This window comes from Lycium ferocissimum, chromosome 9 (genome assembly GCF_029784015.1).
Source record: "Lycium ferocissimum isolate CSIRO_LF1 chromosome 9, AGI_CSIRO_Lferr_CH_V1, whole genome shotgun sequence".
Lineage (NCBI taxonomy): Eukaryota > Viridiplantae > Streptophyta > Magnoliopsida > Solanales > Solanaceae > Lycium > Lycium ferocissimum.
This window is the reverse complement of record NC_081350.1, coordinates 18,102,589-18,174,677: the sequence shown is the minus strand read 5'-3', so window position 1 is coordinate 18,174,677 and position 72,089 is coordinate 18,102,589. Positions and strand designations below refer to the sequence as shown.

General features: G+C 34.2%; 5 protein-coding genes and 2 long non-coding RNA genes across 8 annotated transcripts; 3 read left to right on the top strand and 4 right to left on the bottom strand.

The window, feature by feature from the left end:
• Positions 1-4,292: 4,292 nt before the first annotated feature.
• LOC132031634 (uncharacterized) lies at positions 4,293-5,470 on the top strand. The gene is made up of 3 exons (XM_059421597.1): positions 4,293-4,382; positions 4,810-4,945; positions 5,076-5,470. Exons 1-3 carry the CDS (start codon positions 4,293-4,295, stop codon positions 5,468-5,470), a joined length of 621 nt encoding a protein of 206 aa, XP_059277580.1.
• Positions 5,471-10,651: 5,181 nt separating this feature from the next.
• LOC132029773 (probable WRKY transcription factor 40) lies at positions 10,652-13,279 on the bottom strand. Of its 2 annotated transcripts, none has more exons than XM_059419124.1 (4): positions 13,054-13,279; positions 12,429-12,737; positions 11,343-11,459; positions 10,652-11,163 (listed from the first exon to the last, which is right to left on the bottom strand). In XM_059419124.1, exons 1-4 carry the CDS (start codon positions 13,138-13,140, stop codon positions 10,885-10,887), a joined length of 792 nt encoding a protein of 263 aa, XP_059275107.1. In that variant the 5' UTR covers positions 13,141-13,279; the 3' UTR covers positions 10,652-10,884. The 2 variants fall into 2 exon arrangements, with proteins under 2 accessions (XP_059275107.1, XP_059275108.1); XM_059419125.1 differs by having other exon boundaries at positions 12,429-12,756; positions 13,054-13,201.
• Positions 13,280-28,200: 14,921 nt separating this feature from the next.
• On the top strand, positions 28,201-29,199 carry LOC132029772 (chlorophyll a-b binding protein 3C, chloroplastic). Its single transcript, XM_059419123.1, has one exon. The coding sequence runs from the start codon at positions 28,275-28,277 to the stop codon at positions 29,076-29,078; it is 804 nt and encodes a 267-aa protein (XP_059275106.1). The 5' UTR covers positions 28,201-28,274; the 3' UTR covers positions 29,079-29,199.
• Positions 29,200-33,830: 4,631 nt separating this feature from the next.
• Positions 33,831-35,924, bottom strand: LOC132029771 (CBL-interacting serine/threonine-protein kinase 5-like). The gene has a single exon (XM_059419122.1). It carries the CDS (start codon positions 35,490-35,492, stop codon positions 34,116-34,118), a length of 1,377 nt encoding a protein of 458 aa, XP_059275105.1. The 5' UTR covers positions 35,493-35,924; the 3' UTR covers positions 33,831-34,115.
• Positions 35,925-38,230: 2,306 nt separating this feature from the next.
• Positions 38,231-39,031, bottom strand: LOC132069266 (uncharacterized). The gene is made up of 2 exons (XR_009417719.1): positions 38,410-39,031; positions 38,231-38,333 (listed from the first exon to the last, which is right to left on the bottom strand). It is a non-coding gene; the product is annotated as an uncharacterized LOC132069266 (long non-coding RNA).
• Positions 39,032-44,422: 5,391 nt separating this feature from the next.
• Positions 44,423-46,983, bottom strand: LOC132069265 (uncharacterized). The gene is made up of 3 exons (XR_009417718.1): positions 46,053-46,983; positions 45,885-45,972; positions 44,423-44,582 (listed from the first exon to the last, which is right to left on the bottom strand). It is a non-coding gene; the product is annotated as an uncharacterized LOC132069265 (long non-coding RNA).
• A 17,284-nt stretch (positions 46,984-64,267) lies between these two features.
• Positions 64,268-65,771, top strand: LOC132029770 (F-box only protein 13). The gene has a single exon (XM_059419121.1). It carries the CDS (start codon positions 64,343-64,345, stop codon positions 65,594-65,596), a length of 1,254 nt encoding a protein of 417 aa, XP_059275104.1. The 5' UTR covers positions 64,268-64,342; the 3' UTR covers positions 65,597-65,771.
• The last annotated feature ends 6,318 nt before the right edge of the window (positions 65,772-72,089 follow it).

Sequence of the window (72,089 nt, the reverse complement as noted above, 5' to 3'; positions counted from 1 at the left end):
ATGTGGAAAATTTGGCTTTTAAGTGAAAACGATTTGACTCATAGTTGACTTTTGGGTAAACGGACCCTTTTCAGAAATTCGTCGATTTTGAGAGGTCCGGATGGCCTTTTAGAACTTGTGTGTATATTTGGTTCGGTTCCCAATACACTCATGTATTTTGGGACTTGGGTTGGGAAGTTGATGTTGAGGTATCGAGGGTTGACTCGGTCAATGAGACCTCAGTTAGGAATTCTGAGGCCATGAGTGCGTTTGTAGAGTGTTTTTATATGTGTCCGTGTATGTGGTATGTAAGCATATTGCCTCGGGTGATAGTCAGGATTTCGGGATTTAGATTGTGATTGTTTAGGACAATTCTGGTTCTGGTGCCCGCTATAGCGGCACCAAAGATCGCATCAGCGGCACCGCTATAGCGGTTGCCAAGCCGCTGAAGCAGTCAAGGGGATTTATAGGTTAACCGTCGTGGCCGTTTGAGTGGCCGTTGAAGCGGGACCGCTGCTGCCGCAGAAGCGGTATCGGGCTGGTTATTTCATTAACTGAGCATTAAAAGCCCTAAGTCCCCCATTCTTTATTATTTTGACTTTAGAGTTCTTGAGAGCTTTTCAAAGAGATTCTTGGTGGTAGGTTCTTCTATTCCTTTTACTATTCTGTTGTCCTTAATCACCTTAGAATTCCTTTATCCTTAATCACCTTAGAATTCCTTTATTATGATAGTCCATTTAGTGTTTGATGATTAAAGGAGGATTCCGTGAGTTCTTCTTTCTAGGCTTCTCAATCATGATTTATTAGTTGGTTAGATCTATTAAGCATGGAATTGATGACTAGAATCTATTATTACATGATTCTTCCTAATTAATGGCTAAATTATGAGATTAGAAGTTAGGGTTTATACCCAAATTTGGGGTTTTGCCTAGAATCCAAATTTGAGTAAACTGTTGGTCTTTCTATCTTGGTATTGATGGGAATTGATTACCAAGAGCTTTGATTTCATGTTGAGACCTTTAGATTTCTAATTTCACCCTTCTAGTTCATAAACCCCTATTCCATAGGTTGGGGATTTGGGCCTTGAATAGATGTAGGGTTTGTTTGATGTTCTTCTTGATTCTAATCCCATGATTCGGATATGTTAGACTTTCATTATCTCAAGGCTCAAAGGAAAGGGAAGACTAAGGTGTGATTGTTGGAGACCTTACAGTTCGGCCTTCCAGGTAGGTAATGATTTACCTTATGGTGAAACTTCGATTAGCGAAGCGTATGTTTAGATGATATTTTCGGAGAATGCATGTAATCCTTCGGGTATGAAGTTGGGTTGGCTATTGTCTTAGGTTGGGCCTTGTTATATAATTTGGGGGCTAGCCACCCCGTTGTGTTGTTGACTTATCTAATTAATTGCTTGTTGGCATTGTTGGTATCTTGATACTGTGGTAATTGTGAATAATGATACATCAGGGTTACGATACCGTGATACTTTACTTGATTGATATTGAGATGAGAATAGTGATTCCATTATGGCTTATTGTGTAGCCTTATCATTGATATTACTTGTGTACCCTAGGAGGTACTGTTGAGAGTTATGATCCATTCTGGCTTATTGGGTAACCTTATCATTGATATTATTTCTGTGCCTGATAGGTACTGTTGAGAATTGTGATTCCATTGTGGCTTATTTTGTAGCCTTATTACTGATACTACTTGGGTGCCATGTGTGGTATTGTTTCTAATAGAATTGGTTGTTGATGTCACATTTCATCATATTTATAAGCATTTCCATGATACACTGACATATGCATGGTTCTGGTACTGATGATGATATGTGAGAGAGTGTAGCCTTCGAGGTTTCTATCGGAGTACGTAAAAGAGAGATGAGTGTTCGTTGCCCGAGGTTTCTTGCAGGGAATGATGGAGTGTCCGATGCCCAATGTCTTTACCAGGATCGTGAGAGTGTGCTCGTGATCCGAGGTCATATTTCGGAGCGAGTGGTTCATGGACTTCGCGGGTCCACCGTGGGTCATGATCGCTGAGACGTGGAGTCATTTCGTCCGGGACATGTTATACAAAATTGCATATGCATTGCATTCATCATAAATACATTGTTGCATTGCATTGTATCTTGGTTTCTGTTGATTGTTGTGATACTACTGTGACATACTGATTCGGATTGCTATACTGAGACTTGGCACATTTGGGTTTAGATGCTACAACATAGGTGATGACTTGTACCGTGGATATGGCTTATTGTTGACTTGCACTTGTTGATTTATGTGTTTATCTTGCGTTGTTGTCTTTATATACATTAGCTAGTCTTAGTCGTCCTATGATACCTACCAGTACTTGTTGTTTGTACTGACCTGCACTTGCTGCATTCTTTTATGAATGCAGAGTATCAGGTGGGATCAACTTCTACTCCTGGCTGACTCTTCGAGGATTTGCTGATTTGAGCCTTTCAGGCTGAGTATAAGGACGTTCGTTACCCAAAGACTTCTCTATCTACTATGTCTTTATTTTCGTTCTAAGACAAATGTCTTGAAGCTATTGATGTATTTTTATTTTTCAGACTTGTAGTATTTAGTTAGATGCTCTTGTATAACCAGACCAGATACTGGGGTGTAATTCTATTGTTTCAGCTTTCTTATATTATTATCATGAGACTTCCGCTATCCTATTTTCTTCCGCTTATTTATTATCTATTTATGTGTTTATGAAATGTTGGATTAGAGGTTCACCTACCGAGGTGGAAAAGGTAGGTATCCTCATGACTTAGTGAAATTGGGTCGTGACAATCAGACCTAGCGTCTCCCATTGGGCGTTCCTCTACTGTTTGTGAAGAAGAAGGATGGGATTATGCGGATATGCATTGATTATCCCCAATTGAACAAAGTAACCATTTGAACAAGTACCCCATTCCTCGTATTGATGATCTATTTGATCGAACACTTCATGAAGGCTTCTATGTTTTCTAAGATTGACTTGAGATCAGGGTATAATCAATTGAAGATTCGAGCCAAAGATGTTCCTAAGACAACTTTTCGTACTCACTATGGCCACTACAGGTTTTTTGTTATGTCATTTGGGCTTACTAATGCCCCAGCTGCTTTTATGGATTTGATGAATGGCATTTTAAAGCCACACTTGCATTCTTTTGTGATAGTGTTCATCGATGACATTCTGGTTTACTCGCAGAGTAGGGAGGATCACGAAAAACACTTGAGGATTGTTCATGGGTTGCTGAGAGATAAGGAGTTATATGTCAAGTTCTCCAAGTGTGAGTTTTGGCTAGAGTCTGTATATTTCTTAGGCCATGCGGTTTCGAAAGAGGGGATTATGGTGGATCCTAAGAAGATTGAGGGAGCGAGAGATTGGACTAGGCCCACTTCAGTAACAGATATTCGCAGTTTCGTGGGTTTGGCTAGCTATTAACGTCGGTTCATGAAGGGGTTTGCTTCTATTGCCTCACATTTGACCCGTTTGACTTAAAAAGAAGTACCTTTTCAGTGGTCCGACGAGTGTAAGGAGAGCTTTAAAATGCTCAAGACTTTATTGACTACAGCTCCGATCCTAGCATTGCCCGTGGAGGGCAAGGACTTTGTGGTTTATTGTGATGCTTCTAGTTCTGTTTTGGGTGGTGTGTTGATGCAGGAAAAGAAAGTTATTGCCTATCCTTCCAGACAGCTAAAGATTCATGAAAAGAACTATCATACGCACGATTTGGAGTTGGCAGGGGGTGGTATTTGCTTTGAAGATTTGGAGGCACTATCTTTATGGTGTCCATTGTGAGGTATTCACCGATCATTGCGGTCTTCAGCATGTGTTTACTCAGAGGCATCTTAATTCTAGGCAACGGAGATACATGGAGTTGCTTAAGGATTATGACTTTATCACTTTTTACCATCCTGGCAAGGCAAATGTGGTAGCAAATGCCTTTAGTAGGAAATCAGCTAGTATGGGTAGTTTGGCTAACTTGATAGTTTCGGAGCGTCCGTTGGCCATGGAGGTCCAGACTCTAGCTAACAATTTCATAAGGCTCGATATATCTGATTCGAGTAGAGTGCTGGCTTATGTTGAGACGAGGTCATCGTTTCTAGAGCTGATTAAGACAAGGCAATTCGAGAATACAAGTTTGTGCAAGATCTGTGATAAGGTTTTGAGTGGTGAGGCTAAGGAGGCCATGATTGGTAGTGAGGGGGTCTTGAGGATTAAGGGACGTGTTTGTGTTCCTCGCATTGATGACTTTATTTCGGACGATTCTGGAAGAGTCCCACAGTTCTAGATATTCTATTCATCCTGGTGCTACCAAAATGTATTGTGACTTGAGGCAGCACTATTGGTGGGCTAGGATGAAGCGTGATATCGTTGAGTTTGTATTGCAGTATCTAAATTATCAACAGGTTAAGTATGAGCACCAGAGACCCAGGGGTACGCATCAGAGGATGCCCATTCCTGAGTGAAAGTGGGAGAGGATAGCCATAGACTTTGTCGTTGGTCTTCCAAAGACCTTAGGCAAGTTTGATTCGATTTGGGTCATTGTGGATAGATTGACTAAGTCTGCTTATTTCATACCCGTTCGGATTACCTACACTGCTCAGAAGTTGGCCCAGATTTATATTCGTGAGATTGTTCGTATGCATCATATCTGATAGAGGCACGTAGTTTACGTCCCGATTCTAGAGGACTTTGCAGGCCGAGTTAGGCACTCAATTGGATCTTGATAAAGTTTTTCACCCTCAGACAGATGGTCAGTTTGAGCGGATGATTTAGGTTCTCGAGGATATGCTCCGAGCTTGTGTGATTGACTTTGGCGGTCATTGGGACCAGTTCTTACCATTGGCAAAGTTTACATGTAATAATAGTTACCACTCAAACATTGATATGGCTCCGTTTGAGGCTCTTTATGGGAGGCGATGTAGATCTCCTATTGGGAGGTTTGATGCATTTGAGATAAGGCCATGGGGTACTGACCTTTTGAGAGAGTTATTAGACAAGGTTAAGGTGATTCAGGATAAGCTCTTATGGCCCAGAGTAGACAGAAGGAATATGCGAACCGGAAGGTCTGAGATCTTGAGTTCATGGTTGGGGAGCAGGTTTTGTTAAAGGTATCACCCAGAAGGGTGTGATGAGGTTTGGGAAGAAGGGCAAGCTCAGTCCTAGGTTCATCGGTCCCTTTGAGATTCTTAGCCCTGTGGGGGAGGTAGCCTATGAGCTGTCTTTGCCTCCAGGTTTGTCGGGTGTTCATCCGGTGTTTTATGTCTCTATGTTGAAGAGATACCATGGTGATGGTTCTTACATTATTCATTGGGATTCAGTCTTATTGGATGAGAGCGTGTTTTATGAGGAAGAGCCTATTGCTATTTTAGATAGGGGGGTTGGTAAGTTGAGATCTAAGGACATAGCGTCAGTGAAGGTTCAATGGAAGAATCGTCCTGTTGAGGAGGCTACTTGGGAGTTCGAGACCGAAATACGAAATAAGTATCCCTAGCATTTCACCCAGTCAAATACCTTTCCCCTTGTTTCCTTTCCTTGTGCGTTCGAGGACGAAGGGTTGTTTAATTGGTATTTAATGTAACAACCTATGGCCGTTATGTGCGTTTTGACAATTTTACCCCTGCCCGTACATTTTCGAGACTAGACGTGAGTCTAGTGAGAATTTAAAAATTCAGAATTCTAAAGAAAAGGCATCTGATTGTAAATGTGCACTTGAGTGAAAACTTGTTTTATTTTCGTTAGGGGTTGAATTAGTAAATTAGACATCCGTTGGGAATTCTGAGGCCACAGGTGAGTCCGTAGTGTGTTTTCACATATATGTGCATGTCTGGTTTGTGTATGTAGGGCCTCAGATTGATTTTGGGATTTTGGTGGAAACTAAGTGAAAAACCAGAGCTTTACTAGTTCTGATGTGATCGCTGCAGTGGATGGGACCCGCCACAGCGGGTCCACCGCAGCGAAAACTTGGCTGCCACTGCGATGAATTGAATTTAGGGGATTTTCGCAGTAGCGGGTAGTGGGCAGCCATAGCGGGACCGCTAAGGCGCGGTTTGGACCGCTATGGCGAACCAGGCCATTTAATGAGGTCCGCCGTAGCGGCCTCTCTAATCACTATTGCGAGGCCGCTACAGCGAAAGCAGTGACTGCTGCAGCGATCGACAGGAGGCAGAAACCCACTTTTACATTATTGATTTAGAGGCATTACCCATATAACTCAAAAAACAGTTGCAAGAGGAAAAAAAATGATTTTTCTAAGGCTTGGGTGGATTCTTCTTTGAGGGTAAGTCCTAATCTTTATGTGGTTCATTTCCTTTTCTTCTTAAGTTCATATGCTAGCCTTAAGGTCCATTAATGGTGGATGAAAGTCCTAGAAACCCTAACATTAATAAACCCTTGAATAAATGGTGGATTGTTGATTTTATTACCGTTCTATCATCTAGGAGTGTAGGTTATCATCTTCTAGGATGGGAAATTGATTAATGATGTTGAAAACTATATATTGAGACTTAGCGTTCCAATCAAAATGGGAACTTTGGATTAAAATTTGTTTTGAAAAGGTTAAATTGGTTAGAATCCTATAAATTAGAGGATTATCCTTGTTGGGATTGAGGTTATGATAAAGTTGCCATTAAATGATGATTTCACCCATTTGAAAAGGGTAGGAGTAATTGGGTCTTCTTCCCCAATTGTTATTCTTATTTTGAGTAGATGGTCTATTACTTACTTAGCGTTATATTGCTAGACTTTGAGCGTTCCAAAGCATTATGAAAGGGGAAAGCTTTAGCGGAGTAGCTTGCTTTGTTCCAGTTCTGCACCTGAGGTAGGTTATGGTTTACTTGAGTTAAACTTTGATTAGTTGATTGTATATATAGTAGAATTGATGGGAGAAAGCATGATTAGGTCTTCGGACATGACGTCTGATTGGACACTATTTAGGTTGGTATGATTTCTGATTATGTGGGCTTGTCAACATTACTTTATGTATCGAAACCTGAGGTGAAATTGTTGTGTTATGAGAAGGAATGAGTCAATATATACTCTTCTTGTTGTTTGAGATGGTTGCATATTCATGCTGTGTTGAGTTGATTATCTGAGTCCTGTTATGACTTGTGGCATGGTGCCCTGCATTTATTGACATTGAATTTATTGATTGATCATATTCCATATTGACTGTTGGACTGGAAATACGCTGAGATGCATATTGTGATCAGATAGAGAAATATATATAAAGGCACATTTGACAGGGGGTGAGGATGTGGCCTAAATAAGGGGTCGTGATCTGACGTCCGTACCGGAGCGAGTGGTACATGGACACCATGGTCCCCTGCAGGTCATGACTAATGAGCGAAAATAGCTATTGGCATGTGTGTACGGTTGAGATACTATCATTAGTTGCATTGCATTGGACTTATCTTATTCTTGTGATGCATTGTTGATTTGTTGATGATTGACTTTTGATATTGTTGTGTTGTGTGCCTATCTGCCCATTCTTGATTTTATGAACGTATCCATGATATTAACCTTAGTCGGCCGATGATATCTATCGGCACATAGTGTTTGTATTAATACTACTTGATGCACCCATTTTGAGTTGAGATTGTGTGCCAGAGACTTCTTCCAGACCTCACATCTAGCTTGACGCTATTTCCTGTCCAGACCAGAGGGTGAGCTCCTATCCATGCCATGCCGCCTGAAGATCTTTCCTATCTTGATGTCTACTTCATTTCAGACATTTATGTTATTTCAGACAGCTATTATTTCTTAGACGGCTTTATGTTTTAGAGTCCTTGTACGATGACTTTCAGATTTTGGGGTTGTAATAGTTAGACTTCCGCATCTTTATTTTATTTATGGCATGACTAGATAGTTTTATGATTTTATTTCTTGTTATGGATTTATAATTGTACAAATGAATGAATAATTGGTTAAGGGGATGATTCGCCCACCAGAGGAATTATTGTGGGTGCCATCACGACCGGTTGGGTCATGATAACATTAATCAAAGGATATTAGACATCTGCAAGATAAATGCTATTAAAACATAAAACAGTGAATTTTAGAGGTAGTGCCATAAAAGACATAAAGATCCAACCCAAAATATTGCAGAATAAGGTTGTTCCATTTTAGACTAACTAACAACCATGAGTTTTACATAACCAAAAAAAAAAAAGGTTTGGGAGATCAAGGACAAGGACTAAAGCACATTCAGGGGCGGTTCAATGAAATTGGTGGCCTAAACCTAAATTTAATTAATAAAATTTATATATGTTTATTTGATTTCTTTGCATTTTTGTTTTGTAATTATAGTGTACGGACTATCTGATCCTTTACATATCTTCATCTGCAGCGGATGCAACATGTAAATATCGGATTTATTTGATCGAATCCAATGCTTTTCATGTCGAGCATAAATTTATGAATAAAAAGTCACTAGAATTGCAACAAATAGTCACTCTAACCCGTAGTTTTACAAATACAATGGGTTCAATGCAGAAACCTTATATATTGAACTCAAAAAATTTAAATTGTGGATCCACCTCTAATCTTGATCATATTCGACCACTTGCTAGCTCCTGCCATTGAAACTATCTAGTAACTCTTTTCACCAAGGTTTTGAAAATATTTTTACAACAAACATCACAATATATATAATATTTTTATAAGCTTTCTTAATCTAATGATCTCAATTATTTTGTACTGCTGAGTAGATGTTAAAATAATTTCATACATTTAGAATAGTTCAGGTCTATTTTTGAATTGCAAAAATGAATTCATCCACTCTTTATAAGAAATAATCAACTCTAAAAGATACTTCAAAAGACCATTTTTTTTTTGTCTTTTCATTAATTAATTATTCATTGAACTATTCTTTTATACATATTGCATGTTCTGAAATTTAAGTATTTGTCTCCTTAACATCGTCTATTTTTTATTGATTTAAAATAATTCCTATCATATTCCAAAAACAAGCATAAACTAGTATCTTTTTATAATAATAATAATAATATAACTCTATAATACTAAATAATATAAAAATTGGGGCCCTTAATTTGGGGGGCCTAAAGCAACTGCTTTAGTTGCTTCCCCCATGAGCCAGCCTTGAGCACAGGGTTGAGATTAAGGATCACGTTCATTAGGTGTTAGGATGCGAGGTCATAACTCGAAGTATCTCTTTCAGCTGTTTAGCATGAGCATATCTACCACGCCTTAGTTCCTTTCTTAGCTGCTTAATCTCATCCCTCAAGATGACAATATCTTCAAATAGCTTCTGATTGTCCTAAGATAGCAGCTCCCGCCTTTTCAACACATATGTCACTTTACTTCTTTCTGGAAGCATAATTGGGTCGGCTCCACCTCTACATTGTAGATTCATATAGCCACAAGCTCTCAACGTAGCTATATCCAACACATCATCATTTTGTGTCTCATACTTGACCTCTCGAAAAGTAATATTCATCTTCTCAAATAAAGTTGCCAACAAGAAACCATAACGCATTGCATGACTATCTTTGATGGTGTCCGCAACTTTTGACATAAGCTAAATCATCAGCTCAGACAGATTGATTGAGATTTCCCACATCGAGTATCTCCATCACATCCAAGTCTAGCAAGGATATCCCATGTTTTCTCACGGACCAGGATGTTTATGTTTACGTTCAACCACTCCATTTTATTGTGGAGCATCCACATAAGAACTTTGATAGATAATTAGCCTGTGAAGAGAAAAGATCATGACATTGGCAATTAAAAAATTCAAGACCATTATTTTACTTCAGAGTTTTTATAAAAGCAGAAAAGTTAGTTTTATTAACAGAAAAAATTAATTCTTTTACTATGACATCACTCAAAAAAAAGATCCAATACATTCTTGAGTAATTAGCAACTAAAGTCAGAAAGTACCTATGCTCATTGAATGCATAAGTGTTGTAAGGTTCCCGACAATTTATATCAATAAAATGAAAAGAATTTCTTATCCTACTTATTCTCACTCCAAAGGATTTTGTTTAACCGTTTTTTGTTTGTGATCGATCTACTTAGGTATAGTGCAAATCAAATGTGTAAACAATCCCATTAACCAAATCAATCAATATTGAGGTCATATCCATCAAATCACAAAACTGAATTTATTCAATTTCACTCTATAAGCTCCTTCATACTGACTCTCTGTTCAAGTTCCATCCACGAAACCTATTTTATACTACACAAAGTGCAATTCTCATGGATCTACTTCAAATTTCATAGCTTTTTGTCCAATAATTAACTGGCTGGGGAAGTACAAGAATATAACATGTAGTGTTTAATGGATGCGGAAAAAAAAGATCATAATTATAAACCGATGTCTGCCAATACCACTAGTTTTAGTGTTTATCACAACAATTTCTATCTCATGAGCCATAATTCATTTCACTTCTAGCTAGGTTAAATATCAATTAAACTTAATTAGAGAAGAAAAAATTCTATATTGTGCAAAATATGACGCTAGGGTTTATGAAACTCACAATGGAAAATGAATTGAGATTGAAAAGGAAAATAACTAATCTGAACTCCTCATACAAGACTAATGAGGTACTTCGACAAAATTCAAGCTTAATTCAAAAGGAAATTGGCTCTGATACCATGTTAATTCTTAGAATTGGTTAAGAAAGAAAAGAAAGTTTACTGAGTAAAAGAATAAAATGAGAATCAAAGAAAATATCTTATGCATTAACTGCTCAAAATATATACGTGATTCTTATATACACTAAAATATAGTTCGACTAAACCTCAGTAAGTAACTATCAACGACAACTAATATGTAAATTTATTAACTAATTCCTCCAATAGTACAATCACCATTACATCCTCTCAACAAATCTCTATAAAAAACAGAAACCATTTGAAAAACTGCAATTTTGCATCATTTGAAAGCTAAATCAGATTCCCAAGAAAATCTCCAGAGATGGCTGCAGCAACTGCAGCTGTGAAAGTAGGGTTCTTGGTCAAGGAAGATGTCATTTGTTTGACTAACTGTTGTTGTAGTGAATTTGTGTCAATGTCTTCCATGAATTTTTTCAAAAATTTAGGATCTGTTGTAACATCTTGATTAATTAATGACACTGTTTCTTCAGCTTGAGATGGCCGAAGGTGGTTGTGCTCCCCCTCATATGTAGCTACTAAAACTGATGGATCTTTAACACTTCTTTGTACCTATAAATTGAGTTTCATTTAGTAAAAAGCAAACTAATATAAGCTACATTTTTAGCATAGGAGCTCTTTTACGATTGATCTTATATTCATGTGCATGGAACAGTAACCATTAAAGTAAACACAATGTTTTCCAAAACATCGTTAATATATAGTTAAAGAAGAGGGATGTATGAGCTGACCTTCTTCTTGACTGGGCATGTCGGTGCAAAAGAACACTTATAATAGGCTCTAGGAAAAGGGTTATCTCTTGTCACTTTTTGACCATATTTTCTCCAGTGATATCCATCTTTCACCACCTATAAACCAAAGCAAGAAAAAAGGTAAAAATAATGAACGATACTAAGAAAAAACAACACAAAATAAAGAGATATTAATGGAGTTTTATACTTGAAATTTGTTATCAGGGGCAGATTTACCCAGTAGCATTTGCTCATGCCTATATTAAGAAATCTACAAAATATTTATAATTTTTTTTACAGTGAGACCAGTTATTAGTATATAGTCCCTCTATACTATATTATTTGTCCACTTTATTCTTTAATTACACGCCCTTTAAGAATTCATAAATAAAAGTGTATTTTTACTACATTACCCTTATCTCTCTCTAATTAATTGCACTCTAATCAATATTGTTTACTTTAAAAAATAATTAATGTTAAGGACAAAATAGAAAAAATTTAATTAATTCTATCTTGATTTTATAAATGGATAAGTATTTGAGAATGTGAACAACTATTATGGGACGGAGGAAGTCAGATTAACTTGGGATCGATGTAGGAATCCAAAAACTTTAAATTCTGAATCCGTCTGTATTTATTACACCAATAATCTATATTTATGTGATAGTCTTGCAATTGTAAAAGCATGTTACTCCCTCATCCTATTTATGTTAGGATCTAAATCATGGCTCAAAATGGTGTAACATAAAATAATACGGCAGAGTATATGAGAAAAGGTTAATGTGTAACATAAAATATACGGCAAAGTATATGAGAAGTTAATTATCACCGGTAAATTTGTTGGGTTAATTTCTCAGATGATCATTTAATAGATAGTCCTTATTTCAGAAAGCTTCTTGATTCCAAAAATTTTCCCCAAAGAAAGTAACTTTTTGAGATAATAACTATTAGTTGAGTGACCTGAGAAATCATCTAAATTTACACTAAGGATTGTTGATCTTTTGAGATGCCCCTTTGACCTTTAGATCAACATCTAAAGGCTTATCTCTTTAAGATTTGAAAATATATTCAAAATTGTTGACTTACTGAGGTTTGATCGGAAGTAGCAGCTTTAACACAAACAGTTGAAATATTGGTAGTAATTTCCCTTGGCCTCTTTGGTGACGCTTCTTCAATATTGATGTCTGAATTATTCACACAACACACATCTTCAGCCATTCTTTTTCTTGATGATAATAATTTGGAATTGTCCTCTTCATGAGTGGAGTTATTTTGCAGCAACTCAAGTAGGTGAGCTTGCAAGGTGTTGTAGTTCTCACACAAAGTTGTTAGCATTGTTGTTAGCTTCTTGTTTTCATTTCTCATCCCAATCAATTCTTCATCCAATATCTCATGCTGCATATATCAAATTGTACTTTAAAATACATCCAAAGAAAAAGTAAGTTATCTAAATAGAGTTTATTATAAAGCTAAGCAAAATATGTGTTGCAGCAACAACAACAGTAATAAACATAGAGTTCAACTGATAACTTGTATACACGAACAAGTGTAACTTTACATTATGAGGTTATCATTAACTATTGTAGCTGATAATCTGCCTTATTTTCAAGATAATCGTAACAATAAATAAATAAATAATAATAATAATAAGAAGAAGAAGAATATAAAAATATTCATATTTATGAAGGAACTGAAATATAGATCTACTTACCGTTACCGGACTTCTATTGATGTTGTGCAATGAGGGGTTTGTGTTAAGGTCAATAGTAAAAGACTTGTTTCCCAAACTTGGGTCCATGGAATCTAATTTTAATTTTCTTCTCTCTTTTACTTTTCTTTGATTTATCAGTTTTTTCTATGAAAGGAATGAAGAGACAAACTGGGTAAGATGGTATTTATAAAGTGAGAAAGTGGAAACAGTTTAATTGAATTTTTGGTCCTGTGATGGAAGAGAAAGTGCGAGGAAATTGAGGATCTATATAATATTAGTAGTAGTTGCGTATTAAAAGACTTCACTATCGAGGTGGCCATTTAGAAAGACGGGGTGAAAGTAAATAGTACTTTCAAGAAAGTCTAGATTCTAGTCTTTGGTCAATTTTCATGTTAATTGATCAAGAATTGCTTCAGTACTCCAAAACTTTTTTTTTTTTTTCCTTTCTAAATGTTCCCCTTTTTATCATTTCACTAAACGAGCTTCAGAGCTTTTAACCAATAGTATCGTGTAAGTATCTATTTAAGAATCTAACCCTTCCTTTTTCCTTCTCCTTTTTTTGTTTTTTGTTTTTTCGTTTATTTAGTAGAAAATATCCTATTAAGTGAGCTAGGGCTAATTTAGACTTTAAAAAAACTTTGGAACTACTTTAAAACTCTTAAAAATTCAATATTAACTCCTAATATTTGTATAACTAGTTGTCGGAGGCCCGGGCTTAACTCAAAATATAAAAATAAAGTGCAAGTTTTATCAAATAAGTATAAAATTGTGTCACTTTTTTTAGTACATAATTAATCTAATGTAATTACAGGTTAATCATATTTTATTTATAAATTTTCATAATTATTAAAGTTTGTTCGTCATATAATTGGATAGTTTTAAAAAAAAAATATTTATGAGAAAATAAGTTTGGTAGCAAAATTTGCAAATACCAGAAGGGCACAAGTAATTTGATACTCTATAAACGAACATGATAAAGTATGATAATTACAACTCATCGAAGATCATAAATTAGAAATTAATTTTGGATTTTTATGAATTTGTGATTGTGAGTATGCGATTGTTATTTATAGACAGAAATAGATTTCTTTTGATATTTATTCATTTTTCACTCATTATTTTATGTGTGAACGCTTTATGCTAGTCAAATGTATTTTTTAACCTTAGTCTTAGACGAAATTCAATAAATAACTAAATTCATAGTGAACCTCAAGAATCAATTTAATTATTCATATATGCTTTATGCTTAAAAAAAATTAATTCATGGTTAATAAAACAAGAAATCTTAAAGATAATCTAATCTTGACTGATAACTCTACCTTCATTTTCAACATTAAATAATGTCATTCAATAATTTTTTACTTTCTGTATTTGTAAGCACATATGCTATCACTAAAGAAGTAAAATGTTGGATGTTTAATAGAGAGAAGCATATGGAGAGGAACATATGACGTAGGGCATGTTTAAATGTAATGTAAAACCTAATAAATGCTTTAGTTGGCCAAAAAATTGGCTCTAATAATCACTCATACCTAGAAATTAAAAAGTCTTTTCACTAAATTATCCTTAATTAAATATTATCAATTTTATATGGTTTTTTTATAGTATATAAAAATTAACTTATATAAATGAGGATACATGGGGCCCTTAACTTTTGGAAATTATTGTTGATAGTTGCAAGTGTCCTCCACATTTGTTGCTTTTTTGGGTTATAATTGCCAACAAACTTTTCAAAATTTACTAAATTACATATAGATAACTATGTAAATAAAGACCAAAATAGGAGTAAAAATGAAAGTTTTGAGATTGTCAGGACTACAAAAATCATAGATCCTCCCTTATATATAGTTATAATATATTTTGTCTCTCGGATTCCTATAAGTTTGTATCATACTTTGGGATTTGGGACTTGTTGGTATGTTCAATTTGGGATCCAAATAGCTCGAGGATATTTCAGCACACTTGAAACTAAGAATGGTGTTGATGATTATTGCTAGTATTTAGTGCATCGCAATCGCGAGACCAAACACTATGATTGAGAAGAAGGCTGATGGTTTGACTGGTCAATGATATTAATTCTCCATGATTCCGACCCGTTAACCGCGAACGCGAGAGTCAACATCTTGACTCATCTCAACCGCAATACTTTAAAATTAACTCATCTAGCTAGCTCATACTTTCCTATACATACATTAGATACTTTAAATGCATCAAGCAACTTATATACACATGCCTCTTATGAAAATGGTCAAGTATACCAAGAAGTTAAAATCCGCTTACCTCTTGTTCAAACTTGACCTAAAATTGTATCCTCAATCCTCGCGAGATCCCTTGCCACAACGACTCTCAATTTTTGCAAAATATGCATTATCAGGGTCAATGACACATATTAGACCAGGTCCCGTAATTTAGTCCGCTTCAAAGTTGAAGTCTAGGAAAAGTCAATTCTCGGGTTAACGATCCAGATTTTGAAACAAATTTCATAATCAGGTTATTCATTAGCTAAGAATTACAAATCTATGTTCAATTTGGGATCCAAATAGCTCGAGGATATTTCAGCACACTTGAAACTAAGAATGGTGTTGATGATTATTGCTAGAATTTAGTGCATCGCAATCGCGAGACCAAACGCTGTGATCGAGAAGAAGGCTGATGGTTTGACTGGTCAATGATATTAATTCTCCATGATTCCGACCCGTTAACCGCGAACGCGAGAGTCAACTTCTTGACTCACCTCAACCGCAATACTTTAAAATTAACTCATCTAGCTAGCTCATACTTTCCTATACATAAATTAAATACTTTAAATGCATCAAGAAACTTATATACACATGCCTCTTATGAAAATGGTCAAGTATACCAAGAAGTTAAAATCTGCTTATCTCTTGTTCAAACTTGACCTAAAATTGTATCCTCAATTCTCGCGAGATTCCTTGCCACAACGACTCTCAATTTTTGCAAAATATACATTATCAGGGTCAATGACACGTATTAGACCAGGTCCCGTAAGTTAGGCCGCTTCAAAGTTGAAGTCTAGGAAAAGTCAATTCTCGGGTTAACGATCCAGATTTTGAAACAAATTTCATAATCGGGTTATTCATTAGCTAAGAATTACAAATCTATGTTCAAAATTCAAATTTAACTTAGAGTGCTACTCTAATTGCTGAATTTTCTCTTTTCGAATCTTGGTCCTAAATATAATTACCAAAAAAGACTATGAAAAACTCAATATTTCATAGTTCAAATCATACCAAATTTAAGTATAAAATCAAGACTAGTGTAGAAAATCATTACCTTGAACTTTAGGTAGAACCCCAACGTTTTCGATTCCCTATCCGAGAGCACTTTTGATGTGATTCTTCGAGTTAACAAAGAACCAATCAACCAGGATCTTGATCTTGAAGCGATTTGATGGGCAGAATTCAAAAAACGGACATAACTCGGGCTATGGGTCTTGGAATTAGGTGATTCCAAGACGAGGTGAAAGATGGCAAGCTAAACTATGGGAATAACTATTTACTCATTGAAAACAAGTAAATATCGAGAGTGAAGCGATAGAAAGAAATTCAGAATTCTGGTTGTGAAAAAAACGAATTCTTAATCAAGAAAAGTGTTCTTGATCACTCAAGAACCAAGAAAGTTCGTAAGTCACCACTTGAAATCAATAAACGTGATAAAGAAACACCACACGCAATTGAAAACAAGATAAAGACTATCACCACCTTGTTTGGAACCAAAATAAGAATAAAGAAGACCAAATAGAGAACTCTATTGCACACTATGGTTAAAGCCAAAAATGTGAATAGTGTTTAACTAAGCATAAGAATCCTTTATATAGGCCTAGAGTCTCTTCTTTGATGACTACAAATCTCTATTCTACTCTAAAAAAGAAATAGCTAAAATCAAGGAAAGTAAAATCGCGATTCTACAAGGAAAAGAATAAAGAAAACTAAAATCCTACTAGAACTAGGATAAACATCCTACTAATGATAGAAACTTAAATCCTACTATAATATAAATCAAGAAACAAGAAACCTATTTAGAAAAGGATGCAACAAACAAGAATTCCCATTCTTGAAAGAAATTGATCTTCAAACTTGAGCTTCTTGGACTTTCTTGCTCTTGAATTTCAATCTGTTCTTCTTGGTTTTCTTGGATTTCTTGGTCTACTCGCTCTTTCATCATTCTCCTCTTGTTGATAAAGACTCGTCCTCGAGTCTAAAACCTCCATAAACGACGAAAGATTAGCAACAAAAAAAAAAATTGGGTACAACCCATACTCACCAGGCTCTAAGTTGCATTTTTCTAGCTTGTCATAAGGCTTCATCATGATGTAAGAAAGCTTTGCATGTGGCCGAACTAAATCCCACTTTATCGATAGTAACTTTATACCATGATTTCTAAAACATATCATCTTCCATTGATCTTCAATATTTAAGCCATGGTCAGAAAACTTGAACACTCCCATGTCTTTGTGCTGTTTGCATGCAACATTCGAGTTAGTGCCATGAAAACCTTCAAATAAATCAAATTCATGTACCTTTAGATCAAGGTTGGAGATCAATTCATGTCTTCTTAAGAACTCCTCGATGATTTTGCTGCTAGGAATAATTCTTGCTCGAACTAGATCATAAATTAAACTCTCATTCATAGACTCCTTTTTCAGTAGCTCATTCTCTCTCTTCCAAATCATCATAGACTATTGGTCCTATGCAGTACATTGCTTTGGTTGGTGTGGAGTAAGAAACAAAATCTAGATTCTTTTCGAAATCACTTAAAGATGGAAAGTCAATCTCACAAATAGTTGGATGCTCCAATGGATCCTCATCAAACTTTGGAGGTAAATCCTCAACTTGTGGATCTAATGCATTTTCCTCCTCCTTTTATTGTTCCATATTTATGGGACCAATGATTTGTAATTTGGTCACAAAAGAATCATCAACATACTTGGAGCTTTTAGCAACATCTTCTGGACTCAAGGGAATCAAATTGAGTTTTCGCCCATCCTTTGTAAGGTATTACGATAGTCATCATATTTAGTACACCTATCATACACCCATGGTCTTCCAAGTAATAAGTGGCAAGCATCCATCTTTGTTACATCACACTAAACAAGATCTTTATATATTTTGCCAATAGAAAAAGAAACTAGGCATTGACGAGTTACCTCTAAGCCACCACCATTCTCAATTTCGATGCTATAAGGATATGGATGATGTTTGGTTGACAAGCCAAGTTTAGAAACCATTTCTTTAGAAACAACACTAACATGACTCTCATTATCAATGATCACCGAACATACCTTGCCATGTGAGGTACATCTCGTGCGGAAAAGAGATTCCTTTTTCTTTTCATCTTCTTGAACCCAACGTATTTTTCTTTCTTGCATATAATCGATAATATTCCTCAACTGTGCTCTAATACCAAATTGATGTGATTCTTCGAGTTAACAAAGAACCAATCGACCAGGATCTTGATCTTGAAGCGATTTAATGGTAGAATTCAAAAAACACGTAACTGGGATATGGGTCTTGGAATTAGGTGATTCGAAGACGAGGTGAAAGATGACAATTTGAACTATGGGAATAACTATTTACTCGTTGAAAACAAGTAAATATAGAGGGTAAAACGATGGAAAGAAATTCAGAATTCCGGTTGTGGAAAAAACGAATTTTTAATCAAGAAAAGTGTTCTTGAATGATCAAGAACCAAGAAAGTTCCTAAGTCACCACTTGAAATCAATAAACGCGATAAAAAGCACCACACGCAATTGAAAACAAGATAACCACCTTGTTTGGAACCAAAAACAAGGATAATGAAGACCAAATAGAGAAAATAACTCTATCACACACTATGGTTAAAGTCAAAAACGTGAATAGTGTTTAATTAAGCAAAAGAACCCTTTATTCTACTCTAGAAAGAAAGGAAATAGCTAAAAATAAGGAAAGTAAAATCCCGATTCTACAAGGAAAAGAATAAAGAAAACTAAAATCCTACTAGAACTAGGATAAACATCCTACTAATGATAGAAAATTAAATCCTACTATAATATAAATCAAGAAACAAGAAACCTATTTAGAAAAGGATGCAACAAACAAGAATTCCCATTCTTGAAAGAAATTGATCTTCAAACTTGAGCTTCTTGGACTTTCTTGCTCTTGAATTTCAATCTGTTCTTCTTGGTTTTCTTGGATTTCTTGGTCTACTTGCTCTTTCATCAACTTTGCTGAAAAAACTCAAGAAATAGTTGTTGCTTTTCTTGTTTAGCTACTTATATAGCTACAGTACCTTTATCGCGTTTGCAGTACTTTGGTGCGTACGCAATCATGGCACTAAAGAAAAATGACTCATTGTGCACGGTTAAGCCTTATCGATGGTCTGAAGGTTTGACTTTTGGTCAACTGACATGTTTACTCTACACAATCGCGACGACCCTGGGAATGATCACAATGCCTAATCGTATAACTCATCGCGATTGCGTCACCACCTGCATAATCGCACGGAAGGAATCTGCACCTGAAAATCTGTAACTACAAAATTAAGTGCAATGATGTCGAAACTCACCCGAACTCCCCAAGTCCCAACCCAAATCATGTCAAGAAGCCCCAAGTGATACAACATGTTTTAGAACACACAACGCTCTAAAAGAGATAGTGAATTGTTACATTCTTTTTCATTACTTGCAAACTTTAATCAAATTATTAATTATTTTTAAATTAATTTTATCAAAGGATAATTTATACTTATTAATCATATTTACACGTTAATAACTTAAAGTAAATTGCTATATATATGAATTTGTATCCGGATAAATTTGTGAAGGAAAAGAGATTTAGTAAAAATTTTAATAAATCTATGAATTATCTTCACAATTCTTCATACTGTTGCACACAATAAATAAGTAGTGGCATTCACATTTGTAATATTGCAAAACCTATGTTTACTAGAAACTAAAAAACTATTTCAATATTATCTTGACTACAAATCCTACTGCTGAAACATAAATAAACTAAAAATAACAAATCCAAATAAACAATTTTAGTTCCCGATTCTAGCTTTGAATTAATCTTCCAAAAATTTAAAATTTAAAATTATGTAGTAATCAACTCATTTTTAGTTTAACCAACTTTCAAGGCAATTACCATCGATGGATATTGTGGTATTTAGGCCCCGTTTGGACATGGTTTGAAACATATTTCAAACCATGTCTAGACATACAATTTGAACATTTTAAGTTGTATTTTTTCTTATAGACATAAAAACCCCACAAATTGTGAAAACTATCAAAACATTCTCAATTTTTATATAATCTTACCAAATAAGCAAATCATAGTTTATAACAAAATTAGTACACTACTAGAAGACCTTTCTAAAAAATGCAACATCAATTAATCAAACTTTAGTTCAATAAAAACAAAAATTTAACATGGATAGTAATGTAACTACTCTTTAATATAATCTTCTCACATAAATTAAAGGTTGGCAGACATAAATAAAGGTTGGTGAAAGTTAATGAGATTGGTAAATGATTGATGGGGGTAATTGTTAAAAAATATCTACCAACTTATGGGCCTTTTTTTACAAAATATAAACTTATGGGTTAAATTTTATATTTTAAAAAGTTGAAACTATGGTTTCAAACCATGAGTTGGCCAAACGCCTACTTAGGATGGATGAAATCCGTTCATACTTAACTTGAGATTTCGAATTTAAATTTTATGAATAAAGAAATTTCTAATGAGAAAGTGTTTTACCTTTAATGAGCTCCACGCAACGCAAATTTGTTAGTCGACAGCGAACTCTTAATACCCGATGACTAGAGAGAGACAAAAACCCTTGACTAGAGCAATTTAATCATTTTATTATATTATTTTTTTTCAAGTTACATCAACAATAATGCATACAAGAAAATGAGGAGTTGGAAAAATTGTGAAAAGTTCGAGGCAGCAATTTTGACAGCAAGTAGAGGTGACGTCTTCTTGCTTCCGTCATTAAAATGACCTAAACATAACAATGATTTAGTTCTTGCACGCTTTTGGTGACTTTTGCTTGTTTTCTTCGGTCTTTTCTCGTGTATTAGAAAATACAGTACAAGAAGTACTCTAGAATTTTCAAATTTTCACAATATAATATTCCCTCCGTTTTAATTTATGTGAACCAATTTAATTAGATATGAAATTTAAGAAAAAAGTGAAATTTTTTAAATTTGTGGTCCTAAATGAGTCACATATATTTTGTGTAGCTATAAATCATTACATAAAGATAAATATTTCCAAATATAGAAAGAGATCATTCTTTTTGACACTGACTAATAAGAAAATAGATTCACATAAATCGAAACAGTGGGAGTAAGTAGAACGACAAATCAAATGGAACTAGCTAGTGAACTTCTTATTGTCATTTGGTACGCGGACTGAATTATCCCGGAATTATAATTTCAGAATTATAATTCTGGGATTAATTTATTTCATCTGAGAGATGGGATAAAATAATCTTAAGGTTAATGGGATAAGGTGGGATATCTAACTATTAAGTTTGGACCTCATTTTATACTCTGTTTGGTAGAAAGTATAAATTAATTCCAGGATAAATTTATATTTTCTACCAAATATGATACAAAATTAATCCCAAAATTAGTGATGGAATATCCCACCTTATACCGTGCACTAAACGACCCCTTATTCTTTTCTTAAGTTAAGGTTAACGTCAAAATCTTTTCGAGTTGAGAAACAATACTATTTCACCTTTCCAAAGTAGAGAAACAATATTACTTTTATTTTGTTCATATTACCTAGGACTAGGAGCATAAACTATTTAAGCTTTGATAATCTTATTGAATATTATAAGAATATATTATGATGTATATTATGTCTTTCTTACATTAATCTTGCTCTAATAAGAAAGACATAAAAACATCCAAAATAGTCTACACAAAGTCCACTTCTGATTAATCAAGGATTTTCAAAAGACTTTAATCCACTCAGTGTCAGTCTGTCAGACATACCCACTCAGACTTACTTACACCTCAAGAGGAAGACAAAGTCATAGTAGTTGCACAATATCTTTTTAATCAACATTTTGTCACTTTTTAATTTTTCTTTAACACAGAGTGTGACATGATATTAAAAACGTCATCATACGCGTATAACCTCTGAGCTCATGTCCTTTGTTTTCTACCTGGTTTTTTGTTTTCCAATTATTAGTCGTCTTTCGCGGCTACCTAAATAAAGTCTGATATTTCTAGAGTTAATTTGAAATAAAGTCTTGCATATTTAAGTCACGTAATATAAGTTTTCCAATAAGGATGACATAGCGCGTAGTGACGTTTTTCTGGGAAATTTGACTTTATAATCCATTAGAAATATTATATGATTCTTTTTGTAAGAGATTTAATAAAAATAACACAGTAAATCTGTAAATAAAATACATAAAATCTTATTGGGCGTTTGGTCATAGATATCAAAAATAAATTCACTTTTTTTGAATTTTTTTGAAATTGGAGTTGGAGTTGTGTTTGGCCATAGTTTTTGAAATTGTAGTTTTTGGTGAAATGTAGCTGTAAAAAAGTAAAAAAAATTTGAAAAACAATTTTTTTAAGTTTTTGATATTCCGGAATACAATTTCAAGTTGTATTCGGAATATTTATGGCCAAACGCCCAAAAGTGAAAAAAGTGAAAAAAAATTCCTGGAAAAGTGAATAATTTTTATGGCCAAACGGCACCTTAGTATCTATTCAACTTGTAAATGAACCATAGAATTCATCTCCTCTAATATTTTTCCTTGTAACAACCGGGTCAACGACATGATGAGCAGGCAGTGGCGACTCAACGGATCTCATGGCCTAAGGCGATACCATATTGAGAGGCCCTTACATTCATTTTATAGAATTTGTGCACTAACAAGAAAAAAAAATTGCTTCCTAAACGACAAATTAACCATTAAGACAAAAAATGGCGAATTTAAAAATAAAAATAAAGACTAAGAAGAAGAGCACAAAGAATACAGAGCGATGGATTATCAAATGTTGAGGACCGACATTCAAAGAGAATTTTTTTGATTTGGCAATCATCACAAACAAGAAAAAAATAAACATACATAACGTAATAGTTTAAGGTTTAAGCATTGATAGTGCCAAAAATATTTACACGTTCCGATCAATTTAAAAGACAATTGTAGTTCATTCTATTAAGAAGCACATATTTGTGAATATCTAAAATAAATTATAAATAATCTAATATAATATGTTGAATTACACTAAAAGGAAACTAGTGCATTTATGATTTGGTATTCATGCAGTTTTAGAGAAGATTGTAAAAGAAATTCATAATGTTGTCAATGTATATAACTTAATTCCTATATAAAAAGCTAAAATTAAAATTGAAGAAAGAAGCAAATACACTAATTAATGAGTGAAGAAAATTATCATAATTTTTGAACTTATTGATATAAAATAACATCAATCAAATACAAAAAAGATATTGTAACCCTTTATTTATATAACGTATATAGTATATGATGATAACAATAACAATAATAATTAAATTTGCGGCTCTAATTTTGGGGGCCTAAGACAATGGCCTTAGTGGCCTAGGCTTACTGCCTTAGAGTCGTCCATGTGAGCAGGGACATCTTTAGGTGGAGAAGTATGGGTTTACGTGAACCTATGCTTCTTCCCTAATCATATATTAGCAATATTATAATTTTACAATATTACTTCAATATATCTGCGCATGTGTGGGTGTGTGTGAGCGCACGCGGGCGCCCAAGGATACTTTTTTCTTTTTCCTTCTTTCTTTGTTTGATTTATTCTTTCAAAATTCTCAAATTGAAATTCCTATTCTACTTTTAACACCATGAAATTTTATATAAGCCAAATGTCTATATTAGACTTATAGTTTGTTTGGCCAAACTTTTAAAATCAGTTTATTTTGAAAAAGTATTTTTTGCAAGAAGCAATTTGTGTTTGACCAATTAATTTTAAAAAGCATTTTTGAACAGCAATTAACGTTTGGCCAAACTTTTAAAAAGTGTTTTTAAGTTTATTTTCTCAAAAGTGCTTATGGGGAAAAGCCAAAAAAATTTAGCTTCTGAAAAACTGCTTCTGCTACTCACCAAAAGTACTTATTTTCTCTCAAAATCTTGGTCAAACACCTCACTTAAAAAAAAAAAAAAAAAACACTTTTTGAAAAAAATTAGTACTTTTGGAAAAAAATAACCTTGGCTAAACAGGCTATTGGTAGCAGTAGACTATACATTATATAGTTAACTGGTCCCAATATTTTCCGGTATAGAGTAAGATATATATGTGCAAATTACCAAAATTATAATAGAAATTTAATTTTGAATCTATTATTTCAAAAGCATAATGAGTTAATGGTAAAAATTTAAAAGAATGTAAACCCAGCCCCCTACCTGTTCTGAAAATTAGCCAAACTTGGGCGGTTCGGCTGGGCTAATTTTTTGTTTAAATTTTATTCGTTACTAAATTGATATTGACATAAGCTGCAAGAAGTCATTTTAACAGTGATCTCTATTTTCATTTTTGCAAAAAAATTTATATATTGAAAGATTAGAATTTTTACAATTTCAAAGAAAAATAAAACTTGAATAGGAAAATAAAAAAATTCTCGAAATTGGAAAATCCACATGTCTTATTATGCCTGACAGGCTGACATACTTTTAGAGCACAACTAAACACTCATTTAGGCGACGAAAGAACTGAAAGTAGCAACAATACTGCCTACAAAAGGAAAAAACAATAGAAATACTGATTACACAGCTTAAGGAAAACGAAGTTGAAATTTTGCTTTTTTCATTTAATTTTCCCAGTTTGAGAGCATATTCAGAAATGACGCTCTTTATAAAATTAAAAACACTACCAAAAAAAAAAAAAAAACAAACAAACAAGTCAAGCATAATTCATACTATTTCACTATTGAATGGGAACGATTTTCACCATTAACTGAGAAAGAATGTCACCGAAGTCAAAGAAAAGTGTCTCTCACTGCTAAATTTTAGTGCTTCTATCAGGCATAGTGGTAGAAGTTAGACTTGACTTGGAAAGCTTTGCAACTGAATTCCCATTTTTGAGACTAGGCGAAAACATAAAAAAAAAAAAAAAAACAATGCTCAAATATGCCAAAACCAGCCCCAAATCCTAGCAACACCCAAAACAAGATCATACCCCTTTCTAATCCAAAAGTTTTGAATTTTGCAACTGAATTTTCATATTTGAGGAACCTTTTAGGTGGGAAAGAATCAAAGATAATGCTCAAAACAAATTCTAACAAAATCAGATTCAAATACCCGTAACACACAAACGAAACCAACTATTTTCGATTCACTATCCGAGAGCACTTTTGATGTGATTCTTCGAGTTAACAAAGAACCAATCGACCAGAATCTTGATCTTGAAGCGATTTGATGGGCAGAATTCAAAAAAAACGACATAACTCTAAGGCATGGGGTCTTGGAATTAGGTGATTCCAAGACGAGGTGAAAGATGACAATCTGAACTATGGGAATAACTATTTGCTCGTTGAAAACAAGTAAATATTGAGGGTGAAACGATGGAAAGAAATTCAGAATTTTGGTTGTGGAAAAAATGAATTTTTAATCAGGAAAAGTGTTCTTGAATTATCAAGAACCAAGAAAGTTCCTAAGTCGCCCCTTGAAATCAATAAACGTGATAAAGAAACACCACACGTAATTGAAAACAAGATAAAGACTATCACCACCTTGTTTGGAATAAAAAACAAGGATAAAGAAGACCAAATAGAGAAAATAACTCTATTGCACACTATGGTTAAAGCCAAAAACGTGAATAGTGTTTAACAAAACATAAGAATCCTTTATATATGCCTAGAATCTCTTCTTTGATGACTACAAATCTCTATTCTACTCTAGAAAGGAAATAGCTAAAAATAAGGAAAGTAAAATTCCTATTCTACAAGGAAAAGAAAAAAGAAAACTAGAATCCTACTAGAACTAGGATAAAGATCCTATTAATGATAGAAAATTAAATCCTACTGTAATATAAATCGAGAAACAAGAAACAAGAAACCTATTTAGAAAGGGATGCAAGAAACAAGAATTCCCATTCTTGAAAGAAATTGATCTTCAAACTTGAGCTTCTTGGACTTTCTTGCTCTTGAATTTCAATCTGTTCTTCTTGGTTTTCTTGGATTTCTTGGTCTACTTGCTCTTTCATCATTCTCCCCTTGTTGAGAAAGACTCGTCTTCGAGTCTAAAGGCTCCATAAACGACGAAAGATTAGCAACAAAAAAAAAAAAAATTGGGTATAACCCATACTCACCAGGCTCTAAGTTGCATTTTTTTTAACTTGTCATAGGGCTTCATCATGATGTAAGAAAGCTTTTCATGTGGCCGAACGAAATCCCACTTTCTCGATAGTAACTTTATACCATGATTTCTCAAACATATCATCTTCAATTGATCTTCAATATTTAAGCCATGATCAGAAAACTTGAACACTCCCATGTCTTTGTGGTGTTTGCATGCAATATCTGAGTTAGTGCCATGAAAACCTTCACATAAATCAAATTCATGTACCTTTGGATCAAGGTTGGAGATCAATTCATGTATTCTTAAGAACTCCTCTATGATTTTGCTGCTCTCATAGTTGACATGATTATAACCATTTACCTCAATGAAATTGAGAGATATTAAATTTACACTTTCTTGCAAAGATTCAACCTTTTGAGGAATAATTCTTGCTTGAACTAGATCATTAATTAAACTCTCATTCATAGACTCTTTTTTCAGCAGCTCATTCTTTTTCTCTTCAAAATCATCATAAACTATTGGTCCTATGCAATACATTGCTTTGGATGGTGTGGAGTAAGAAACAAAATCTGGATTCTTTTCGAAATCACTTAAAGATGGAAAGTCAATCTCACAAATAATTGGATGCTCCAATGGACCCTCCTCAAACTTTGGAGGTAAATCCTCAACTTGTGGATCTAATGCATTCTCCTCCTCCTTTTGTTGTTCCATATTTATGGGACCAATGATTTGTAATTTGGTCACAAAAGAATCATCAACATGCTTGGAGTTTTTAGCAACATCTTCTGGACTCAAGGGGATCAAATTGAGTTTTCGCCCATCCTTTGTAAAAGAATATATATATATATTTTAAATATATATATATATATATATATATATATATATATATATATATATATATTTAAAATTCATTATATTAATTGTAGAATTGGCAACAAGATTAAAACATTTACCGATAGTACAACGATATAGCAACAACTAAATAAAGTAGTTGTCGTTTATTGATATTTAGCAACAAAGTCATTGTTGTTGCTAAATAATTATTGCTAATTTTATACTTTCTTTTAGTGATGTGTGTATTCCTTCTTGTATAGGAACTTTTTGGTGCTCCCCAAGTAGTTAGATGCATAAGTAACGTGTGTACCCTTTGCATTTTCGTCATCTTACTAGATGACACTAGTTCAAATCATCTGTAATTAAGGGTTAGTTGTAACGTTTACAAGCCTCTCAAATCATTTTGTAACTTTAAATCCCACCCCAAAAGCATTTCATTTTTCAAATTTAAAGAAATGTTATTGTTTATTTATGAGCTGTTGGACTTGTAGTATCAAACGTTCAATTGAAGCATCAAAATTCATCAGGGGAGCTAATTAGATGTTGGGACACTTCTACTTGCATTATCTTAATTTCAATTGCCGGACACTTCTACTTGCATTATCTTAATTTCAATTGCTCTTAAAATTTTCTTTATTTTTGTCTCATTGCCAATTTGCCACTCATACAAGTGGTCCTATTTTACGCAAGTTGTGTGAACTACTTTTGCATGGCCATGAGTTATTCTTATGATTTCGGCCAAGTGGATATTATATTGCACTCATCCATAATCATACGTGGCAATAAGGGATTGGTTGTATGAGAGCAAATCAACATTGAGTTAGAATTTTCGAACTTACGAAGTATCTAAAATATATCTAGTCATCTTTAACGGTGCAGACTTTGCCAAATGAACAAGAATGAAAAGGATACAAATTGTCATCCACCAATAAAAAAGCAGATATAGATATCCAAGGATAAGGATATTGGGCCTTTCGAGTCATTTATATACAGTTGGTGCAAGGCCCATTAAACTCAAGCCTCAAATCAACTCTTCTATTTGTTCAGCAGGTGCATTCAGGAGTGCTCATTCTACTTCTACAATGGCTGCTGCTACAATGGCTCTTTCTTCCTCTACATTTGCCGGAAAGGCAGTAAAACTCTCACCATTTTCCTCTGAAATCACCGGAAATGGAAAAGTCACCATGAGAAAGACTGCCACCAAGGCCAAGCCTGTCTCTTCTGGCAGTCCATGGTATGGTCCTGATCGAGTAAAGTATTTGGGCCCATTCTCTGGTGAATCACCAAGCTACTTGACCGGTGAGTTTCCTGGTGACTACGGGTGGGACACTGCTGGACTTTCAGCCGATCCAGAAACTTTTGCCAAGAATCGTGAGTTGGAGGTGATCCATTGTAGATGGGCCATGCTTGGAGCACTTGGTTGTGTCTTCCCCGAGCTCTTGGCCCGTAACGGTGTAAAGTTCGGTGAGGCTGTTTGGTTCAAAGCAGGATCCCAAATTTTTAGCGAGGGTGGACTTGATTATTTGGGCAACCCAAGTTTGGTCCACGCACAAAGCATCTTGGCCATTTGGGCTTGCCAAGTTGTGCTTATGGGAGCAGTTGAGGGTTACCGTGTTGCCGGTGGGCCTCTAGGTGAGGTTGTTGACCCACTTTACCCTGGTGGAAGCTTCGATCCATTAGGCCTTGCTGATGATCCAGAGGCTTTTGCTGAACTCAAAGTGAAGGAGATCAAGAATGGTAGACTTGCTATGTTCTCCATGTTTGGATTCTTCGTTCAGGCTATTGTCACTGGAAAAGGTCCATTGGAAAATCTTGCAGACCACCTTGCTGACCCAGTTAACAACAATGCATGGGCTTTTGCCACAAACTTTGTTCCCGGAAAGTGAAGTTCTTAATTAAAATAGAGTCTCTTCTTGTATTTGATTGTTTGATAGCCCTGTAAAGCAAGCTGTTGTAAGCTATTGTAAATTACTGGAGATTATCTATGAATTTTTATTTGATCTCTAATATTGTGTAGCTCCATATATTTTGATATTTACATTTTGCAACAGTACGGTATGAGGTTGAACTGTCAGGTTTGATGTATTTGCATAAAGTTTTATTTTGTGGCTTCTGCTAGGTGGAAATAATATCATTAGTCTCTGCCAATATTGTAGATGCTCTCATATCATATAGTATCACGTTAAAAGGGAAAAAGAAGAGAAAATCCCTTATTAAAATAGTTGATTAAGAATATAGGATTGTGCTTTAGTGTAAAGCCCCGAAAGCTTTTACGATTAAAATTCGGTACTAACAAATAAACTTAATCACGTAATAAAGAAACCTGGAGGAGTATAAGGACCGATACGATCTGAACATAATGTTTAAATACATGTCAATATGTACAAGATATAAATCAGGAGTGATTTAATATGGTGAAACGAAAATGAAAAGAATTGGGAGAACATGAACAAAGCTAAATTGCTTCATCCAATTTCCTACAGTGGCACTTCCACAAGGAGATTTGTTCAGATTTTATATATTTATCGGAAAAGGCTCATAAATACCCCTAACCTATTCAAAAGACATAAATACCCTCTTTCCACCTTTTGGTCTAAAAATATCCTTCCATCCATTTTAGGTCTAAAAATACCTTAAGTTTGTTTTTGGCCAAATATACCCCTCAAACTAACAAGTTAAAATTAACTCTTTTAAAAAGCCAAATGGCATTTTGTAATTGGTCAATAATAAAATTTCGTAATTTAAAAAAAAATTCCAGATTTTTTTAAAAATTCCGTAATTGGTCAAAAAAAAATTCCAGATTTTTTTAAAAATTCCGTAATTGGTCAAAAAAAAATTCCAGATTTTAAAAAAAAATTCCAGATTTTTTTAAAAATTCCGTAATTGGTCAATAATAAAATTCCGTGATTTAAAAAAAAATCCAGATTTTAAAAAAAAATTCCAGATTTTTTTTAAATTACGGAATTTTATTATTGACCAATTACAAAATGCCATTTGGGTTTTTAAAAGAGTTAATTTTAACTTGTTAGTTTGAGGGGTATATATGAGCCAAAAACAAACCTTAAGGGTATTTTTAGACCAAAAGGTGGAAGGAGGGTATTTATGAGCCTTTTTGAATAGGTTAGGGGTATTTATGAGCCTTTTCCGTATATTTATTTATCTAATAGCTGAAATATTGGCCGCATATATAAGAATTGCATTAGCTAATTTTAGCATTAAATGGTAAAATAGTGGACCTTTGAGGAAATACAGGTAGAAAAGGGTATTCATTATTTAGCATTAATTGGGCCCATTTATGTGGATATGTAACTGTATTAGTTAGTATTTATAAAGGGTGAGATCAAGGAGGGTTTTAAGTGACGGTTATATGAGGGATATTTGGGGACTTGAAACAGTGGCAAAATAAAATTGGACTTTTTAGTCATCTTCTTGAAGAGCAACGCAACGTCTGTTTGCTGCTTCAATTTGTTCATTCACGGAACATACATGAGACATTTACAGGGAAAATCAGAGAGTTTCAGAGGCCACGCGACCCCAATTTCCTAGCCATCTTAAGATTTTCATTGGATCATTCAAGAAGATTCTAAATTTGGATTTTTGGGATTTTGCTTCAAGAGATCGATGCTTGTGAACATGGGAAGTGCTTGATTACGCTCTGGGCTAAGGTAAGTTAAGATATACCTTTCTTATAGGAAATTCCATTAGAACTCACGGTGCTCTAGGTATTTGATGAAATTCCTAATTTATGTTTTCTTGTGCTTGAGTACTCAATTCACTCCATTCCTATTCAGTATGACTTTATATGAAAATTTAATAGTATTACATGCTTACGTGTATCACCACGTAAGCATTTAGTTTCAGCATTCATTTCATGCATTAATGTGATCACATTCAGTTGGGAGAAGTGGCCAACCTCCTCTTGCGTGAATGCCATGAAGGCATGGTTAGATACCACACGCTCGCAGGTGCTAATTGTTTATTGCGGAGATAGGCCGACACTCCCCTGTGCGTATTGCCAGATCCTCTTGTACATAGGGCCATTATGTGAAAAACTCTTTTACTCAGAAAAGTTATTTTTATTTTAAAATAACTCAGTTTTCCAGCTTCAGTTATCAGCTTACGACCTCAAGTATCAGCTTATGTTAGTTTTCAGGCTTTATATGGTTTACACGCTTTATTGTGAAACATGTTTTTCCTTATTTATTACGCTCTTATCCCAAAAAGTCTAGATCCACCCTTTTTAGGAGGTAGCTTATGAAATTTACTGGGTACCCTTGGAGATACTTAGCCCGTTTGGGCCTGCCACGTCGTGTGGCAGGTGACGAATCAGTGGCTAGAGGCAGACGTTCTAGATTCAGTTAGCAGGCTTCGCTGATCCATTCTAGCTGTAGCAAATCCTTCCCAGTCTTCTATTTACTTTTAGGCATTTACATTGTTCCCGGGGGATGCCCCGAAGCTTTATGTATTCAGACTTTAGTTAGAGGCTCGTGACTTGACAATGGGTTAGCTTTATAGACACTTTGAAGTTATGCTTCTTATTTAGTTTGCTTGACATGTTTAATCAAGATGTTGTTGGTTTTATTTCTATTACTGAAATCAATACAGACCTCAGTTTGCTAGTCCAGGGTTCACTCAACGGGTAGTAAGGGTTGGGTGTCAATCACGTCCCACCCTAGTTTGGGGGCGTGACACTAGTATTGGAGTTTTCAAGTTTACTACAAGAAAGTATAGAAATTGCAATAGCTCTTTTGCCAACAAAAATAATATAGTTGGCAAAAGTAAATATTGGGCAATAATTTAGTTTTATTGTTGGCATATATGATGAATCTTTTAAAAATTAACTTTTTTTTGTCGCCAAAAATTTAATTTTGTTGTCATATAATATTGACTATTGTTGCAAAAAGTACTTTTGGCAACTAAAAAAAATGTTGTTGCATGTCGTTGCAATAACAGCCGTTGGGAAAAGTTTATGCAACAGCAAAAAAAAATGTCGTTGTCAAAAGTACTTTTTGCAACAATAATCTATCTATGACAACAATAAAAAAAATTGTTGCCAAATGTCTTCTTTCTTGTAGTGGTTGCATAAAATGGGAAAAGTTTTTCAACTGTTAACCAGTAATAACAATGACACTCTTAACCACTAATGACATAATTATAAATTTAATCAAATAATAGAATAATTGTAGTCTTTTTCTAGCTTAATAGTTTAGATGATCGTTATTTACTACAAATATATAAGAGTTTATTGAAGGCCAAAGTGGCCTCTATTTTTTTGATATACAATTCAACTAGCTCCACCAAAAGACATACGCAATCCCAATAGCTTCCAAAATTAGCAAACTGATAGAATAAAAAGAATCATATTTATGTAGCCAATAAATTGTTCCCAATTGGATGTTTTTGAGCTGGGGTGGTACCTAAACCCACCCAAACAAATTTAGGTTCTGATTAAATTGACCAGTTAAAAGAGGTGGCATCCTTCCTGGATCCCAGTCATTTTCTATGTGGAGTATTTATCAGAACTAATTATTATTAAATATTCTTTAAAGAAAAGGTGACATGTTGTCATGGAAAATGAGATGTTGCTTAATTACATAGTTCAAGCCACATTATCTTTCTGTGGACTTGGGGTCCCGGGTGGTTAGGAGTTGGGATCAGAAAACAAAGTTTTACTTGTGAATGCGAAGTTTTAAAAAAGGATTAAGTAATTCTAAGTTATGACACCCACTCAAAAAAAAAAAAAAAAAGTTATGATACCCACTGACTGATTTTATGTGATATGATTCGGTGCATGAGAGCCAATTATTTGATTCGGTGTATGAGAGCCCATATTTAGATATAAAATCTTTAAAACTAAATTTACATATTTAAAAACTACAGGAAAAGAATTATATGTCATCGTAGCAATTCAAATATTTAAAAGACATAGAAAATCACGATCAGAGTAAAGCTCAGTTGACTTTGAAAATAGTAATTGTATCACATAAAGTGAAAGACAGAGTAATATGTTACTCATTTCTCTTAGATTATCATTTAATGTCTATCAAAATATTTACATATTATCACCTGACGAAACATTTACTTATACAAATAATTTGTACACCATCGGCGCATATTAATTAAACTCCTTAAAAATCTAAGGGCCTGTTTGGCCAGGATAATTTTCACTTTTTCAGAATTGTATTCCGGAATCATGTTTGGATATCGAATGTTGCAATTTTCTAGAATTCAACTTTGGAAAACACCAAATATTTGTTTTTACATTTTTCTCCCCAAATCAATCATAAAAATTCAACAGTTTTTTCTTCATGTCCAAACGCAAATTTAATTTTCAAATACCATTTTTTAACTCTTTTCCAAATACTACTTTCTTTTGTCAAACTTCATACTTATTTTTTATGTCCAAATGTCCACTAAAAAACTTTAAACACCAAAGTTCTCGAGTCTTCAACTAACCTTGACGAGGCGATAAAGTTTACACCACAATGAGAAACGTGCTAATGAAGAAGCAAATGTCAAATGCTTTGATATCTGATGTGACCAGATTGTGCTTGCGACTTTAACTTGCAACTGACAAATCCAGCTAAGCGCCTATGACCAAAAATAAAACTAAAAAAAAAAAAAAAAAAAAAAGGAGGTGAAGTATAATCCTTTGAACAAGATTCCTACAAGCTTGGATTAATTGTGCTTGAGGTAATTAGAGGAAATCAAACGAATCACAACAGGCAAACGATTCAAAATCAGTTTCAAGAATGACCTACTCATAACACATATCCCAAGTGGTCAGTATAACACTCATTTATGTACAAATCAGTTACGAAGTAAGACGAATATCTCCGGTCGTCAATCTATTTCCATCAGTCGGCCGGTGGAAGCAAAACACAAACACAAAAGAAGAGGGGGAATATGCAATTTACCAAATCCTATTGCTCCAAGTCCTGTTTGTTATCAGTATCAGCACTTTCAGAACCAGTCCCTTGCCATGTCCAGACAATGTCCTTCAAGGCAGGTCTGATTTCCTCTTCACAAAACTTGTTATACTCCAAGGTGTCACCGGAGGACTTGGAGAGCTCGACAACGGTGACTTCCGGAGCCACCTTAAACACCTCGGCGGTGACCAACAACTGCCCTTTCCGGCCTTCCTCAGGGCATTGCATCTTCAACTTGAATGGTTTTACCCTATAAACCTTATACCTCATAGCTTTAGCCATTTTCTCCATTTTTCGGATGACATCCCGGGCAGTGCTCCTTGAAGTGAACATGGATGCCGCCTTCCCTTTGATCTCAAACAAGCTAGACAAATCAAAACCGGAGGACATCGACGAAATCAACTCGAATGCATTGAAAAATGCAGGGGATGAAGGGGATTTCCTAATCATTCCTCTTTGCATGCTGCTCATTCCCTCCTCTTCATGATCATCATTTTCTTGTTCTTTTTCCAACTTTTGTAAATCTTGGATCGAAAACGCCCTTGGTATTGCAAAATTCTTCCTAAACCACGGAACCCTCATGATACCTTGAATGGTTATCCTCCTTTCTGGATCAGCCATTAAAAGTTTAGATATCAAACGCCTTGAATCCATTGAAAACCACGGAGGGAACTCGAAATAAGCCTTGAAAATCTTCTTGTACATGTTACTCAAATTCTCATCTTGGAATGGGAGATAACCAGCTAGAAGCACATACAAAATAACCCCACATGACCAAATATCAGCTTTTGCGCCATCATAACCTTTCCTCCTTAAAACCTCAGGAGCAACATATGCTGGTGTCCCACACTGTGTATGAAGCAAACCATCATTATTTCTACTCAACTTCTCATCAGGCAAAACCGATAACCCGAAATCAGATATCTTCAAGTCCTCATTCTCATCAAGGAGGAGGTTTTCAGGCTTCAAATCGCGGTGATAAACCCCTCGGCTGTGGCAGAAATCAACAGCACTTATCAATTGTTGAAAATACTTTCTTGCTGTATCTTCCTTAAATTTGCCTTTGGCCACTAATTTTGCGAAGAGCTCGCCTCCTTTAACATACTCCATTATGAAGAATATTTTGGACTTTGTAGCCATCACTTCTTTGAGCTCAACGATATTTGGATGACGAACGCGGCCCGTCACTGAGATTTCTCGTGTTATTTGCTCCATCATTCCTTCTTTCTGAACTTGATCTTTTTTTATCACTTTGATGGCTACACTTTCACCTGTTTCTAGTTCTTTCCCATAGTACACTTTTGCAAATGTCCCTTTGCCTAATAGCTTCCCTATTTCATACTTTTCAAACAACAATTGCCTCTCCTCCATGTTTACTTTTATATATTTCAAGAAACACTGATTTTTTTGGGGAATTTCAATAAGATTCTAGGGATCAAGAAAATGAGCACATTTAAAAAGGATTATTAAAAAAGAATGAAAGATTTATAATACCTTTTGAAGTTCTTTCCAAGTGGAATGTTGAGAGAGAGTATTACTAGCAAACAAAGAATGAACAAGGGAAGGAAGATTTAAGAAGCTGCTGAGATAGAACACAGGATGTAACAAGATATTTTTTGAAAATAAAAACCAGATCTGTTGACCTTTTAATATCACATAAAAAAAATCTTTGAATAATTCAATAAGAAGTAGAAATTGGAATATGGGAAAAGACAGCTTGCTGTCTTTAACGAGTAAGTATAATTCATTAATGAATCTTTTCCAAAATATTCCAAGTTATACTTGGCCAACTTTTTCTGTCCTAATTTGAGTGCCTCAAAGTGGCTTCAAGTTGAATTTTCAAAGTCACAAGTAGTTTGATGTCTACCTTCACCAAAATAACGACAATAATGATAATAAAGTAAATTATATCTAAAATTAGTGATAGCAATTATTATTATTATTATTATTATTATTATTATTATTATTATTATTATTATTATTATTATTCTAGTTTTGGAGTTACATCAGTTTTAACAAGGAAATAATGGGAGGTGCTTTAGTTGAGGGCCACGAATTCATGAGATTAAATAAGATTTTTTTTATTTTTTTTATAACCATTTGAGTATTCAGTACTTAGTGAACTGATTAATTTAGATTATTGAACTGATTAATTTAGATTCGCGTTGCATAATGTCTGTTTAAATCGAAACTAATTTAGATTCGCGTTGCGTAATGTCCGTTTAAATGGAAACCGCTCCTTATTAGGAGTTTTTATATTCTCAAGACTCAAATTCAAAATCTCTAATTATGGGTGAAGGCACATTACCAAATCCTTTGTGGTGATTGTTAAAGGAGTTTAATATGCATGAGAATGTAATTGTTGCTTACCAAGTTAGCAGAATGTAAGATTTATTATGCAGAGCTTAGAAAAGTCGCATTTTTTAAGAATTTTTTTCTTCACATTATTTGGCCCGGATTTGGTGGACGAATCTCATCGTTTCTTCCATTGCCAACTGTTTTCTATTGTTTATTTTCCTTTTGTTTGATCCAGCAATGATTTGAGTAATGCATATCTGTCCAATATGATGCGTTGGAGAAAATATTATAATATAATTTTATTCATTTATTCAAAATTCGATATTTGCATAAGACTTTTCTCAGTTTTTGTTTCTTCAGAATGGAATGAAAGAGAAGGGAAATACATTTTGGAGGCAAGTGTATACATTTTATATTTTTAAGTATAAATATACATAAAATATACACATAATATACACAAATGTACATATAACATACAAATTATATACATAGTCAGTGTATAGATTTTATATATTTTGGGGAGCGTCCGTAATTAATTTTGGTCACGGGCTAAAAATGAAAAAAGCCCAAAAGAAGGGGGGTGGGGAGGGGAGCTCTTTTTGTGCGGAATTCCCTTCAAAAGCACTAGTCTTTAATTTTTGCCCATCAAATTGGTGGTCTTTAATTTTTAGCATTCGCCTAATACCCCAAGGTTCTGGGTTCGAATCCCAGCTCAGTAAAAAAAAAAAAAAAAGTTTGGATTCGCAAGAACTCTGCCTGCAGGTATAGTTTTGCATTCAAAATTCTACCTGAGGCCTAACTTTGCTATAAAATTTGCCTTTGACCTTCTTTTTTTTGACCTGGATTGAACCCAAACCTCACAGTATTAGCGTAAGGGAAAAATTAAAGACCACCAATTTGAGGAGCAAAAATTAAAGACCAGTGTCTTTGAAGGGTAATAGGGCAAATGACCCCTTTTTAAATCCTTCGAGCAAATGGAATTAACTAAAGTTTGTTGTAGTAGTCCATAGTCCTGTTTGAACAATTTCTGATTTCAAGATTTACTGTGGAGAAGGGGATAAAAATGTCCTGGTTAGATTTTTTTATAAATGAAAGCTAAACATGATTATTTAACAACTGAGAAATCTATTTTAAAAAAAAAAATTGAAATAAAAAAGAGACTCAATGCAGGAAGTAATAAGGAATGTTTGAAAAGTAGATACTAGATTTAATTGAATTTGAGTGATTGATTGTTTGTTGATTGGATGATATCCATCACAGTATAAAATGCGCGCTTCATACACGCCCAATTCTCTGTCCGATTGTGTCAAAAGTCTTATCCTTGAACATTAATTCTTTTGATTGCATATTGGGCTATAGGCTGCGGGCTAATAAGCTGAACCATCCAGCTGGCCAAAATGCTGTAATGTAAGATTCCCAACCATTTTAAACTGAGTATATATTTGATATTTCATAGAAAGATTCCCAACCCTTTTGAATTTTGATCACCATAATGTAAAATTATTATTTCACCCTATGACAAAATGCTGTCGACTTTTTTGAATGGAAACCTTCTCCCCTCATTTGTTCTTGTTTCTTAATATTATATTATTAAAAAAAAACTCACAAAACTCAGTTTATTCTTATAGGATCTCAAATCTATCAAAAGACAAGTGTTATCTCCTGTTTTGGGTTCACTTCTCTTTAGCTACATATAATTTCAAATATATGCCTGAGTTTCACGAGTAATAAAAAAATACAATAAAATAAGAAGGGGGGGGCGGGACTATTCAGAAACTACAGGATTCACCCAAATTACATACCATACATCGCATAACAACCGGGGTTTCTCTATAAAAGGAAGAGACGGATCATTATACATAGATAATGGGGTTTCTCTTTCTCACATTCTTTTTCCTTTTCTATAGATCATTCCTGGAAAAAGATTTCATAAGATGACAAAAAGGAAATTGTAAAACAAGCAGTCCAGAAAACAGAGAAACCAAATTACCTGAAGAACCAATGCCCAATTATAAAGTGCATCATAATCTTCTGGATTTCGCTAGTGCACTAGCATACTAGCACAAACATCAGAACTCAGATAGGCATTCACGAAATATCAAAGCTTAATATGGGAAAGATTTATATGCAGTTCAGAATACAGATCCACAAGAGTTGTGCACAACAATCACCAGACCAAAAAGAGAAGAAAAAAACAAACTCACCAAGAAATCCCACATTGACAGAAATAAGATGTTAAGGTCCCTAATTCTGGACTGACTTGCTGGACAATTAACTGGAAAGTCAGATCCAACACGCAGGTCTAAGCCCTTGTTCTTGTTCCTTGACTTGCCTATGATTGTTAAGTTTTGCAATTCATTCAGGGAATTGCAGACCTGAGAACTTGTTTGAGATTTGTTTTTTCCACTACTCCACCATCTCTCCACCTGTAAAAAGGGGAGAAGTTAAAAAGAAGGTAAAAAAGAGTAAGACCAAATATTTAAAACAAAAAGTTTTTTTTTTTTTTTTAAAAAAAAAACTAATCCACTAGGCGGTGCCTAGGGCTAATTTTTATTAATCAATAAAAGCAAACTTCAAAGAGAAGAGTATAAAGCGAAGGTGGGCAGGCCTTACCTTACTAATCCTAACCTAATGTGGCAATTAACCTCTATTAATTAACAAGCATGAAGAAAATAAGAGTTACAGAAAACTAGGTATTCTATGATCATCACAAAGTTTATAATACACTCTATGATGATATTGCAAATGAGGATGCTTAAGTGATGCAAAAAAAAAATAAAAAAAAATACAAGAATAAAGTTGAGTTACCAACCTCAAACTTTATTTTATATATGTATGACCTAAAAAAGATATCTTGCCCGTCTAATATAACTTGAAGTATTTTCTTCTTGTCTTCTTCTTCAAATCTGTCCAACAACACTTGATAGTTCATCACTTCTTCTTAGATTTATTAGATTTTGTTAAAGTTGTTGACACTATCATATGACTCTGCTTTGCCAGTCGCATCGGTAGGTGCCTTGGAACAAATTCTTCGTTCACCTTACCATCCCAACTATGCTGCCTTCCATGTGTCTTCTTTTTGAGTTTGTTGCTTTCACTTCTTTGTTGCCTAGGTGAGAGATCCCCAACCTTAGCCACCTTATCAAAGCATATGTCCTTCATATCATCCTCATCATCCCCATCGAACATGTCATAGCCCAAGTCAATATCATAAGTCAGGTTGATTAGCTCCTCGAAACTACAACTCCTAGCTGGCTCTTTGCCAACACTCCCATATCCTTGGTGGTAATGGACAAGCTCTTTTTAGAGTTATCAATTGCATTCAATGTATCTCTCATCGTCATAGATGGATTTGCCTTACTTGAAGGCACAAATACGGGTGCTTGAGGACTTAACTTACTCCTAGGAGGAGAAGTAATATGCTCCTCTTTCTCAACTGAATTTACCTACCTAGGAGGGCTCGTTTCCCCTGATTTTTCCTCCGAAACAATCAAATCATTTGTAAAATTAGCTTGCACAAAAGTATTATTTATCTCCACACAATGCTCCAAATTGAAATTTTTCAAGACTCTGGCCAACGGTTCAAAAACATTTTGAGTTGGTAGAAATAAATTAGGATCGAGCACAACTGAACATTTCCTCGCACCCTTTCCTCGACTTGGAGAATTACTTTGACTAGCCGAGGAACCAATACGACTTCCCCTCGAATTTTTGTGTGCAATCAATGTCCAATTTCTAGTTCCATTCTCGTTTTCAACTTACAAAACATGCTGCCCAGAATATTCAGCAGCATTAACATCAACTGTATCAATCAGTTTTTGCCCCGAATCAACTCGTGACGCGTCGACCCCAACTCTTGGTGTTGCCTTTGCTTTTTCGATTACATTGCTATTTAATTACTGCCCAGATTCTTCCATATCAGTAGCACCAATATTAAGAGCCACTAATGGGCATTTCTCTACTGTAGCATGAGCTGGTTTTGACGCTAAAACAGTATCCAAGTCCGCCTCCACTGTGGCTGCATGATTTTGCAATGGAATCTCTGAAACACCTCCTTTTCCAGAAGCTAGTTCATGAGCAATATTACCTGTATCAACCTCCATTATGGCTGCACGGTTTTGCTCAAAATTGGAAGCAACCAAAGGCATCAATTCGATCAACGTTCGCAACTTCAGATTGTGCTTTCGCAACTTCTCTAACTATCGTCAACTGCTGCCCAGAATTTTGCGAAAGCACCTCTGAAACACCTCTATTTCCATAATTTTCACCTGATGCACAATTTTGTCATGTGGAGCAACCAAGCACTAGTTCCTCTCGTTTCCAAGTTGTTGGTTCCCTGATTTGCTATTCGACACACCACTCAAATTCGCGGCATTATTTTGAATTTCAAATAATGCATTACTAACAGTGGGACCGGAAAGATCTACTCCTTTTACTGCCTGATTAGTCCATTTTTTAAATTTTTTCCCATATAAAATTGTACGCAAATCACCCTGAAATTTTTCAACACTTCCATCTTCATCTTCCTCCTCAGCTTGATTGTTATTTTTATGTCTTTTCAATATCAGACGACGACTACCTTCATCATGACCTTGGTGCTTACAATAATTGCAACACAAAGGCAAATTATCACATACAATCTCCTGGAAAACCTCGACAACTTTACCAGATTTTCCATCCACGAACCAAAATTTTATACGATTTGGAAGCTTATCCATTAGATCAAGTATGACCTTTACCCTAGCTGTGCTAGGTCTTGACTTGATTTGAGTTGCTTTATCTATAGCTATTGGTTTCCCAATTGAGGACGATATAGACAATAGAGACTTCTTTGCAAACAAATTAGGAGATAAATCAGGTAAAGAAATCCATACCACAAAGATTAGTCGTTTCCTCTTTAGGATTAAATCCAATGGACTATGGCAATACCCTATATTGATGCTCTTGTCCATTGTAGAGAAGATAGTTAACTGAGCGAGATAAAGCTAGTACATAATCTTCATATTGGTCAAACCTCAACAAGATTTGTCTTGGAGCAAGTAAACTAATTAAACAATTGGCCTTGGTACCAAGATGTTTTGGCAGAAGTGACCATAAGTCCTTTAAATCTGGCGCTCCATGAGATAATTTAACCACCACTGCTTGATGCAATCCTTCTTCAATCGCAAAGTCTTGTCTTTCCTCCATTGAAAACGTGATGGTAGGTTCTCCATGAACTGTTTCAATTCATTTTAGTATAGTTTTTGTATTAACTTGGACAGATTGTTTAGGATTTAGGAGAGTTGCATAAGAAGTGGATGTATTAGGGGTTAGATTTGTCTCTCCCATAGCCAAAGGCTGGGGAGAGGGCGTTGCAGCCATGGCTGCTCTAAGGTTTCTCCATCGCTTGGGAGAGGAGAGAGGAGAGAGCGGTCCACTAGGTTTTTTTTTTTTTTTTTTTTGAAAATTTACCTAAGCCGTTTGAGAAAGTTCCTACTCTCTGTAACGTGATAAAATCCAACCTATTTTTATTAATAATGTTAACTCTCTTAAATAGAGGGTTACAGTTGCAAGAGTCCTAACAAATTAGAAATAACAAAAGTCCTATAAAACTGAACTAACAAAAGTCCTATAAAACTAAAATAACAAGAATCCTAATCCACACAGGGAAGTTTTATTCGACTAACAAACTAATTTAGAAAATATTAATTAATATCTATCCTATTAATTCTTGCGTCTGGAATATTTTTTCCTGACAAATGCATCAATAACGTAAGAAATCTATTCTCAACATGACATGGAACTGAGAATGAAACAATTGTTTCATACTTCAAAATTTTCTTTTTCTTCTCCCATAAGGCAGTAGTTCATTTGTGGTCCTAGCGAAACATTTCAAAGTATTCAAGTTAATTCTCATGTTTTTCAATTAACGATCTTACACAAACCATACATTTAATACTCTAATCCAGTTACAAACTACTTTATAGAGGTAATATCTCACATCCCAGCCCATGGAGGAAAATCTTGAAAAACAAAGCTCCCCATAAAGTGGTATGTTTAACTAGGTTGGTGGCTAACGAGGCTTGTCTAACCCAGGAAAACCTACAGAGAAGGGGATTATACATCTACGACATGTGTTCTATGCGAACAATAATACGAATATGCAAATCATCTTTTTCATTCACTGTAAATAAATCAATTGTATATGGAGCATGCCATTGAATATATTTAAGGTGAAATAGACCATGCCAAGAAAAATAGGAGCTTCTGGTAAGCTGGACTAAAGGGGGAATTGGGTAATGTTCGAAACTTGAATACCATAGAGCAATTGTATGGTGGGTGATTTACGGTGAAATCATTAATATTCTGAAGTAAGAAAAATGAAAGCATGCTCAGATAGATACAATTGCTTTTGGTGTTAAGTTTTTTGGCTGGATAATCAAATTCACAAGTAAATAGGAAAATGTAAGTTATAGGCTTCTTAATGTTAAAAAAAACACAAGAACAAAAAATAGCAAACGTCTTAAGTTATTGAGGTCAAGCTGAAGTACTTGTGGTTGTAGAAGTGATTCAAAATAAACAGCAGATATTGTTCTAAAAAAGATAGATTAAATTAATTGATTCCACAGTTAACGCAAACAAAATACCTTCAACCGTTACATCTCTAGAGAAAACCTAACTATAGGGAGTGTCTATTTTAACATCAAATGGAAGTAATAATCCTCCTATCCTTCTTAAATTCAGATTCAAATTTGGGATTGGATTGATGTTAAAATCATCATGAGGTGTTAGGTATACTGGTATAGCTCTTATAATCAGAAAATGATGTCTAAATCTATGCTCGATGATCAAAACAGAAGCCTCAACTAATTTGAAGCATGAATACACGAGGCAAACTTTCAGCTTTTAACTCACGACTATGCCATCAAGGCACTCAAAATACTTTACATTCATTTTGTGCTTTAGACATTATATTTTTGTGTTTCATTATATGTACTTTCGACTCGGCAAGCCAATATCAGTTGTCAAGACAAGAAGGCAGTAGAGTTTGGTACCTTTAAATGCTGGCATGGTCATAACTCTAGATCAACTATCATCTTCTTCAATGTTATCCATTTTTTAAATTTTGTTAGCGCTTCATTTACTTTCATTCATGGTTATTTTCTCTAACCGAGTGTGCTTTTCTTGCTTTTGCGCCTGCTACAGTGAACTTGTTCACTCTTTTGGATGAGTATATTTTACATTCAAGTGTGCACATTTATAGCTGACCAGCCATAGTGTTGCTCAATCTTGTTCACTCTTTTTCTCCAATATTGTTTGTGTTTCATATATTTTCGTTCATGATCATTTCATCCAACCACCTGAACTTTGTTGCATTCCCATCAATAAACAGTTAACTTAGACAAGAATATTGTGAAACTAAGACTGTACTTGTGCTGTCGACCAGTCATCATCTTCTTCAATTAGCTAGTTTTATAGTCAATTTTCCTTTGTGTTTCATTTATTTTCATTTCATCCAACCACCTGAACTTTATTGCATTCACATCAAGTACAATTAACTTAGACGAGTATATTTTGCAATCAAGAATGTACTTTTACCGTCAACTAACCATCATCTTCTTCAACTAGCTAGTCTTCTAGTCAACTTCACTTTGTCTTTTGTCCATCTTCATTCATGATCATATCATTCAACAGCATGAACTTCCTTGTTCTTTTATCAGCTATAGTAAACATGGATGGGTACATTACATGTCCAAGAATGCACTTTTAATTCAGAAGCACATGACTCAATCTAGCACATTGATGATATTTTTTACTCCCTCCGTTTTAGTTTGTTTGTCTTACTTTCGTTTTTAATCTATTTAAAAAAGAATGGCTCTTTCCTTTTCTGAAAACTCTTTAATTCCAACTTTCCACATGGCATGTTTATGATCACAAGATTAAAGTACATTTTGGTACATTCTACATATCTTTAATTTAAGACCACAAGATTCAAAGGTTTTCTCTACTTTCTTAAACTCTGTGTCAAGTCAAAATTAGAAAAACAACTGAAGCATAGCAAATTATTTGATAAGTACATAGCACAGTGGAAACATCAAAACATATTGAGCTTTTAAATGATCTTCTCTTTCTTCCAAAGCAGCACTTCTGACCGAAGAGATTCTACTTCTACAGCAGTTAAAACTACCTGCAAATCATGATAAACTCAGTGTTAATTCACAAAGATAAAGAATACGAGAACAAAGAACTAAGGAAGTACCAAGTTAGATTGTTAGATGATAATTGATAAGCACAAGATTAGTATTAGGATGGGGACTTAATAGTTCATCCACAAATGTGAATTATCAGAGATAAATTCCTATCTGCATCTCAGAATCAGGATGATTTAAAATTATCCTGAGATGTTGTTTTGAAATTATCATGATAAACACACACTTTTGTTTTGAAATTATCATGATAAACACACACTTTCTCAAATATCAACTTGTTTGAAACCTGTTCTTCAAGCTTTCGTATGACTAACTTCACAAGGGAGGCCACACCCTTAACAAATAGTAAAACGATATCAGAGTACATTAAGTATCAAATAGGATCCAGCAGAAAGAAATTTGCTCAGTATTCTTTCACCATCTCCATACCTGAGGTATATCCTCATTCTTTCTCTCAATGCTATCATCTAAAATATCTCTCAACACCGAAAAGTGAATGAGTGGAGGCACTCTGAAGATAAAAGTCGATTAAACAAAAGAAATCTAAAGAAGGTATAAATAGTATAAAAGAAAGGGATAAGTTAACACCAAGTGAAGACCCATTCCAGCTTCACCTCTAAGCTGTTTAGTTTCATCGATTCTGAGATCTTAGCAGCAAAACTGTGTTTTGATTGAATTCCATCAACCAATTTTCTCCTAGTAAGATTATCTGAAAATTAAAGCTCTAAGTAAGTGGGAGAAGTAAATCTTCAGTGGAAAAGATTACCATCAATGACTAATGACTTAAAATATTACATGAAATCAGTACATCTGACACAGATAAGAGGGAAAAGAATCCATAAATTCTGCACAAGAATTTTTCTGATGCACTATTTTTTGCAAATTTCCATGATAATTGTTTGATGAATTAACCGACACCAGCTATCAAGTTGGGAAAAGGGCTCAATCAAAACCTGAATGGGAAAACTAGACCGAATTTAAGATCCTTAAGTGAGGGCTTCTCTGATGTAAGACTTTACAGCTTGTTTTACATTTCCAGTGTTCAGCCAACTAACTAAAGATATAATCAAGAAAGAAAAAGAAAAGGAAAAAAGGAAACAGGAGCAGAAGGAACATTATAAATCTTCTGGAACTAGGCTTTAGTTTTCCCCAATGGTCAAATTCTATTTATTACATTGTTAAAACAGAGGAAAGAAATTTTCCATAGTTGCATACTATAGGGAAAGGGCTGAGAATATCAAAAACTTGAGATACTGAAAGATATGGAATAATTTACCTTCTGCAACCCTTTGAAGTTAAGAATTCCACTTAAACTAGCTGAGTCTCCATTTTCAATTGCAGCTTCTGGATTGTTTGCAGGATTACTGCAGAGAGCACTACTAGTAAGCAAACAACAATAACAATCCTCAATATCTAAATCACAAAACTAGAAAGAGATACTTACTCATGGAATGAGGGTGTAATCCAAGTTAGCGGGTAAGCAGGAATTAGGGACAATTCAGGATAACAATCTTCAATTTCTTCAGTTTCAATATTGTAAGTCCCCGTATCTCTTTTACCGCATTCCATTCCAAAATGATCATACCAATCATCGGTAAAAATATCTGATTATGCTCGACTCCTTTAAATTTGGAGGAGTCGATGGAAATTGGTCCATTACGGCCCAAAAATATGGCCGACTATCCCAAGGTATTGATCTCCTTCTTCACTTCACCATTGATTATATCTAACTCAAACAATTTAAATTCAGTGTTCTTGTGAGAATGATGAGAAGACCATTCCTTGCTCTTTGGACCATAATAACGGGCAAATCAGGTTACAAGTAATAGTGAACCCGATATGTCAACCAGATAGAATTGCATTGAGCGGTCGTCATGCCATATATGATCCTCCAATTGCATAAGCAAGCGGGGCTTTACTACTCTTGGCTGAGGCCCCGACCCCGGAATATCTAAAACTCAATTTTACTCGACCATGACACACAATAAAATTGACGTCGCCAAAAGCCAAAGTATTAATATTTCCATGTCCTCCAAAGTACGAAACCAATAGTACATAATCTGATGTAAGAGAAGGACTAGAAGATAAGATAGCGTTGTCCATGCAGCTCCAGCTTTCGTGTGGAGCCAATAAGTTTTCTCGCAAAGGAAGTGGAATTTGGGTACCGGGCAGGGGCGGCTCAATACAATCAGCGGCCTAAATCAAACTTTAATAAGATATCATAAATATTTCTAGTAAAATTCGTGTATCTTTTTTTAAATTCGCTCTTTTAAACTTTCTAGATGCAAAATTATAAATTTATCCTTTTAAAAATCAATTCATTCAGACACTTCTTTTAATGGACAAATAAAAATAATTGGTGCAGAAAGATTAAGTTTCAAACGGAATATAAAATCATCATAAACAAGAAAAGAGGAGAACAAATGAACGGAAGAAGGAGAAATCAAAACCAATAGGGTAGGTATATATACTAATTAATAAAAGATAGGAACTTAACCTAATTTGCTCACTCATTTGAGCATCTCAAATTAAAATCTAAAATAAAACCATTTATTTATGATAATTAGAAAAATTATATATTGTATAAAATTAAAGACCATTTCCAAGTCTTTTTAAATATAAAAACTTACAATTTTCTTGTATAGTGACACAGTAATGCATTAAATCTTCTTTCCATATAATCTTCTTATAACCACTAAAAAATTGCTATACGTATAACAAAATTACAATTGTTCATTGTTCTCTTATATATAGTCATGATATTAGGAATGCAGTAAAATAAATAAAAAAATTTAAAGTTTTTAGTTAAATGATAGTAGAACTTTCTCTGCTATTTTAGATTTTTGAATTAAACTACTTAATTATTAATATCTACCAATAAGATTTTTGCCAACAAAAATCAAGGTGTTGTATTGCAACAAATGACTTGTACTTTATTAACTTGAAAGAAACTTTCCGAAGTCATATAATAAAGACATGCTATACTGACTTTTTACGGACAAAATAATAAACTATAAAACATGTACTAATAACTAGCTAATTATATAATAATAGCAAAAAACTTGAGGCCTTTGACTCTTGGGGGCCTAAAGTAGTTGCTTTAGTATCCTTACCCTTGAGCCACCCATGGGTATGGGAGAAAGGAAGCAACAAGTGCATTCGACCATATTCATCTACATCATCATCTTCCATGGGGAAGATCCATCCTTGTGATGGAAAACACTCTGCATTCATAGCTTCTGGGAGAAATATGTGTGAAAATTTCTACCTGCAAAGAGAGTAAACACATCCAAATTTCTTTTGTAGCAGCAATTCGCGATGGTAAGGAGATGTATGAATTGATTAGGGATCTGAATAGGAAGAGGACTAATTTAGAGTTGCGGCAAGGGTTCGTATTGACCTAAAGTATATACTACTGGCATGTCACAATTATGTATTATGATAGTTTTTAAGTTTTCAATAATCTGTTTAGGTCCTTTATGTTTTAAGTTATCTTTTATGTATTTGCTATTAAGTCCTTTGGATTAGTTAATTAGTAATTGTCATTCAGTCCTTGTAGTAATTGCTAGTTAGTCCTTAACTCTGTTATGGTATGTGGACACGTGTCCATCTGAGTCATATAAATTTTATATTGTGCTTTGTTGAAGGTATCAATAGAAAATATCAATTTCTCTCATTCTTCTTCTTTCATTCTCCTTCCTTCTCCTTCTTCATTTCTTCGACTGTAACTTGAGGACAATCTCCTCCTGTTACAAATGGTATTAGAGCATTGAGATCTAGCTCTTCCATCGACGATAATGTCTCAAACACCAAAATTTTAAGGTTTTATGAAGATTTGAGGGTCATTCGAACGCAGTTATCTGTTTTCATAACATATACAACTACGCAATTCGAATCCTTGGAGACTAATCTGAACTCAAACCATTAGTGAAATTAGGCAGTGCCACCACTGTTTTGGATGCATATGAAGTGGCTAAACTATATAAAGAATCATTCAGAGCCCTCGCCCCTTTTGTTTCAACCAAATCCCCTCATATCACTCATCCAAGACTACTAGCCATTACTTACCCAAGACATTCACAAAATACCTCAAATAGAAACCCTGCTGCTCCTGCAACCAACAATTAACAACCTCTAAGATTGGCTTGTCCAAATCAAAGACCACCAGCAACCAGAGCTCCATCCAAAACAAATGTCCATCCATCTAACCTAAAAGCCTTAAGAGAACAAGCTCTGTGTTATAGATGTAAAGAGAGGTATTATGTTATACCTCATATTTTCAGAGGAGCACTCGCCAAGCCTAAGTACAAGCACATGGAATTTTGATCAAGAAGGTTAACTTTCAGAATTAAGGAACGACATAAGTATTAAGCATATTTATGGATAAAGTGATATATGAGATTGTATATACCTATATTATAGTTATAAGGGTTTAAGATCATGTATAAGAAGTGTCAGAAGGATTCGAGGTCGATCGGGTGAAGAACGAAAATCTGGTCGAACTGGGTAGAAATGCCCTATGCATTCGGTCCAGGGGCTCGCGTTCGCGATGGCCATGAATATTCTAGACCATCGCGTTCGCGAGGGTCCCTCGTGTTCACGAAGGCCAATTGTTAAGTCAGTTCGACCGACTTTGGCACCCTATAGAAAGGGTAAAAACCCCCTTTTTCATCAGATTTTTCTCAAGAAAGCTCAGAAACCAGTTGAGGGGTGAGGATACCACAAAATTGAGTGAATTTCAAGTGGCGGAGTGTAGTTTATGTTCGGATAGCGCGCAGTTGTGATTGTAGTATCGTTTTGCGGTGGATTTCGATTTGGATTCTAGGCGAACACTGAAGATATTGCTATTTTAGTAAGAACAATGTATGAATCTCTTCCTATTGACATTAATCTTGGTTTCTTTACGGAGATAGAGCTGTTAAATAGTTATAGAATGATTGTGTTGGTAGAAATATGAGATAAGCACCATATAGGGTGTTTATGAAGTATTTTGATATTGAGAATATTATGGTTGATGTTGGTATTGTTGTTGTTGTTATTGGTTGCTGAATTGAGATTTCGAGCTAGGCATATAAACCGGGGAGGTGTTGCCCGAATTTCGGCAGGTTCTAGAAAGAGTTAATTTATAGGCTTAAGATAGGCACTTGATAGCGAGCCTAACAATAGTATGAATTCTCTTGATTGTAGATTGCGAGTTCGAGAAGTAGAAGTTGGGCGAATAGATAAGCTTCAAGGTATGTTAAGGCTAAACCCTTTCTTTCTAAAGGCATGATTCTTTTATTATAAACCTTTGTACCATATCTATAATATCCTTGCATCCACAAATGCTAGAAGTCTATAGATCTCATGATCCTTACGATATTATTGAGCTTATTCATGATCTTGAGACTATTCTTTGTGATTGATCTCACCTCATAATACTTGTTCTTTCTAAGTGAGATATAGCGATGACGATTCTATTTCTAATGCTATCTAAGTTCATGGTTCTCGATACTCTCATGATATCATCGATTTCATCTTACGATGGTTGATCCTTCAAGGAATGATATAATGATAATGCTAATGCTAATCATGATGTTGATTTTATATATGTATTTCTATGTATATATATGTATGTATGCCTTGCACTCCCACTGATCAGTTGGGTATAACAACGAGTCCCGAAAGAGTCGTGTACGGATAACAATGGGTCCCGCAAGGGCCGAGTACGGATGACACCGAGTCCCGAAAGGGCCGAGTACGGATATGACAGGGATACAGAGTTATATATATATATATATATATATATATATATATATATATATATATATATATATATATATATATATATATATATGTGACTCAACACATAAGGTACAGATGCATTGGTATCCCTTGATTATTATACCTATCTCCTGTCATCTTTTCACTCAGTCATGATCTTCACTACTGTGCTTCATGCTTTACATATTTAGTATATTTTTCGTCAATTCCCGCTTTTCTTCGTGGGGGGGGGGCTGCGTTTCGTGCCGTAGGCACGACACTCGCCTTGGTAATCCTCCGACTTAGACTTACGCTCGATTGCTTGGAGAGCTCCATTGTTTCGGAGCTTGAGTCATTTTGGTATAAATCCTTTTGATATAGACTTATGCATATTCAGGGGGTACGGCGGAGCCCTGACCCGTCATAAGTCACCTATTATACTCTTAGAGGTCTGTAGACATGTGTGAGTTGTATACATGTTTTGGTCAGCTATATCGACGTAGTTCGTTTTGGATACTCTTGTATATAGTGGCAACCTTGTCGGCTTGCATATTTGGTTATGTTTTGGTTAGCTGTGACTCCTTAGGGGACAGGTTCATTCTGGTGTATGACATTGCGAGTCTATAACATGCTTTTGCAAATTTCTATATTGCCCTTGGTTGTAGTCTGATTATATCTAGCAGGTTCGTATAGAAGTGTCCAGCTAGGGCACTAGTCATGGCCCATCGATCTGGGTCGTGACATATTATCCGGGTCACCAGTGCAAAACTAGAGCATTATATGCTATTGAAGGTGTAGAAGTTAAAGAGGATCCATAACAACAGGAAGAATTCTTGTATGTACCTGAAACTCTAGAAGAAACCCCCGGAAGAACAAGCAGAAATCTCTATAAATGCATTGGTGGGGTTGAGTTCTTCTAATGGTATGGTTTCAACCATTAAGATTATAGTTTATGCTTGAAAGATTCCTGTGATAGTGTTGATTGACAGTGGATCGACTCACTCATTTATTCATGCTCATATTGTCAAACTATTAAGGATGCCAATACAACCTATGAGAAAATCAATTAGGGTGATAGTTGCAAATGGCCAAGTAATGAGTTGCTAAATTGAAAGTCCATATTTCAGTTGGAAAATGCAAAATGAGCAATTCAATTTCAAGTTGAGATTGATGAAGGTAGGGGGTTGCGATACGATCCTCAGTATGGATTGGATAGATATGGTGGCAACAATCATTTTACACACCAGACCCCATAGCTTGAGTTTTATGTGTGATGGGAGGATGATCACAATATATGGTGAAAATAAGGATCCTAGAGTGACTCAAGTGGATACTAAAGAATTAAGGAGGATGTTGCATTGTGGTACTTGTTCAGTAGTGGCTGAGTTATCTATGGTGAACAATGGTCTAACTATGAAGGGATAGAAAGAAGTGCATCCTGACATTAACAAGTTGTTGAAGGATCACAGTATGGTGTTTCAAGAACCTACTGAATTACCACAAAAAAAAAGACTGTGATCATGTAATCAATATGATACTCAAAGCTGGACCATTCAACCTAAGATCCTACAGATACTCCTATGATTAGAAAAATGCAATTGAAACAATCATTGCAGACATGTTTAAAGCTCATATTGTAGTACCAAGTCAATCCTCATTTGCTTAGAACTTTTGGTCAAGAAAAAGGATTCAACATGGAGGTTATGTGTGGATTACAGGAGATTTAATAGCTTAACTGTAAAAAATAAGTATCCAATTCCCATGATTGATGATTTATTGGATGAACTGTTTGGGGCCACTGTATTATCCAAAGTGGATTTGAGAGCTGGTTACCATCAAGTAAGAATTAAAAGTGGAGAGGAAGTTAAGACTGCATTTAAGACCCGCCATGGTTTATGGGAATTTAAAGTAATGCCATTTGGATTGACAAATGCCACAGCAACCTTTTAGTCTCTAATGAATTTTGTATTTGAAGACCAAATGAGACACTTCATATTAATATTCTTTTATGACATACTAATATACAGTAGAAATATGGAGGAGCATTTGGTTCATTTAGACATTGTGTTGGAGTTGCTGATAAAACACAAGTTATTTGCAAAACAAAGTAAGTGTGAGTTTGGGAAATCACAAATTGAATACTTAGGGCATATTATCAATGGAGATGGTGTAATACTGATCAGGGCAAAGTGGTTGCAATGATAGAATGGCCACACCCTAAAATTGTTAAAGAATTGAGAGGATTCTTAGGATTAATAGGATATTACAGAAAATTTGTGAAAGGATATGCACAAATCAGCAAACCATTGACAAATTTGCTGAAGAAGGATGAGTTTCAATGGAATCCTGATGCTGAACGGACTTTTAATCAACTGAAAATAGCCATGACTAGTACACCAGTACTAGCACTTCCTGCCTTTAACAAACCCTTTGTGTTAGAGGTTGATGCTTGCAATGCGTGTATTGGTGCTGTGTTAATGCAAGATGAAAGTCCCTTAGATTTTATGAGTCAAGCACTGAGCACAAAGCACCAGGGAATGTCCATTTATGAGAAAGAACTAATTGCTTTGCTTCAAGCAGTGGACAAATGGAGGCATTATCTTCATTCCCATTATTTCATCATGAAGACTGATCACCTTAGTCTGAAATTCCTACAAGAACAGAGAATCACAACATCTCTACTATACAATTCTCATTGATTTCTCAATTACAACCTAAGTGGATTGAAGAAATATTGGAAAGTTACAAAGGAGATTCAGAAGTATTACAAGCTATAACCACATTGAGCAGTGATCATGTTCCTTCATTGAATACTTCATTAAAGCAGGGTGTATTAAGATACAAAGGGAAATCTTAGGTAGAAAAGAATGGTTCATTGAGACCATAGCTGAAATCTACAATTCACAATTCAGGGTTAGGAGGTCATTCAGGAGTTTGGGCAACATATCAAAGGTTGAAAGCAATTTTTTATTGGCTTGGTATGATTGAGCAAGTTAAGGAAATAGTACAAGAATGTGGCACATGTCAAAGGTGCAAAGATGAACAAGTTGCTTATCCAGGATTACTCCAACCTTTGCCTATACCTGAGAGAGTTTGGGAACACATATCCATGGACTTTATAGAAAGCTTGCCTAAATCAGAAGGAAAAGATTCGGTACTGGTGATAACAGATAGGTACAGTAAATATGCACATTTCATTGCTATTTCTCACCCTTTACTACTTACCAAGTGGCAAGAATATTCTTAGACAATGTATACAAAGTGCATGGTCTTTCTAAAAGCATAGTCTCAGATAGGGATAAAGTGTTCATCGGTAACTTTTGGAAAGAGCTTTTCAAGTTTTTGCAGGTTCAACTGTTTTACAGTTCTGCATACCATCCACAAACTAATGGGCAGACTGAAAGGCTCATTAGAGGTGTATGACTGGTCATAAGCCTAAAAAGCGGAATAAATGGTTGTCAATGAATGAGTTTTGGTACAACAGTAATTACCATGCTTCCTTGAAAATGAATCCATTTAAAGTGTTACATGGTTATGACCCTCTATAACTTTTTTTTTGAATTAGTTGCTCAGTATAACGTAGATGTTGTGGACCAGATACTCAGAGAAAGGCAGATTATGGCTAGAGTATTGAAGGAAAACTTAGCCAAATCTCATAATAGAATGAAGAAGAATGTTGATAAAAGAAGAACTGGGAGGGAAGGGGATTGGGTTTTCTTAAACTTCAGCCTTACAGACAAAGCTCTACTGTTGTAAGCAAGAGTCTTAAGTTAGCATCTAACTTTTATGGTCCTTATCAGATCACAAAAAAGATTGGACCAGTTGCATACAAACTTGCATTGTTGGCTACTGCCAAAATTCACCCTGTTTTTCATATATGTCAACTCAAGAAGAGAGTAGGAAAAGGCAGATTATGGCTAGAGTATTGAAGGAAAACTTAGCCAAATCTCATAATAGAATGAAGAAGAATGCTGATAAAAGAAGAACTGGGAGGGAAGGGGATTGGGTTTTCTTACACTTCAGCCTTACAGACAAAGCTTTACTATTGTAAGGAAGAGTCTAAGTTAGCATCTAACTTTTATGGTCCTTATCATATCACGAAAAAGATTGGACCAGTTGCATACAAACTTGCATTGTTGGCTACTGCCAAAATTCACCCTGTTTTTCATATATGTCAACTCAAGAAGAGAGTAGGAAATCAAGTTATCACTGCTATTGACCCTCCTATATATGCACCAGATGGACAACCTTTAGTGGACCTTGTTGTTGTACTTGACAGAAGGATGATTAAAAGAGGAAAGGCTACTACTCAGATACTAGTACAGTGGGCTAATCTACTACTAGAAGAGGCTACTTGGGAGGACGACTAGTTCATAAAATCTCAATTTCCTGAATTTAAAGCTTGAGGACAAGTCTTATTTTAAGGAGGATAAATTGTCACAATTATTGATGAGTCATGATACCTTATGTTTTGATGATTTGAAAAAACTTAAGGAACCCTAAGGAACCAGATATCTCATGTGCTACTATGTTGACATGCTCCTTGAAGAAACATATGCAATCAGTCTCACTACACAAGCTGCAGGATATGTTCATATATGAAGGATCAGATATGCTTTCAGGGGGGACCAGATGAGATCAGGTTCCCAGCAGGATATCTTCATATATAAAGGACAAGATACAGATTCAGAGGGATAAGATGAGATCAGGTCCCTAGCTATTGCTTGATCAATCGTAATAACCGTAAAGAGCGCCCGGTGATCGGTGATGTAGAGCGAACGTGAGAGTTGTTGCGGTCCGTTCAAGAACGGATAAGGGACCGAGTTCGTCGGATGAGAGACCGAGGTCCCCGAAGCGTTGAAGTCAACTCTATGGTTGTCGCCGGCCGACCCTATAGCAGTCTGATAGCATCTACAGCGAGAGGACCGAGGATGGGCTCGTCACTTCTTAACCCCTTCCTACTACATATACAACACCATGCTCAAATGAAGAAATATTCTTGCACAAATCAAATTGCTCCATCCTAAGTGCAAGTCTCCACCTTTCAAGATGCTCCCCAAGAACAAAGCCTCAACAACCCGAAAGACCAGATCCAAAATAGAGGATACTTTAGGTCCTTAGGTTGTTGAGTATTTATTCTTTTGTGTTAAATTGTAAACCTATTCTTCTCTAAACGGAAAGTAGTTGTAGGTATTCTAAATTCTCAAGATTGCTTCCACAAGCTCTTGAGTGGTACACTAGGTTAGAGTTAGTCTAGGTGTATTAGTATGTGGGTGGATAGAGTTAATCACAGTGTTGAATTCTCAAAGGGTGCCTTTGAGTGGTACACTAGGCTAAAGTTAGTCTAGGTGTATTAGTTTGCTTGGCTAGGGGTAGTGAAGTGTGAAGGTTACGATTGGGCTATTATAAGGATGAGGGTTTATGGGAGTTAATTCCTAGCTTACAATCGGTTGTAATTTGAAGTTGCTCGATTAGTAGAGTTGAAATCCTACTGGGGTAGGTGATGATTTTTAATCCCTTGAGTAAAGAGTTTTTCGCGTAAAAAATCTCGTGTTATTCTCTTACTGCACTGCCTGAGAGAACTGGTAGCAGCCAACTCTCTCTATATACTTTGTTTGGTGGACGTGTAGCCTCTATCAGTTATGTAATGTGATAGTTTAAGTTTTCAATAATTTGTTTAGGTCTTAATGTTTTAAGTTGTCTTTTATGTATTTGCTATTAAGTCCTTTAGGCCAGTTAATTAGTAATTGTCATTTAGTCCTTGTAGTAATTGCTACTTAGTCCTTAATTTTGTTATGGTATGTGGACAAGTGTCCAGCTGAGTCATATAACTGTTGTACTATGCTTTGTTGAAGGTATCAATAGAAAAAATCAATTTCTTTCTTCTTCTTCTGTTTTCTTTCTCCTTCGTCATTTCTAAGACACTAACTTTTGAGGACAATCTCCTCTTGTTACATGGCACGAGCAAGAACTACCACACAAAACCATAAACACTTTATCTAGGCAAAATCACTGGGAAAATTAAATTGTGCTTCTGCATGTTATCCAAAGAATTCATGACAGTATAAGTTTGGGCTTAAATCAACATATGTTACGTAGAGCAAGCAATGGCATATAGGGGTTTTGTAGTTGCACGAATGAACGAACTGGAATAAAGGGGCTTGTTTGCTTTGGGCTTTAGTTATTTTGGTGGGTCACTGTAGTCATGGGCTAGGGGCTCGGTTTGCTGTGTGGCAGAAATGAGCTAGGTTCTTCATTTCATTTTTTTGCGCGGATTGTTCTTCTTTTGGGGTGGTCTTTAATTTTTGTCCCTCAAATTGGTGGTCTTTCATTTTTGCCCTTCACCTAATACTCCGAGGTTCTGGGTTCGAACCCCAGTTCAGTAAAAAAAAAAAAAAAAAAAAAAGGAATTTCGCAAGACAAAGGTTTGGATTTGCAAGACAGAATTTCAAGGTAGAGTTTTGGCCAAACTCTGCCTGAAGCATGCAAAACTCTGCCTTGCGAACTTTTTTTTTTAAAATTTTTGACGGAGTGGGATTCGAACCCGAAACCGAGAAATTTTTATTGAAGGCCAAAAATTAAAGACCACCAATTTGAGAGACAAAAATTAAAGACCACCCCCAGCGAAGGTCAATACTGCAAATTGCCCCTTGGTTTTATGAGAAAGTTGGTAAATGGCCATTTTTTGGAGGCTAATCAAAATTTAGCCCGTCTTTTAAAACTACTCCAACTTTAGCCATTTTTAAGGGATCTTTATAAAAATATACGACCCAACATAATATAATACACCTACGTAAGCCATATTTTCAGTTTACATTCACATAACCAATTTTTTTTTTTTTTTTTTTTTTTTTTCAACAGCGCTTATACACACGGTATACAACATTATATACTTACAGTAACCATTGTGTCCACCTTGTATAAAAGTGTATAATAGTGTATAATAGGTGTTTAAGGAAAACAAGGGCTAAACAGGACAATAAAGAAAAAACTGGGCTAAATCGGGTAAATATTATTTACCAGTAGACATATACCGTAATTTAATGACTAACGTGCGATAGCTTTTTAACTCTTCAACATTGCTCTAACATAGTAGGTAATAGAGTGTTGTCTCGCTTATCCTTTCTTATTGTTATGAAACAGAAAAAGCAGAAGAGAAAATCGGAGAGAGAGAATGAAATCTCTTTGTATTGACTCTGGCATTAAAATTGAGAGACTACATCACTATTTATAGAGAACTAATAGAATAACTTATAGATACTAAACTAAAAGGAAACTAAATATTAAGTAATTAATGTAGATCCTAAACTTAGAAGGAAAATAAATATTTTAGAATATTTCTAGACTAAAAGTAAGTAAATATTCTATGATTAATGTATATCATAACATAGAAGGAATGTAAATTTTAACACTTACTAGTAGTCGTAATATTTCTCCTGAGTTTCTTTACACTTACTAGTAGTCATAGTATTTCTCCTGAGTTTCCTATCCTTTGATTTCTGTTACTATTTGTTGTCTTTTATTATTCGCTTGGTGTATTTGTTGTAGTTACTGTTCCTTTCTTCTTTTTAACTTTTGCATTGTTTTTCTTTATCTTTATCTGTAATCTATCGAAATAGCTTTCCTGCATAGAGGTAGAGGTAAGATACTAAATGTCTAAATTTCTCAGGCTATGCACTTGTGAATTACACTGCGTATGTTGTTGTAACATTGCTCTAACATAAACTCACTTGTATTTGCGTTGTTTTAAATTGTTAAACTTTATAAGTCTTCAATGGAAAGTAATATATCTCAAAATTTTCTTCTTGAAATTTGATTCTTAAAGATGGAACAGAAATTGTCCATGGAAATGATCTCTGATTAAATAAATAAATTGAAATGATTAGGTAACATATACATTAAGCCAACTGCAACCAAATAAATTACAACTCAACCCGAAAATCGAAAGGCCCCGAAGCAAAAGCAAAACAGTATCTAACACACTAGAGCTAGAAAAAAAATATCTTTTGGGACAAAAAAGATATCGTAATTGACGGCTTTATTCCAATTCAATTAATAAAACATTATTGTTCTTCTTCAGCCCCGAGCATCCAAAGTCAATAATAAACCAACAAAAGCTAATAAACAAATTATATAGGAGAAATTGGAAAAGAAATGGTTAGCTTTGGATTCTGTTGTCTAAGTATTTGACTTTTAAAAGCACAAGAATGGACAAAACCAAAAGACAACTACCAAAGTACATAGTATTAGTATATGGAAAAAAGTAAGCTTCAACACGAGGCATAGATTCCTCAACTGCAGGCAAAGAGTTGCTTTACTTGGAATTGACAAATGTTAGGTTTGGCTTTACTTCTTTTCTTCTTGTTTTATTTTTCTCCTTTTCTTGAGTCAAAGGCAATTAATTAAAGACTTTCTATTTATTTGTTTTATGAAATTCACTTGATCATTGCATATTGCAATCGCTGGTACTATAATAAATTTCTTTTAAATTTTAATGGATCTGAACATTTAGCCCTGAGCAAACCACTTAATTAGGCACTTTTTTTTTTAACTAAGCCCCGTGGGGTTCCAATAAGCTTTTCTATGCCCTCCAGCCTCCTGATAGAAAGAGTCAATGGGTGGTGAAAGATGGGGCAATTGTTAGCTAGACATAAGTCAAATTCTTTGCTTGAAAGAGTTCTTCCATCAAATAGTGATTAGCAACAACTTGAGAATTAGTGTAACAATTTATTTATTTTGTAATAGTGATTAGGAACAACTTGATAGTTAGTGTCACAATTTTTTTTGATAACCGGTATTCGGGTCAGCTTACGAGCACTTAAATTAATTTCGCAAATTACCTACTACCTTGTCAATATTAATACCGAGTACAGATAGTGTAATATTCATATCATTGATTTTTTCGATATATTAGTCAGCAAATGAATATATATACTCTTAAACCGTGTACGTATTTGTAATCATGGGTGGAACTATATAGAGCCAAACGGCATCAATTGAATCCCTTTATCGATAAATTAATATGAATAGGCTAAAAACGAACTTTTTGATTATATATAAACAGTTGAATTTTCTTAACATAAGAAAAAATTATAGTGTAGTGACGAGAGAATTCAAAAATTACCTTATATCATGGGTTTAAATTTCAACGTTCTTATATTTTTCTATTCCCTTTACGTAAATTTCTGGATCCATCAACCGTAAGTGAAATATTTAAGTGTATATATATATATATATATATAAACTTTGATCGAATTGCAACTTAAACATCTAAATTATGTTGTGTCTTTGTTACTTGAGCTTCTCTTTATGGCGTCTATTACCACCTAAACTGTTTCTCTTCAACTATAATTTTATAAAACGTCTTAATAAACATAAAAGTTGTGATTTACGGTGTCACGATCCAAACCGGAGGGTCATGACGGGCACCTGGCCTTACTTGCCGAGTACCACTAGACATACATCTGTAACGTATTCATAAGAATAGGTGGGCCATTAGGGCAGCCATGAGATAACCTGCTGACTCACATAAGTAATAGACTGAAATCAGACAAGTCTAAAAGGACATAACTACATAAATTAGTTGGCACATACTGTACGGGCCGACAAGACCATACAACATCTGACTGTACATAACTGTCTACAAGCCTCTACTGGAGTACATGACATGACGTGGTCGGGACAAGGTCCCGCCATACCCATGCATATGCATATATATATATATATATATATATATATCCATGTTGACTCACAAGGCAACTCCAGAACAAGTGGAGTGCAACAACACCGTTCGTCTGCCGATATCCACGGGAGGCGTCGGCACCCGTATATCAGACCTCTCTGAAACGCGAATGTCCCTAGACAAAGGAATGTCAGTACAAATAATGTACCGAGTATGTAAGGCATGGGAAATAGCATAATAGAGACATGAAAGTAACATGAGACATAAGAGAATCAACCTGTACATATGAACTGCCACTGTGGGCCAATGATATGCATAAATGTTGTGCATGCATGCATAAGGGTCATACATATATATATTCGTATATAACGTTTGTCAAGCCTTTGTGGGCAAAAGATCATCATCATCATGTGACCAGCTGATCAGGTGGTAGTGCGTATATAATGTCGTCACCTTCCCCATAGCCCATACATATATATAATACATAATATACGCGTATATAACGCCTGAGGGGTCATAGGTTTGTACATACATACATACATAAATATATATATATATATATATATAACATGTGATACCTCCGAACATCGTTATGAGATAGCATTTCCATTAACATGTGACGCTTTGAATCTTACTGAATCTGAAGAAAAACATACTGAACATCCTTACTGGAACATGAATCAACATGGAACATCCCTAACTACTAAGAATAGAATTCATCATGGAGTAGCGTTATGTTTACGTTTCGTTCATATCATGCCTAAAAGAAGGTAAGTTAGCCTTAACATACCTCAAGTCGTCCAAGCAATCCAACAACGAGCTTATTACAATTAGCGCGCCACTCCTATAACAAAGGAATGCATACATAATTTAGATGGCGCTAGTATATCACGTATATCAAACTTTAACTCGATTCCTACGAAGAAACGGGCAATATTTCCCCTTATCCTTAGTCACAATACCATATGCATCAGCCAACAACAACAGAACAAGTTTACATAAGTTCCTTAAACTTACTTCAACAAGTATTCCCAAGTTACACAATAAATAGCCCAAAATATACTTCGTAAACGATTACTTATACTCTCTTCCTTTTCATGTCTATGTAGCAAAATGATAACAACACGATAACACCATCACCTACTACCCATTTACCATAGAATTCCAGCCATAACATGCCAACAACAACAACTAACATCTCATATGAGCCTCTTATTCTTCCTTCAACAACCATAAAAGGATATACGTCAATCAACTCTCAAATATACTAATATACAAGAATGATATACACTTCCCTTCTTCTCACCCATGAAGTATAAACTCAACAATATCTCAACAACATCAAATACTACCCATATACATGGAAATCATCCTAATAATACAACAACAACATGATCAAGATCAGTCCACAACTCAACTCATAACCAGAACAAGTTTAAGCTTTCCTTCCATAATTTCCTCATCTAACACGTAGTAGAAAGGCTAAATAATTCCATAATCATGAAAACAAGGTAGTAACTTACCTCCAGAGCCCAATAACCATCTAGCACAGAAGTTTCTTCACCTTTAAGTTCTTCCCAAGTTCAGCACAAGAAGCAACACTAGGATTCAATATAAAACCCTAAGTTTGGATCACTTGATTAGCACTTTTAATCTTTGCTTTCTCTTGGAGATTGGTTGGATATGTTTGGGAGAGGGTTTCAGAGCTTACATGGACTTGGAGGAATGTTGAAATGAGCTGAAATGAACAAGGGTCGAAAATATATACAAAAGTAAGTTGCTACCGCCTTAGGGACCATAAATAATATATGGTTCAATATACGGACCGTAAATAATAGATGGTCCGTACATTTGGACCGTAAATCACCAACAGAATACCACCCTCCCCACTGTTTCAATTATATGGTGGGGATCCATCAATTTTACGGTTCGTATACCATATGCGGTCCGTAAATCCCAACTTTCGTCGGAACGTATTTTCGTCGATTCCTTTAGCCTTTAATTCTTCCAACAAATACTAAACATGAACTTAAGCCCTCGTATACGCAAGATGAACATGTCTAATCCCATAAAACCTTAAAGGTAATCCCAATGTCCAAGATTAGGACGACTAATATACGACGAATTTCAACGTACAAAACTACGAGATGTAACATACGGTTATACTTATATACATCGATAATCTTTTAAATTTGTTAATACATTTTATTGAGACACTCGAATAATTATGATATGTTTCAATTGAGCACCTAAACATATGATAAATATTCCTATTAAATGACATTTTCGACTCAAATATCAGGAAAGCTTTTGTGTGTGTTCTAAACTGGAACAGACATGAGATTTTACAACTTATTAAGGCTAATTAGTTAAATGATTAATTTCTCGACGTGATAGAAGTTCAAGAATACGCGTAGAAACTTTTCCAAATTAAATTTGAATCGGAAGTATCTAATAGGACACTTTATCATGTGTTCAGATGAACAATCGAAACAGACAATAATTCGAATGTTTAAGTAAAATTCATTGACAAATTTAAGATATTGTCAATGTATCCAGCCTTTTAAATTTATAAAATTTTAACAAATTCATTTTGGATTCACACATTGAGTTTTGTAAATTTTTTGAAAAGGTAAGGTTGGGAAACCAACCCCCAACCCTCACACCTCAACCACCGCCAACCTCAAGTCAGCGCTTGGTGTGTTGTTCTAGCATGAAAAGTGAGAAAGAGAGAGAGCGGCGCCTTGATGACAGTGACACCCACGAGAGATAAGGGCTTAGCTATCTTTTTCCTCGTTAGTTTATTGTTCCCTTCAATTGTGGGACCCTATAACTTTTGCTTTTCGGCTTTTTCTTTCTTTAGCCCACTCGTGACACATTATTAAAAATATTTCACTCTTCCTTTTTCCCCTCTGTCCATGTGTTTTTTTTTTTTTAAATTTTATTTAAAATGATTATTTTAATTGTGTCTTACAAAACATACTTTCTCAACTACATTGGACTCTTTTACATTAAGCTTTAAGAACATCAGTTGTAATAAGGTTAACTTTCATTATACCGTGACAAAGAGAAGAGACAAACTTACCATCGGTTGGGGTTCCGTCACAATGATGATTGGAGTAGAAATATGTACAACTACTGTGATTTGAATTCATCATACCACAATTAATAGTCAATTGTGCAATCTATATTGTAATGAGCAAGTCTGTTGGAATTGTTCACATTGTCAACCCGTTTGGACATACATTTTTCTTCTTTTCTTTCAAAAAATGTTTGCAAAATCTTGTTTGGTTATATATTAAAATGATATTTGAGTTAGTTTTGACGATGGGATTGAAAAATTAGTCAATGCTTTCACAATACTTCAATTTTTTCAAGTGAAAAAAAAAATACGAGTTCAAATATAATTTTCTAAATACCATTTTTCAGTTTCAGCTTCAACGATTCCTTGTCAAGTTTACACCAAATCAATATCTAAGCGATTAGTTAGACTCGGTTCCTTCTCTCGATTTTCTTTGTCCATTTCCTTTCCTCTACGTCAGTTTCTCTATCTTTTTTCCTATATCATTTAACATATGTCTATAACATTTGATGAGCTTTTTTTTAATCTGATATAAAGTCTTTAAACTTCACATATTATGGTTTAGAGTCCTACAGAAACATCGGTCAATTAAGAGCAAAATAAAACGTTAGTTTGATTCAAGACAAAATCATAAATTATTCATTACAAGAATGTTGATCAGCCAAGACTATCTCACCTCTCAATTGTTTTATCAACATAACACTCCTGAAAAGGAAAATTTACATATTTACCTATTATTAAGCGCTTATTCTAGTTGCGAGGCAAGCATCTTACCTTTGAGAAGTAGTGATAGACTGATAAGATCTCTTATTTGAGTTTTGGTGATAGAGAACGCTTCTCTTTTAATGAATAATATGCGATCTAAATTCAGATTAACCGAGTCAATGAATACGAAATACTGAATGGTTGAAAAACAGGAAACCTAACTTTGGTTGGGAAAATGGGTGCTCTTTGTCAATATGCAAAACACAAACAATTCCAAAGCTGCTCCTTTTGTCAAACTTTACTTTACTCAATTGTCAACGCAAATAAAATACAAAAAAGAGATCCTTTACGAAGCTTCCCCACACCACCCAACCAACCAACCAAACTCCCCTTTTATCTCTTTTCTTTTACCACTCTTTATAATCTGCTCCATTCCAAGTCCAAACACCATGTCAAACCCCACACAAAAAAATTAGCTTCTCTCTATACCAAACTAAGCTATTCAATATTCTTCCCAATTCCAATGGCCTCTAGGAGAAATCTGAAGAGGAAATCACCAGAGAAATATGAAGAAGATGGAGCTTTTGTTTTCCCACTGGATGAACTTAATCAAGATCTTCTTGAAAGAGTTCTTTCATGGCTACCAACTTCAACTTTTCTCAGCCTAAGTTCAGTCTGCAAGAGATGGAAATCTGCTGCTACTTCACCTGTTTTCCACTCTGCTTGCTCTCAAATTCCAACCAGAGAACCCTGGTTTTACATGGTTGATTCTTCACAATCTTCTCACTTCAATAATCAACAACAGTTTGTGTATGATTCTGCTGAGATGAAATGGAAATTCCTTAATTACCCATCTAACTTTCTTGAAGAAAAACAGCAAAATGACTCAAATTTGTCAAATTTCCTCCCTGTTGCTGCTTCTAGTGGACTCCTCTGTTTTCATAATGAAGAAAATGGTGAATTTCTCATATCCAACCCTGTTACTTCCTCATTTCGAAAGCTCCCTTCATTGGATTATTCCAATAATACCCTTTGTGCCATTGGAATGTATTCCACTCAAGAATCATACAAAGTTTACCTAATTTTTGGAGAAACACCAAATCTTTCCTTCAGAGTATACAATTCAACCACAAATAACTGGGAGGACTCTCAAGTTCTTAGTAGAAAATCTTCTCAATCATTCAGTCCTGATGATGATGATGATGATGAAGAAGATAGCCAAATGCTCTATTTCTTGAGTAAATGTGGGAATGTAGTAGCAACTGAAATACAAAAAACCCCATGTAAACAGTACTCTTCAATAACCACCACAAAAGACGGTCAAGAAATCCTCTGTTTCTTGAACTCTTCTGGGAAAGTGGTTGTTTGCAATTTTACTGAGAAGCACTTTTTTGAGTACCCAAGATTGCTCCCACTTCATAATGAGTATTCAATTGATTTAGTTGAATGTGGAGGAGAAATTTTTGTGGTTGTGTTATCTGAATTCTTGGAAACTGCAAGCCTTAGAATATGGAAATTTGATGAAAAAGAATGGACTTGGAATCAGGTTTTAGCAATGCCAGCAGCAATTTCACATGAATTTTATGGCAAGAAATTGGATATCAATTGCAGTGGTTCTGGTGAACAACTATTTGTCTGCATTTCTAATTCTTTTGATGAGAGTTGTAGGTATTTCTTATGCAATTTGGCTGGAAATGAGTGGACTGAATTGCCTGCTTGTTGTAGGAAATTCAGTTGTGCATTCTCTTTTCAGCCTAGGATTGAAGCTTCTGTGTGAAAGCAGAAATTATTCGATTTGACTGGGAGGAAAATGTAGTAGGATTTAGATTTGGGATTCTTCATTCTTTTTTCTTTTTACTTCTAGTTTGTTTTACTTTTCACTTTATTCTTTTAGGATATTTTTCTTGTTACTTTGGAATTATTTATTATAGTTGGTGATATTTTTTTCGGCTTTTTAAATGAATTGATGTACTTGCTGAAAAAGTCTTATTTGAAAGGGTCTTTTGTCTTCCAATTAATAATCTGTAGGTTTTGAAAAAAAAAATTTGAATTTATTACCGTAATAGAAAAGTGCGTTAGACACCTCTCAAGTCTCGTTTTATCACAGTTTCACCTAAGTAATCTGGAAGAGTCAAGTGGCTGAACGCCCTTTAGTTGCCGCCCCCTACTTGCTCATTCGCAATTACTACCACAAGAAAGTCGCCCCGGATAGAAAGATTCAATCTTCTTCTGATTATACACTCCTATCGAAAAAGAATAATGAAATAGAAAGAAAAATAAAATAATTTTTCATACCGCGGAAAATGAATACTAACATTCTGTAGAGAGGAATTACATACTAACATTCTGTAGAGAGGAAAAATATGGCAAGTAAAGAAAAACGTACATATAAACTAAAAGATGATTCCTAGCTGAATCAGTAAAACACCGATGAACCCCGAATTCAAAATGAACTTAATAGAGGACTTAAGTTCAGACTTTGCCAATAAATTTAAGGTTGCATTTGTTTGCACTTAATGGAGGTCTGAATATGAATGATTTAGACTTTAGGCCATTAAGTGCATTTGTTACCGCTAAAAAAAATTTGGCTAATGAAATTTGCATTTCTTGTGCAATGCTGGAAATGAGTGGGCCGAATTGCCTGCTTATAGCAGGAAATTCAGTTGTGCGTTCTCTTTTCAGCTAGGGTTGAAGGTAGGGCTGTTCACGGTTTTGGTTAAAATCAAAATCAAACCGAAAATTTAATCAAATCGAATAAAAATCCGATATTTGGTTTGGTTTGATTTGATTTGGTTTTAAATTTTAAAAATCGATAATATTTGGTTCGGTTATGGTTCTATTAAAAAATAACCGAACCAAACCGATAAATTAGATACATAAATTTTATAATTATTTATATGTATAATATTAGTTTTTCATAAATAATTATAAATATTTTATACCTTTTAATCATTAATTTGATTTTTAGTCTACTTATTTCACATGATTGTTTAAAGCTCATGTTTTTAAGAATATGTCCAAGCCCATGTCTTTGAGTCTTTTAACTCTTTAAGTGTTAAGTGTAAACCTACTAATAGAAGCTCATATTAGAATCTAATATCTTTAACTTAAATTTTTAGCCTTTCTTTGTCAGCTATTTGATTTTAGGTTTTTTTTTTTTTTTCGAATTTATACCTTTTTTTTTTCTTGTCTGAATAGGTTATAAACTTCTAATATTTTTCATATGAAAAGGACAGAGGTTGTAGATTTGGAGGTTCCTATAGAAGATACTTAGGTAACATCAACATTTGCTGCAACTCAAGCACATGGTAACGCCCTAATACTTCTTCCGTGGGCAATCCTCCTAAAAAGCAGAAAAGAACAACTCCTTGTAGTCGAGACTCTAGCCTTGGGGATAATGATAGAAAAACATTTGAAGTTTGGGATCATTATACAATTTTTTTTAATAAAATGGGAGAATCGAAGGCAAAATGCAAGTACTGCCCCAAAGTTTGGGATTATTACACAAAGTTTTTTTATTTCATATATTTTCATTTTAATTTTAGGTAGTCTTTATGTTTAATTAATATGTATCTTTGTAACAACAACTAAAAGCTCCTATGCTTTACTTTATTTCCAGGTATGTGTATTAAGATGACAAAAATGGTGCAGCCACTACTAAGTTAGTTTTTAGCTCTATATGTAATAGTTTAGCAACTTTGGGTAACTTGAGTACTACACTATCACAAATAGTGAAAATATTTCTATGATGTATGTTCCACCTTTAAACTATAAATAAAAGTTATCGTTTGAACAAAAAAAAAAAAAGACATGTCTTTTTCAACTTTTTAATGTTTTACTAATAAGTCTCATGCCTGCTAGTCATAAACCGAAAAATCGAACCAAATCGAAACAAACCGAGATAACCAAACCGGTGGTTATTATTTTATTTGATTTGGTTATGGTTTTAGACATTTAAAAACCGACTAACTTGATTTTGGTTATGATTTTAATCAATAACCGATCCAAACCGAACCATGAACACCCCTACTTGAAGGGTTGAAGCTTCGGTGTGAGAAAATAAGGTAAAAGAAGAAATTATTCGATTTGACATGGAGGAGGAAAATATTGTTGGATTTAGAATTGGGATCCTTCATTCTTTTTTTACCTGTTTTGGTGTACTTTTCACTTTATTCTTTTAGGATATTTTTCTTGTTACTTTGGAATTTTTTTTTTTTAATAATTTGGATTTTTTTTTTTTTACTTTGGAGTTATTTATTATAGTTGGTGATATTTTTTTCGGCTTTTTAAATGAATTAATGTACCAGCTGAATTTTTTAATTCGAAAGGGGTCTTTGTGTATAATAAATTACTGTAATACTTTCTACTTGAGCTCCATCATAGACGATTTACATTTCAAGATCACAAAAAAAGAGGGTTCTAGTGAAACAGAACTAATGATGTCGAGCCAAGAATATTCCTACATAAAATGGTGGATGTACAAATCCTTAGTATCCGACTAGAAACAAATCACAATATCATTATGTAATACCTAAGGAGCAAATGAAACTATTTTAATAAAATTTAGTTCTCTCATTTCCCGGGCAATTGCACCAAAATATAATTCGTAGGTTTAGGCATCGCATCAAGCCAGAGTCCGATAAAAACCAATTTATCACCTTTTTGAGAGTCAAACTCGAACAACCCAATTAATTCATTAATCAAGAAAAATGCATTCTACACCTCTCAAAAAAGCCTCATTTTATCACAGTTTCCCCTACATAAACTGTAATTATATATACAAATTTTAATGAAATAATGAAAAAAAAGTCATACCGAGGAAAACGGAAACTAACATTATGTAGGATGGAAAAACATGGCAAGTAAAGAAAAAGATACATGTAAAAATTAAAATTAGCGGAAAAGGGTTAAAAAAAAAAAAAAAAAAAAAAAAGCCCTTTACTATGTGAAAATTGAACAAAATTGTCCTTCCTTTATGGTTTGGTCAAAAATACCCTTAACTATATGAAATTGAACAAAAATGCCCCTATTATTACTTAATTGGGTCAAAAATGTCATTTTCCTAATAAACATATTGTTTCTTTTCTTTTTAAGCATATTATTTTTAAGAAACATTTTCTTGTTTCTTTACTTTTAAAATCTCTTCCTAATTAAAAAGTGGGAAGTAATTTTTTTTCTGCTTAATCCCATTTTATCAATTAAAATAAAATTATCCCATTTACTTTTTTAATTGATAATGTATAGCATATATGTAAGTTCATATTAACCTCATCCTTAAGATCATATTAACCTCATCCTTAATTTTTATTTGGATAACGATAAAATTCTTCTAATAAAATAGAAAATATTTTTTATTCTTTAATCTTTTCCAAATTGAAGTAGGATAAGCATTTGCTGATGTAATCCTTCGTTGTAAAGTCAAAATGAAAAAGGGTCGTTAAATAACTCCATCGACAATATCTTAAAGATACTTGTGATTTGGCAATGTAATAAATCTTCTTGTTTTATGGCATTATGATTGTTGTGTCTTAACTTTAAAACCAAGGATTATATCAGCAAATGCTTATCCTACTTCAATTCAGAAAAGATTATGAAATAGAAATATTTTTTTATTTTATTAGGAAAAGGAATTTTATCGTTATCTAAATGAAAATTAATGATGGAGTTACTGTGATCTTATGTATACGACCTATATTATAAGTTAAAATTTTAATCGATAAAACGAGATTAAGAAGACAAGAAATTACTTCCCACTTTTTTCTAGTTAAGGGTCTTTTAAGAAAAGAAACAAGAAAAGGTTTCTTTAAAAAATAATATTCCAATAAAAAAATGTTTTTAAAAGAAAAGGAATAATATATTTTTTAGGAAAGGGGTATTTTTGACCCAATTAAGTAACAATAGGGGTATTTTTGTTTAATTTCGTATAGTTTAAGAATATTTTTGGATCAAACTATGAACGGAGGCATTTTTATTCAATTTCGCATAATTTAAGTGCATTTTTTTTTTACCCTTTTCGGTAATAGACGATGATCCCTAGCTGAATCAGTTAGTACTCCGATAAACCCCGAAATCAAAATGAATGTGATACGGGCCTCAAGTTCATATTGGACTTACACCTAAGCCCGTCAACCGGTTTAACCGGAACCGGACCAGTAACCGGTTAGGGAACCGGCCGGTTTCCGGTTAAAAAATCGGAACCGTTTAACCGGTTCCGGTTTACCGGTTTGAAACCTCAAACCGGAACCGGTCCGGTTAAAAACGTCCAAAACCTTTTTATTTTTATTTTTTGTATTATATATATATATATTATAGTATTTATTAGTATATTGTAGGTATATTTACATATGTTATACAAGTTTATAAGTAAAGTTTAAATATTTACTTGACTAACGGTAGCAAAGATCAAGAATACGAATATACGTGTATACATATATATATTAAGTTATATGCTTAAGTTAACACTATATACTACATATACCTAAGATATAGTAAGAATATACGTATATATATCAATATACGTAGGTTATATATATATATATATATATATATATATATATATATATATATAACTAAAATATATATATATACATACATACTTTAAGTATACTATATATACTTATAACTTATATATTATATATATATATTTATAATTGTTTTCTAAGTTTATAAATTCGTATATACGTATACATATATATATATATATATATATATATATATATATGTATACCTAAAATATAGTAAGAATATACTTATATATATATATATCAATATATGTATCATATACTTAGGTTATATAACTTAATATATATAAATATGTATTATATATATATATATATATATATACTTAATATATATATATATATATATATATATATATATATGTGTATATGTGTGTGTGTGTGTGTGTGTGTGTGTGTGTGTGTGTGTGTGTGTGTGTTTATATATACTATATATACTTATAACTTTTATATATATGTGTGTGTGTGTGTTTAAGTTATATATATATATACTATATATATATATATATATATATATATATATATATATATATATAATATAACTAAAATATACTAAGAATATACTTATAATATATAATATATATATATATAAATATAATATATATATATATATATATATATATATATATATATATATATATATATATTATATATTATATATATTCTATATATTTTAGTTATTTTAGTTATATATATATTATATATATTAATATTATATATATATATATATATATATATATATATATATATAACTAAAATATATACTATATATATAATATATATATATATATAACTTAAATATATATACTATATATTATATATATATATATTATATATATATAACTTAATATATATATAAATATATAAGTTATATATATACTATATATTATAAGTATATTTTAGTTATTTTTCAAGTATATAACTTTCTAGTTTTTAATTTAAGTATATTCTTAGCATATTTTAGGTATATTCCTAACTTTATAAAAGTAAAAATATGAACACAAGTAAATAGAAGAAAGCTCAATGAGCCATATATTTTATTCATTCTTGGATAACATTTATTTGCAAGTTGTAGTTTTTTTTAACTTACAAATAATACATGAGTAGTATAGATATAGTCGAATAATAAAATCACCAATTTTGAACCATTTCGTTAATTTCCTCCACATTATATTCGGTCATGGAAATATCTTCAAAGTCTTCCATTTGGTCCGGTCCACTAGCTATCAAATCTTCAATTTCTTCCTCTTCGCCTTCCTCCGCTTCTAAGTTTTGGTTGCGTCGCTCCGATCTAATCCAATCGCGAATGCACACTAGTACTTGCAAGCTAAAGCCGGATAATGAATGTCTATGGTCTCCAATTTGCTGTCTTCCTTGGATAAATGCGCTCTCCGAAGCCACGGTTGATACTTGAACCGTAAGGATATCTCGAGCCATTCTTGAGAGTATCGGATAACTTGCCTTGTACTTCTTCCACCATGCTAAGATGTCCAAGTCATCCAGCTTCCTTGATATCCACATTTGGTCGCATCAAATAAAAGTTATATTCATCAAAGTTTGCACTAGAAGAAGAAGTTGGCTGTGAATGTAAAACTTTTAAACCCGACAAGCCCTTTTTGCTACTCTGAGAAGTAGTAGGGCGTGGAGCAACGGGTGTAGCACGTTCTTCCAAGCTACAATAATGAGTAAATTTTTTTCTAAACTCATCATCAATAGCGAGTTCGGCTTCAGCTAAAGATGGTTGAACTCCCG

What these genes read in the sequence shown, in the direction of transcription:
- LOC132031634 (XM_059421597.1), top strand. Translation starts at nt 4,293, where the DNA reads ATGTATTGTGACTTGAGGCAGCACTATTGGTGGGCTAGGATGAAGCGT. An exon ending in AGTATCTAAATTATCAACAG is followed by an intron (nt 4,383 to 4,809) that starts GTTAAGTATGAG and finishes CATTGGGACCAG; the next exon opens with TTCTTACCATTGGCAAAGTT. An exon ending in ATTTGAGATAAGGCCATGGG is followed by an intron (nt 4,946 to 5,075) that starts GTACTGACCTTT and finishes GTTGGGGAGCAG; the next exon opens with GTTTTGTTAAAGGTATCACC.
- LOC132029771 (XM_059419122.1), bottom strand. Translation starts at nt 35,492, where the DNA reads ATGGAGGAGAGGCAATTGTTGTTTGAAAAGTATGAAATAGGGAAGCTA.
- LOC132029772 (XM_059419123.1), top strand. Translation starts at nt 28,275, where the DNA reads ATGGCTGCTGCTACAATGGCTCTTTCTTCCTCTACATTTGCCGGAAAG.
- LOC132029773 (XM_059419124.1), bottom strand. Translation starts at nt 13,140, where the DNA reads ATGGACCCAAGTTTGGGAAACAAGTCTTTTACTATTGACCTTAACACA. An exon ending in TCAATAGAAGTCCGGTAACG is followed by an intron (nt 12,738 to 13,053) that starts GTAAGTAGATCT and finishes TGATATATGCAG; the next exon opens with CATGAGATATTGGATGAAGA. An exon ending in CTACTTCCGATCAAACCTCA is followed by an intron (nt 11,460 to 12,428) that starts GTAAGTCAACAA and finishes TTTGGTTTATAG; the next exon opens with GTGGTGAAAGATGGATATCA.
- LOC132029770 (XM_059419121.1), top strand. Translation starts at nt 64,343, where the DNA reads ATGGCCTCTAGGAGAAATCTGAAGAGGAAATCACCAGAGAAATATGAA.